Raw genomic sequence first — 70372 nt, forward strand, 5'->3', positions numbered from 1 at the left:
TTATTGTTGAAAACACTTTAGCAAAATAATTTTTAAAGGTGTGAATAGTGTTGTAGGACCCAAATTTACCTAGAAATCTGTGTTTTGCTGAGTTTGGTGGTCTATGAACAATGCCGTGGGACCCCAAAAAAAGGCAAAATGCAGCTTAAATATAAATTCAGTGCTAGGCAAACGCACACTTAGTAGAGTTTTTTAGATGTTGGACATTTATACAATAATTTTTTCTTTTTATTTATTTATTTATTTATAACACATTGAAAGTTCACTATTTCATTAATCTCAAACTTTGCAAAAATTTAGAGGTTATAAGATTAAAATAATATGAATTAATATGAAAAACCAATTATGTAACAATCTCATGGTGGAACATTTTGAAAACAAAAGTCTTCATCAAATAATTTAGTATCAGTAAAAAAATTTGTGGCTAAGGAAATTAGATTGGGCTTATTGGTTGGTTAACATTCTTCTTTATTGAAATAATAATTAGATGTTGTTTTGATAAAATAAAGAAAAAAAAAATGGAGCCATGTTATATCAATCTCACAAGTAAATCTATTTAACTTAATTGGTCTGGCGCAAGTGCCTATGATGGTGTCATTTTCGGGGTTTCCCCCAAAAATTCTTGGGAAGTATGCCTTGGCGTGGGGTGGATCATGGCGGAGGGTACAAATGAAGTAGCCACCTAGATTAGGTCTAGGAAACATAGATAGAGCACCCTTGTAGAAGGACTGATTTTTACCAGAGCATATGTCTGGAGTTTAGGTATGGGGATGGGAAGGTATAACGACCCCATCCCAAATGTGTAGATACTGTTTGCTTTAGGTCTCATACCCTTCATGGTTATTCTCCCCAAAGCACACAGCAGTGGGGGAAAAGGCCTCTATTGGATCCTTTGTACCCTTGAAAGTAGGAGGGTCAAGCTTTCTAAACTTCTCTAGAGCACTAGTTGGATTGGTGGCTCCTACTTGATGTTGCACTGTATTGGTTAAGCCACCAATGGCTTCAATAATAGCCTGAAGATTAGTGATCTCCCCAACATTCGATTACTTATTCCCTGTGTTCCTCCTTGGTGGAGTCATCTCACTAAGCAATATATCATAAGCATAGATTTTTAAAAATCCCTAAATGACAAAACCAAGCACACAGATACTATAACAACCATTCCTACATGCTTCAGAAAAGAACCATGAAAGGTCAAATAATTCTAAAACTAAAATTCCTCATGATCACACTCTTGTTCCAAAATAATCTCATATTAAACCTATAAGTCTACAGAATCATAAACCTATGCTCTGATACCATCTATAACAACCTCATCCCAAATGTGTAGATATTGTCCACTTTGGGCCCCAAAGCAAACACTATCTACACATTTGGGATGGGGTCATTACAGAAGGTGTTAGGCACCCAACCTCGGCATAAAGCGTTTGTAGGTGGCTTTTTAAGTCCGCTCGACTTGTGGATTAGCCTCCACTCATTGTGTTCCAAGTCTTAATCTTGTTAAAGGGCTCTTTAATATGTTATTCTAACTCTCACACACTCTGACATGCATCTAAACACAAACAACATGGCATATCATCCCCAAGCCTAGCATTCATCTATCATGGCATTAAGCATACATCATCAAGGGCAGAAGCATCACTAGACAAATCTGAACATAAAACAATCAAGCGAAGGCATAAAAACTCATGGCCTTCAACCAAGCATATTAGGCAATTTCATATTCAAAGCTAGAATGCATGTTCATGTTATCTATGCATAACTTACTTCACTTACCTTACTGTAACACAGCACTTATACATCAATGAATGTTCATGTGCATATTCATGGTGTTCACATAATCTAAACCTTAATATGCATTAAAAGGATAAGACAAGACAAGACAAAACAAAACAAAATAAAATAGAAGAACAGATACTCAAAGATATGAAAAACAAGGTTAAACAAAGGCTAAACATGTAAAAGAAAACAAAGAAAGAACAAATAGAAGTGAATTAGGGTTTCTGGTATGCACACTTCGAGTATGTGTAGCATGCATGAAGCATGTACACGCATACATGCCCAATAAACCTAACCCATAAACTTTGAACAAAAAGGCAAAGAAAATAGGAAATCTAACCACCTAGCATGCTTCTAACATAAACACAAAGTAAACCTAAACTAGACAAACACATCAAAGCCAATAAAACATATAAACAAACAACAGAACAAGGAAAAGTAAAAAGCCAAAGTTAGAACTTTTACCTCAACACAAAGACTCTTTAAAGCTTGATTTTGACCATTCCCCCTAGTCAATCTATTCACAATCAAATCAAAATAGGTTAGCAAACTTTAGAACTCACAGATCAATACCAGAATATGTCCCAATCAAATAAAACTTGACTTGAGGATGTTTTATGAAAAACTCCTTCTTTGATTTACAATTTTCTAGTGAATCTTGCATATTTTGCCTCCGTTTTTGTGTGTTTTGAAAAAATGCCTTTTATGGCTTTTTATAGTGGTAAAATAGGGGTGTGGGGTAGCTCCCAAATGATGTGAGATTCGTTCCAAACCATGTTTAATGCAAAAAAAGTATTCATTTCATAGTTTTTGGAACCCTAGTTGCGTATGCGTGCCCGTGTATGCGTGTGCATGCCATAAACATGCATATGTATGCCTTGAGTGTGCGTATGCATACATGTGTATGTGTGAGACAGGGAAAAACTCGGGTGCTCTCAAAAAAGAGATTTAGGTACTTTAAGGCACCTCTCTTTTTGGTTAAGTAATGTGGAGTCGCCACTTATTTTTTATACAAAAAAAATAAGAAAAAATAATTACAATTACAATTTCAAAATACTTTGAATGTCATTGATTGAATAAATAAAGTACAATTTGATAGATTGACCTTACAAGGCTTTGGTCCCAGTTACAATCTATACAAAAAGGGAAAATACAAAGCTTTGGTCGTAGTTACATTCTACCAAAACTAAAGACAAAACACTAATCTATTAACCAAAATCCTAAGTTTTGAGGCTAGGTTATTGAATGGGAAGGTGTTAGGTACCCATTTCGCCGAGACAAAATCTGGTCTTCTAGACTCTAATGACCATTATATACCCTTTTGTATGATGTTGAATGATATGTTATAACACATGACAAACATTTGACAAAAATTAATTTAAACAAATCTGTCTTATGAACATGTCCTCTTTTTAAAAGAAAAATCAGACCTATTTTGAAAATTTAAAAAAATAAAATTTAATTTGTAAAAATCATATCTTTTTTTGTAAAGGGTAAAAAAATGGGATTTGATTGGTAAAAATCAGATTTTTTTTTTTAAAGGTAAAAAAATGAGATTTGATTTGTAAAAATCAAATCTATTTTTGTAAGATAAAAAAATAAAATAAAATAAAAACCTTTTGAAAGAGGATTCACATCCATGAGACAAACTTACTGTGCATGCACCACATATTCATGGAATGACATTAAAAAAAATAAAAATAATTAAAAAAAAAAAAAAAACTTTAACCTAGCTCTTAATTCCTTCTTTGTTTAGGAATTGAAATTATACCTTCTTGATCATTGGCCCTATAGTGAGATCTAGTGTCACGTTCCTAAAACCTCCCTTCTACTATTGTCATACGCCCTCACATGCTGAACTGTCAACACAAAATCTTCAATACTTAGGCCCAAGCAACTTGCAGTCTTTAAAGGACATACATTTAAGGCACTTTTATCATCAATTAGAACCATTGGAATCCTTTTGCCGTTTGACATCTACAGTAATGTGCAATGGGTCATTATGGTGCTTCTCATTTTTTTTCAAATCTTTATCAAAGTAGGAAATAGTGAGTTCCCTACTTATAGACCCAATCATGGCATTCAGATCTTGTGGAGTAGCGGTTGTAAGGACTTGGATTTGATTGAGAATGTCTACCAGATTCTGGCAATGCTTGTATGAGGCCATGAGTAAACCCCATAAGGATATATTGGCTTGAGTTTTCTACAACTACTTGAGTACCTCATCCTCTTCAGTAGGTGTTTGTTGGATAGATTTGTTCAATGCTTCTTTTGGGTTGTCTGTCTCCAAAGATGGGGGTTTGAAATGTCTCCCCCCTTGTGATGTGGTCAATTTTTGATGGGTCATTTAGATATGTATCTTAGGGTTTGAAGTGTCTCCCCCCATATGTGGGTATTAGGTCATTTGACTGGGGTTTGAAGTGTCTCCCCTATATGTAGGTGTTGAGTTGTTTGATTGAGGTTCGAAGTGTCTCCCCACATGTGTAGGTGCTTGGTAACTTGCTTGGGGTTTAAAGTGTTTCCCCCTATTTATGGATGTTGGGTAGTTTGATTAGGGTTTGAAGTGTCTCCCTCTATTTGTGGATGTTGGGTAATTTGGGGTTTCTATAGCATCTACACTCCATATATCATAACCCTGCAGTGGATGTCATACCCATTAACTCTTCCCATGTCATCATAAAGCACCCGGGTAGGTTATAAATCAACTCAGACGGGTCCTTTTCTCATTCCTCTTCAGTCATCATGTAATTAATCCTTGGTCCTCTCTCAAAATTGTGGTTGGGCAAGGGATTATTAGTGATGCTAGGCCTTGAAGGTGGTGCAATCACCTTAATGTCTATTAGATCTTGAATTGCATGATGAAGGCCAAAACACTTGTCAGTGTTATGGCCAGGGCTCTGATGGTAGGCACATCTCTTACTCACATCAAATCTTGCAGGCAATGAGTTTGGGACTGGTCTTGGGTCTAAGGGTTTTAGCAACCCCTTTGCTTTTAGTTTTTCAAACACTTGACTCATAGGCATATATAACTCATGAAATTCCCTCCTAGGCCTTGGAGGTGGCCTTTGTGATATTAGCACGGGGGCAATAGAAGCAATAAGTTGGTAAGGATCATTTTTGTATATATTAGAAACTTCTACAGTTTTAGAACTAGATCCAAAATTCTTTTTAAACCTTGGTGGGTCCTCATTTTTTATAGTGCCATTATTTATTGCATCCTCAATTTGGGTTCCAACAACAATCAAAGTTTTAAAATTAGGAAAATATTGAGCAAAAAAATATTTAAGGTATTGTGATGTTGCAGCAGTGGAGTGTCTTCTATGCTTACAGGCTTCAATACCGTGATGGACTTGGAACTAGAACTACTAGCTTGAATGTTGATCTTGGGTTCTTTTTGGAGTCTTCCTTTTGATCTTGACCAAATTCTCCCTTGAGAAAAGGTTTGGTTGGGTCAAACAAAGCAAGGTCCCATCTATATTAATCTACCAACCAAACAAACACACACAACATGCAATGCAATTTTAACATAGACCGCCTAAGGGTAGGTTCTAAGTCATTACTTTGTAGGGTGGGTTTGTTGTTTCATTGTTTCCCATAGCTAGGACATTACACCTCCCAACTTGTAATGTAATGAACATTACATTGGTCCAAATGGCATGGTCTATCCTTTATAGTCAACAAGAAATGATCCAATGACTTTGGGCTATGAGTTGGTGAGTTCATCACTAGGTACTCAAATCTAATGAAGACTGGTGATCCATGGTTACTACCACCATATGACAGTTAAGGAAAACTTTTAACAATCAACATGGCAACACAAACAAAAAAATATTATACAAACATCTCAAGACATAGACAACCAAACAAACAACAACATCATACAAAAAACAAGGGTATATAATTGGTCACTAAAAGTCTAATATGAAACTTAGCCCTCGACATCCCCAGTGAAGTCACCACTGTAAGAGACCAGGAAAAACTTGGGTTCTTTCAAAAAATAGATTTGGGTACTCTAATGCACCTCTCTTTTTGGGTAAGTGGTGTGTTCGTCACTAGGTACCCGAATCTAATGAAGACTGGCGATCCATGGTTACTGCCACCATATGTTAAGATGGGTGCATACATATTTGTTGTTTTGATGACATACACTATGACAGTTAGGGAAAGCTTTTAACAATCAACATGGCAACACAAACAAAAGAATATTATACAAACATCTTAAGACATAGACAACCAAACAAACAACAACATCGTACAAAAAACAGCGGTATATAATTGGTCACTAAAAGTCTAATATGAAACTTAGTCATCAACAGCCCCAGTGGAGTCGCCACTGTAAGAGATTAAGAAAAACTTGGGTGCTCTCAAAAAAGAGATTTGGGTACTTTAATGCACCTCTCTTTTGGGTAAGTGCTGTGGAGTCTTATTTTTTATAAATTAAAAAAAAAATAATATACAATTACATATTCAAAATACTTTGAATGTCATTGATTGAATAAAAAAAGTACAATTTGGGGGATTTACCTTACAAGGCTTTGGTCCTAGTTGCAATCTATGCAAAAACGGAAAATACAAAGCTTTGGTCCTAGTTACATTCTACCAAAACTAAAGGCAAAACACTAATCTACTAATCAAAAACCTAAGTTTAGAGGCTAGGTTATGAAATGGAAAGGTGTTAGGTACCCATTCTGCCCAGACAGAGTATGGTCTTCTAGACTCTAATGACCATTATATGTCCTTTTGTATAATGTTGAATGATACGTTATAACACATAACAAACACTTGACAAAATTTAATTTAAACAATTTTGCCTTATAAACATGTCCTCTTTTTAAAAGAAAAATTAGATCTGTTTTGAAAATTTAAAAAAAAAAAAAAGATTTAATTTGTAAAAATTAGATATGTTTTTATAAAGGGTAAAAAAAAAAGAGATTTGATTAGTAAAAATTAGATTTGTTTTAAAGGTAAAAAGAGAGAGAGAGAGAGAGAGAGAGAGAGAGAGAGAGAGAGAGAGAGATTTGATTTGTAAAAATCATATTTGTTTTTGAAAGTAAAAAAAAAAAAAAACTTTTGAAAAAGGATTCCCATCCATGAGACAAACTCACTATGCATGCACCACATATTCATGGAATGACATAAAAAAAATAAATTAAAAAAAGAAAACAAACAAACAAACTTTAACCTATCTCGTAATTCCTTCTTTAAAATTTCAAAATCTGCAATTTTATAAAAAAGAAAACTTTCTTAGAAAAAAATTCAAATCTATATTCAATGAAAAGATAGATCAGTTCTGTGTTTAAAAAAATTCAAATTTGTATCTAAGGAAGATACAAATCAATTTTGTTGTTTGAAAAAAATTCAAATCTACATCTAAGGAAGATATAGATCAGTTTTGTATTTGAAAAAAATTCAGATGCATCTAAGGAAGATACAGATTAGTTTTGATATTTGAAAAAAATTTAGATCTGTTTCTAAGGAAGATACAGATCAGTTTTATGTTTGAAAAAATTCAGATTTGCATCTAAGGAAGATGCAGATCAGTTTTGATATTCATTAACAGATTTTGAAATCAAAGAAAAAAAATTAAAACAGACATTCAACTAAAGAACATGTTAAAAAAAATTTCAACTAAATATCTAAGCATAGCAAATAAGAATTTAGAACAAGGCACAATAAAACATAGTAACCATATTCACGCAACGAACAACAACATGCTAATTAATGGAAAACAATAGAAAAATAGAAGACATAATTAAATACCTCTTGCATGAGTGTGCTCTTCAAATGAAAGAATATTTTAGAAATCAAAGAAGGTTATTCACTTCTTTAAGGTCTAAAATACTTTACTTACAAAAAAGAAGTTCCTAAAGAAAAAGCCTCCAGAACGTCTTTAACGTAAGGGGAGCAGAGAAGTCAGAAAAGAAGTGCCCCTAATTCTGATCTTTTTCCTCTATTTATAGAAGTTGGGATGCTTAAAAAATAAGCTGAATGAGATCAAATACGAATTGGAACATGTCCTTATCTCTAAAAAGTTGAAAAAGATAGGCTTTGTCTCAATTAGGAAGTTCTCGGGCCGAGCTGAGCATTTGGGCCAATTGGCAATCCAAGAGTGCCGATAGGCCCTCTTGGGTGCCAGGCCCGCGTTTGAATTTTGGTCCGATTTGAACTCCTTTTTTGAGGAATTTTTAGCCGAAAATTGCACATAGACGCGTTTTTAATCCGTATTCTAAAAATTAATCAATTTTTCTTGATATTCAAGCCTTTAAAGTGATAATTATCTTATAGATAAATATTCCAAAAACTTGATTAACCATAACTTCTTTATTATCTAATTATTCACTTTATTCCCATGCAAGCAAGCCTATCTTTGACACTAACCAACAACCAACCACAAAATTATTTAATTAATTTTAATTGTTTAACCAATTAGAATTAATTTAAATTAATCACACGTGGTTGATTCCACCCAAACAAAATGCATGCAGACCATGAAAACTTGATCTTATGATATCTTTCAATCCTACAGTCCGATTTGGGAATCGAAGATACCGTCGCGACCATTAGAATCTCAAAATCATTTTTATTATATGCAATGAATAAATTAATGCATGTAATACAACTATAAATTTTGGGTATATGAATGGTCACTCTGGCCATCTTCCAAGATTAAATTATGGGTGCAAAATTAAGTGTCTACAGTATGCATGCACACACTTAAGATTTCCAGCAGCCTTTCTTTTACAAAAAATAGTTTTATTCATTCTAAAAATAAGTTATATTTTCTATAAATATTTCCTTAAGTCAATTTTCATCAAATTGGGCTCTAAACCAACCTTAGGCCTTAGAGTACTACCATTATTAGGAAATGGGAGCTTGAGTCATAAAAGGTACAAAATAAGAAGTCTACAGATGCCCTTTTTTTGATTCAAGAGCTTAGCTATAGGAATCAGAAGAAAAAGAGACAAAACATTTTGTTTCGATGTATGGCTCAGGCCTAACCCACGCAAACAGCAAACAACACACATACATTGGGCTGGGTGCAACTCTGTAGAGTTGCGTGGGTTTCATATGTCTAAAGTCCCACGGGTGTTACTCACAAAAAGAGCAACGACAGGTTCGCTATCTGAAAACCTGGTTTGCCAATTGTAAGCAAAAGGCAAGTGACTCACTATCTTAGAGTCACTTAAAAAGGAAAAACAAACAAATAAAGTACTCTTATGAGCCAAAAGAATACATATATGTGGTGTCCATTTGGGGCTCTTGCCTCAAACTTCTTCGAGTGGCCCTTGCCTCTAGGTAACTTTTGTATCAATCTCAATCTCTTCACTTCTAGATGGCTCTTGCCTTTGTCTTAAACTCTTCAATTCTAAGTGGCTTGCACCTCAGTTATGGTGTACATGTTCAACTCCAAGAAGGATATGTACTCAAATTTTGTATTCTTCTTTTCTGACTTATGTTGGGGGTTTGGGCTTGCATATTCAATTCTTGAAAGATATATGCATAAGTATGGTGGTGGTTGTGATCTCAGGCGGAAAACTCACATGAGGGGCTTCCAAACATACACTGGGGGTTTTCTTGGTAATTTTTTGACTTATGGGGAAATCCTTGATGATGTATGATCCATTGGGGAAAATCTTCTTTTATGGCTCACTGGGGAGTTGTGTTGGTAGTTATGATTCATGAGGGAGTTTCTTTGGTGATTCTAACTCACAAGGGAGTTTCCTTGGTGATTCTAACTCTTGAGGGAGTTTCCTTGAAATTTTTATGCCTTTTGACCCACTGAGAGGTGTTTTTATCATTTCAGCGTGTCTTTGTAACTTCTGATGTTTCTTGATTCACTAGGGATGATTTTTAATTTTTCCTTTCATTTCCTACCTTTGGGAGTCTATTGGGGATGCCTTAAGTTTTTTTTTTTTTTACTAAACAACACGTAGTTAGTGGGGGCCTAAACTACATGTAGTTTAGCCACTAGGTTTCTTTCCCGCCTCTTCATTTTCTCAACAGTTACCAACCATTTTTTTCTTTTCATTCTCTTCATCTTTTCACTCTTTCTCTAACTCTTCAACTTCCTCTTTCTCCTTACAAAAGCTTTTGTCTCTCCCTTATTCCCTCATTCCCTCACAATCTGAAATCTCTCTCTCTTAAAATCTCTTATTCTCTCCAATGACACCCAAGACTAAGAAACCTTCTTACTTGATCATCGATGAAGTTTTCAACATCACCCATTAGGTTGGAGCCACAAGGCTGAATGAGTCTCCTCCATTGCTCTATAGACCAAATGATCATCTTCTGACAATGCAAGGGCTAGATTAGTAACTTTTTCAAACTTTTCTCATTTTTAAGTTTTGCTCTGATCTTCTATTTCAATATGTTTTTAGACTTGTAAATGCTTGGGTTTTGCTGTGGGATGGGTTTAGATAAAAACCTGATGTCCTAGGAGGGGTAGAAACATGTTTAGGATGAGTTTTGTATCATGGTAGGCCGAGAATGTTGAAGAAACTGTTCTAGTTGCACCCATGTGTATGCATGCACGGCCAAGCTATATACATGCATGTACACTTTGTATGCGTATGCATAGATGTTCATAAAATCACACAGACACATGTCTCAGCAAGCGCATGCGTACACGGGGCATGCGTACATATACACTCAGTTCGCGTACGCATACTAAGACCTAGAATCTCAATTTTATGCCCAATTTGATTTTTTTTTACTTATTTTTTGTCCAAAATGATTCTTATGCTCCTATTTTTGTCTTCTACAAGGTTTGTAGCCTTACTCCAGTAGGGGTAGTGCTAGCCACATATTCATATGGTGTCAGACCTTAACAGTTGTGACGAAGGCATTGGTGAATGCAGTCGGCTTCAGGCCATTCATACACCTCCTTCTTAAGGGTGCAGCTAGCGACATACTGGTTTAGGCCCTTACTGAAAGGTGGTGGGACACTATCCACACTTTCCATATTTTTGAGAGGGAGATCACTATGACCCTTCATGATTTTCATCAGAAGAATGGTTTAAGATCCCATGGGCCCATCATCAACTTGAAGGGTGAGTTGGGCATTTAGCTAGGCATAGACTTACTAGTGCGTGCCTACCATAGTGAGTGTATTCACTACTTTGATTTGGAGAGGGACTACAAGCCTCATTCTCAAGCAACTCCAGATGATCCTGCCCTGATGGCCAAGGCGTTTATGTTGTATATGGTGGAGGCATATCTTTTTGCTAATGGAGGTCAGACAGTGTCTCTGAGGTGGCTAGCTCTCTTCCGTGACTTTGAGCAAGCTCAGGAGGCAAACTAGGGCCATGCTTGCCTTGCCTACCTCTACTTGGTAAATGATCATGCCTACCTTAGTGAGTGTATTCATTACTTTGATTTGGAGAGGGACTACAAGCCTCATTCTCAAGTGACTCCAGACGATCATTCCCTGACGGCCAAGGCGTTTATGTTGTATGTGGTGGGGGCATATCTCTTTGCCAATGGAGGTTAGACAGTGTCTCTGAGGTGGCTAGCTCTCTTTTGTGACTTTGAGCAAGCTCAGGAGGTAAAGTGGGGCCATGCTTGCCTTGCCTACCTTTACTCGGTCATGGACACATTGAGCTGAGGGACTCTATGCTAGCTAGCGGGGCCTTGGAAGCTCCTTAAGGTTGGACTCTTTACCTTTTCCCATGTAGTTTTACCAGTTGTACTTCATACTCTTGCAAATTGTATTTGTTTCATATTTCTGAGATGTCATTTAGGTTTACAAATTGCATTTCATGCTTTTGCAAACAGTGTCTTATTTTCTTGCAAACTATACCCATGTCCTTTTTTCTTGCAAAATATAATCTTGCAAACTGTATATGTGTTCCTTTTTGTGTAAACTATCATCTTGCACACTATATCTGTGCTTTTTTTCTTGCAGCATTGAGCGTGGATGTGAACCTAAAGGTCTTCCTTTCAGTTTGGGCTTATCTTAACGACCTTACCTCTGACTCGGTGAGTAAAATTCCCTTCTCCTAGTTATCATTGCATGCTTCAAAGGTTTCTTTCTAATCATAAGTGTCCTTGTAAATTGTTTGGGGACCTTGGGTAGGTGTTCCTTTAGTGATGAGCAGGTTTCTTGCTAGCTGGTGGGTATCAATACTCCTTAGGTACCTATGGATCCTCACGCATTCATGCTTGCCCCACTTTTAATGTCTGACATTGAGTACCAACTGTGGAGTGGAGGTATTGCCTATGCTCAGCGGCTTTTGGGTGACTTGGACTATGATGAGTTCAGTGAGGATCGTCTCATATCTCATTTTCCCATTGGGCTATGTACTTTCTCTCTTCCATCTTTTCTTTCTCTTTATCTTGCATATCCTGTATGTGGTGACACTCAAATGTGGTGAATATTTCAGGTTGTGGCTAGTCTAGCTACTGGTGGTCCTATTAATCCTCCTCGATTGCCTTGGTCAGTCTAAACCTATGGTGTAGACGTGTTTGCTCGGGAGCGTTTTGTGGGGCATAACCCTAATGTCATGGGTTATCCCTTTCCTCAAGGCACACAAGCTATGAGTTCTCTTTGTCTTTACTCTTTGCACTTTCTTCTTTACATTCCTTAGGCTTGTCTTAACATCGTCCATTTTCAAAATATCAGCCTACTATAACGAAGCATGAGGAGCTGGTCCTTCTTGTTGGGAACCTCAAGTTGGAGGTGATCGAGTACTCCTAACAGATCTATGGGCTTTTGCAAGAAAGCATAAGTGTCTTATCATGTAAAGATAATGATATATGAGAATCAAGAACATCTACAAACAATCATAACTGTTTGATGGGGACCATTACCTTTGAGGTATATCATATAACTCCTACATCTCCTAGAAACATGCTTGCAACCATATTTAAAAGCATTTTGATTCTTTTTGCTTTTCATGTTCTTTGCATATTTTTTCTTTTTAAAAAGGCATATCATGTATGGGCATATGGGACAGAGAAAAGAAATACCCAATTATGTTAGCCAAACATCTTGTTCTTGCTGTGCAAATGCTACACCTTACTGAGCATGGCTTTTATGAGTTGCATGCAGATGTTTTATGATTGATAAGTTTTAATGGTGAAATGGTTATCTATGCCTTCCTCTTATGATTTTGTAGTCCTTTCAGTCAAAAAGAGTGATAAAGATATGAATGATAAAAAATTAACCAAATCATACAAATCATATAATAAACCACAAAGCTCACATTGCTTAGTTGTGCATGGCGATACTCATCTAAGCTACTAGAAATACAAAGTTAAGAAACCTTTTTAATGGCCATCTAAAGGTACACAAGTACCAGTATCCACATACACATAATGTTTTTGTATTTTTCAAAAAATTTCAGTTTTTTTCTTTTCTTTTCTTGAAAGCAATAAAAGAAATAAAAAATGCAAAAATAAATATATACAAAACAATGCAATGCATGAAAGCATGATTCCAAAAACAGATAATAAATCAAGCATGAAAGTCCTACTTTAGATAGATAGAATTAAAGTAGAGAACAAATAGAAAGACAATTAAGTCTCAAGATCCTTCATCACCCACACAGCTTGAGTCTTTGGCTGTGAAGACGAAAATGCACATGTCCTAGTATGACTACTAAAGGACATAGAGGAATTAGAAATCCCCTGAAATTGAGTTAAAAAGCCCAAATCTTTTAATAACTTAGCAAGAATAGGTACAGAACCTTTAGGCAAAGGATGAGACGTATTAGACACTCGCTTAGGAGTAAACAACTTGAAACAATTAGGGTGAGTGTGACTGGAAGCACCACAATGGTGACAAACATGAGTAGTTTTAAAACTACTAGGCTTCCTAGAAGGAAGTCTAACCTTGGAGGTTGATAGAGACCTTAACTTAGTACAATTAGACCTTAACTCAGTGTTAACATCAGATTTTTTTACCTTTATTTATCCTAGCAAAATTAGCTTTCAACTCTTCATTGTTCCTTTTAAATGGAGGAATATAAAAACCTTTTTCTTTTGAGGGCTCAACAACAAGTTTGACACTAGTTAATTTTCAACTTCAATTTTAGATTCAACTAGTTGCTTTTCCAAACTCTTAATTTTGTCCACGTGAGATAAAAATTGATTTTTTAAATTCTCATTCAAATTATTGGCTTCATCCAATTTTGCAATAAATTCATCTTTTTTTAAGTTTGACTTTTTTATATTTAGCTNTGAAATTTCAAAATCTCAATTTTATAAAAAAGAACAACTTTCTTAGAATAAAAATTCAATTTGTATATTCAATGAAAATACTAGATCAGTTTTGTGTTTAAAAAAAAAAATTCAAATCTGCTATCTAAGGAAGATACATATCAGTTTTGATTTTGATATTTGAAAATTCAGATCTATTTCTAAGGAAGATACAGATTAAGTTTTATGTTTGAAAAAAATTCAAATCTGCATCTAAGGAAGATGCAGATCAGTTTTGATATTCATTAACAGATTTTGAAATCAAAGAAAAAAAATTAAAACGACAATCAACTAAAGAACATGTTAAAAAAATTTCAACTAAATATCTAAGATAGCAAATAGAATTTAGAACAAGGACACATATAAACATATAACCATATTCAGCAACGAACAACAACATGCTAATTAATGAAAACAATAGAAAAAAGAAGACATAATTAAATACCTCTTGCATGAGTGTGCTCTTCAAATGAAAGAATATTTTAGAAATCAAAAAAGGTTATTCACTTCTTTAGGTCTAAAATACTTTACTTACAAAAAAGAAGTTCCTAAAGAAAAGCTTCAGAAGTCTTTAACGTAAAGAGAGAGAGAAGTTAGAAAAGAAGGCCCTAATTCTATCTTTTTCCTCTATTTATAGAGTTGGGATGCTTAAAAAATAAGCTGAATGAGATCAATACGAATTGGAACCGTCCTTATCTCTAAAAAGTTGAAAAAGATAGTTTTCTCAATAGGAAGTTCCCGGCCGGGCTGAGCATTTGGGCCATTGGCATCCAAGAGTGCGATAGGCCCTCTTGGGTGCCAGGCCGTTTGAATTTTGGTCCGATTTGAACTCTTTTTAGGAATTTTTGCCGAAAATTGCACATAGAGTGTTTTAATCCTATTCTAAAAATTAATCAATTTTTCTTATATTCAAGCTTTAAAGTGATAATATCTTATAGATAAATATTCCAAAAACTTGATTAATAACTTCTTTTTATCTATTATTCACTTTATCCCATGCAAGCAAGCCTATTTTTGACACTAACCAACAACCAACACAAAATTATTTAATTAATTTTAATTGTTTAACCAATAGAATTAATTTAAATTAATCACACTGGTTGGTTCCACCCAAACAAAATGCATGCAGACCTGAAAATTGATCTTTTGATATCTTTCAATCCACGTCGATTTGGGAATTGAAGATACCTCGCGAATTAGAATCTCAAATCATTTTTATATATGCAATGAATAATTAATCATGTAATCAACTTAAATTTGGTATATGAATGGTCACTCTGCCATCTTCCAAAATTAAATTATTGGTGCAAAATAGTGTCTACAGACATGCCCCATTGACAAAGATTGCAAAGCAAATGTCAATGTAAAACAAAGACATTGATTTTAGCAACCATGATTTAATTGAGGTTGAGTTTTCAAAGATTACCTAGCGTTAGAACCTAAAACCTTGGGACATAAAACTAGTGTTTTATTGTTTTGAAAAATGAAAATTATGAATACTTGATCTACTTGATAATTGATAAACCTGAATTAAATCTTGAAATCTGAGGTGACTGAGAGGCTTCTCTATCTCAGTCTCAATCTGGGGTGGATTGAGAGGCTTCTCTTTCTCAATCCGCATGTGGAAGCAACCAAGAGGCTTCTTTGTCTTGATCTAAGTGGGAGGTAACCAAGAGGCTTCTCTATCTTGTAACTTAGGGCGATTGAGAGGCTTCTCTATCTCAAACTAGAACTATGGCAACCAAGGGGCTTCTCTACTTTGATCTAAATGGAAGGTAACCAAGAGGCTTCTCTATCTTGGAACCTGAGGTGATTGAGAGGCTTTTCTATCTCAATCTTGAACTATGGCGATCAAGGGGTTTTTCTACCTTAATTTGAATGGAAGGTAACTAAGAGGCTTCTCTATCTTGGAACCTAAGGCCATTGAGAGACTTCTCTATCTCAATTTTGAACTGTGATGGCCAAGGGGCTTCTCTACTTTGATCTGAATGGAAGGTAACCAAGAGGCTTTTCTATCTTGGAACTTGGGGCGATTAAAAGGCTTCTCTATCTTAATCTTGAACTATGACGGCCAAGGGGCTTCTCTACCTTGATCTCTATGAGAGGTAACCAAGAGGCTTCTCTATCTTGGAACCTATGGTGATTGAGAGGCTTCTCTATCTCAATCTTGAACTGTGACGACCAAGGGACTTCTCTACCTTGATCTCTATGGAAGGTAACCAAAAGGTTTCTCTATCTTGGAACCTGAGGCGATTGAGAAGCTTCTCTATCTCAATCTTGAATTGTGGCAACCAAGGGGCTTCTCTACCTTGATCTGAATGGGAGGTAACCAAGAAGCTTCTCGATATTGGAGCCTAGGGAGATTGAGAGGCTTCTCTATCTCAATTTTGAACTGTGACAACCAATAGGCTTATTTCTACCTTGATCTCTATGGAAGATAACCAAGAGGCTTCTCTACCTTGATCTCTATGGAAGGTAACCAAGAGGCTTCTCTATCTTGGAACCTAGGGTTTTTGCCTGCAAAAGACAAAAATTTGGGATTAGATTTTAAATGATGGGTGCTCTATTGTTCCACTATTTTGAGATGTGTGATCTTCCTCTCTCTTTTCTTGGACTTAATTTCCCCTTTAGAAGGAAAACCTTGATTGATTCTTGTAGTTCTTAGAAAAAGTTTTTCTTTTCTTTTTTTTGAAATTTGAAATTTTCTTTGAAAATGATACCCTTTGTTCTTGGTCATCATTGAAAATTATTTTTTCTTCCTTCAAAGTTGAACTTTCTTGAAACTAATGCAATCTGTCTTTGAAAATCTTTGAAAAGTTTTCTCTTTTTTTTCTTCATTTTTTATTTCATCTCTTTTCTTTAAAAAAAAAAAAAAAAGAAGCAAATTTTTTTGGGAGAGTTGACTGAGTCAACTTAGCAATTCAGGTGAGTTAAGAGGGGGGGGGGTGAATTTTTGGCCCCATTTTTCCTTGTCTTCATCTTTTTCTTTCTTCACTCTTCCTTCTTCCTCCATTGTTACTATTCACAAGTTTCTTCCTCTTGCATTTTCTTCATCCTCACACCCTTTTTCCTTAAAAAATCACTTCCCTAAGCTTCTAAACTTGTCTTCATCCATTTCCCTCAATATATCTTCAAATTTTTGTGTTCTTGACCACCTTTGCTACAAACCCATTTTTTGAAACTCATCTTCAAACCTCCATTTTTTGCACTTTCAATGGCATCTTCCAAGGGACCATCTTTTCTTACTTTCAATGGGAAGAAATATCATCCATCCCTTGAATGGAATGAGGAAGAGGGGCTCCTTCAAGATCCTAAGACCCATGCTCCACACTTCAAAAAGGACTTCAAGGTGAGCTCATTTTTTTTTTTTTTGGTTTCTTTGTTGGCAAATTTGTTGGTTTTATGTTTTGTTGAGAGCTTGGTGTTAAGACAGTGTCATTTTGTTCTTGTTGGAATTTTGAACATTGTATGACTTGGTTGAAAATTCTTGTGTGATCATGTTGTGCTCTATTGTTGAATGAATTTTGACTTGAATGTTGTGGTTATTGGAATCATGAGATATTGATGTGTGGACTTGGTCGAACAAACTCATTTTTATGAGTGTGGGATTTTGTTAGGATGTGTAGGTCGTATTTCATGAGCATGGAAATTTGTATGGGTATGGGTATGGAAAATTTTTGTGGTGGTATGGTTTTTTTTTTTTTTACATGGGATTTTTTGGACATGGAATTTTTTTGGACATGGAAATTTTTTGGTTGGATTTTGGGATGACTATTTGTGGACATCTCAATGATTGGCAGGTGAAGTTTTGAATCCTTGGTTATGCATGTTTTGGAAGATAATTTGGTTATGGTGCCATTAATGATGTGTTGATTTTTCAGGTCTGGATGTATGAATATTTTGGATTTTGTCCTCGAGTTTTAGAAGACATTGGCGATATGTATCCAAGGTTTCTTCATTGGTTGCCTAAGTACCGTTTGTCAACACCTCCCAACCAGTCTTTGCAAGTTTGACGTATGGTTATTGATAACTTGACTGTCGATGATGTGAGTTATTTGTTCTAGGGTTTGCTTTTTTTTTTTTTTTTTTTTTTTTTTTTTTTTTTGGTGTTGTGTTGTGTTTTTCTTTGTGGTTTGGCTTCCTTTTCATTCAGTGGTTCTTTGTGATTTTCAGATGTCTTTGGATCCTTGGCTTGGCTGTGAGGAGCATGCTAAATGTGAATGGGCTCAAGAGATGAATGGCCATCAAGTACTGTTTGAGTGTGGCCATAGGAGATATTGGTATCTTGGTGACTGGGTGTTAGCTCAAGTTCAACACATGTAACCTTCTGAGACGATTCCAATTCAACCTTGTCCTTCCATCCAGTTGGCAGACCTCTTAGCTTATAAAGAAATTGCTCGTGCTTAAGTCGGCCATGTTGTTTTAGGGACACCAGGAGACTATCTTGAATTCTTCCAGACTCAATTGCAGGGCTGTCTAGCTGGCATTCCTGTTACCTTGGTAACATTCTTTCCTTCTAAGGTCAATTTGGATCTCATCTTGCATCTCTTATATTCTTTGTTTCAACTCTTGCAAAAATAAATGCATGTTGCTCTCATATTTGTTTTTGAAAGTAAAAAAAAAAAAAAACTTTTGAAAAAGGATTCCCATCCATGAGACAAACTCACTATGCATGCACCACATATTCATGGAATGACATAAAAAAAATAAATTAAAAAAAGAAAACAAACAAACAAACTTTAACCTATCTCGTAATTCCTTCTTTAAAATTTCAAAATCTGCAATTTTATAAAAAAGAAAACTTTCTTAGAAAAAAATTCAAATCTATATTCAATGAAAAGATAGATCAGTTCTGTGTTTAAAAAAATTCAAATTTGTATCTAAGGAAGATACAAATCAATTTTGTTGTTTGAAAAAAATTCAAATCTACATCTAAGGAAGATATAGATCAGTTTTGTATTTGAAAAAAATTCAGATGCATCTAAGGAAGATACAGATTAGTTTTGATATTTGAAAAAAATTTAGATCTGTTTCTAAGGAAGATACAGATCAGTTTTATGTTTGAAAAAATTCAGATTTGCATCTAAGGAAGATGCAGATCAGTTTTGATATTCATTAACAGATTTTGAAATCAAAGAAAAAAAATTAAAACAGACATTCAACTAAAGAACATGTTAAAAAAAATTTCAACTAAATATCTAAGCATAGCAAATAAGAATTTAGAACAAGGCACAATAAAACATAGTAACCATATTCACGCAACGAACAACAACATGCTAATTAATGGAAAACAATAGAAAAATAGAAGACATAATTAAATACCTCTTGCATGAGTGTGCTCTTCAAATGAAAGAATATTTTAGAAATCAAAGAAGGTTATTCACTTCTTTAAGGTCTAAAATACTTTACTTACAAAAAAGAAGTTCCTAAAGAAAAAGCCTCCAGAACGTCTTTAACGTAAGGGGAGCAGAGAAGTCAGAAAAGAAGTGCCCCTAATTCTGATCTTTTTCCTCTATTTATAGAAGTTGGGATGCTTAAAAAATAAGCTGAATGAGATCAAATACGAATTGGAACATGTCCTTATCTCTAAAAAGTTGAAAAAGATAGGCTTTGTCTCAATTAGGAAGTTCTCGGGCCGAGCTGAGCATTTGGGCCAATTGGCAATCCAAGAGTGCCGATAGGCCCTCTTGGGTGCCAGGCCCGCGTTTGAATTTTGGTCCGATTTGAACTCCTTTTTTGAGGAATTTTTAGCCGAAAATTGCACATAGACGCGTTTTTAATCCGTATTCTAAAAATTAATCAATTTTTCTTGATATTCAAGCCTTTAAAGTGATAATTATCTTATAGATAAATATTCCAAAAACTTGATTAACCATAACTTCTTTATTATCTAATTATTCACTTTATTCCCATGCAAGCAAGCCTATCTTTGACACTAACCAACAACCAACCACAAAATTATTTAATTAATTTTAATTGTTTAACCAATTAGAATTAATTTAAATTAATCACACGTGGTTGATTCCACCCAAACAAAATGCATGCAGACCATGAAAACTTGATCTTATGATATCTTTCAATCCTACAGTCCGATTTGGGAATCGAAGATACCGTCGCGACCATTAGAATCTCAAAATCATTTTTATTATATGCAATGAATAAATTAATGCATGTAATACAACTATAAATTTTGGGTATATGAATGGTCACTCTGGCCATCTTCCAAGATTAAATTATGGGTGCAAAATTAAGTGTCTACAGTATGCATGCACACACTTAAGATTTCCAGCAGCCTTTCTTTTACAAAAAATAGTTTTATTCATTCTAAAAATAAGTTATATTTTCTATAAATATTTCCTTAAGTCAATTTTCATCAAATTGGGCTCTAAACCAACCTTAGGCCTTAGAGTACTACCATTATTAGGAAATGGGAGCTTGAGTCATAAAAGGTACAAAATAAGAAGTCTACAGATGCCCTTTTTTTGATTCAAGAGCTTAGCTATAGGAATCAGAAGAAAAAGAGACAAAACATTTTGTTTCGATGTATGGCTCAGGCCTAACCCACGCAAACAGCAAACAACACACATACATTGGGCTGGGTGCAACTCTGTAGAGTTGCGTGGGTTTCATATGTCTAAAGTCCCACGGGTGTTACTCACAAAAAGAGCAACGACAGGTTCGCTATCTGAAAACCTGGTTTGCCAATTGTAAGCAAAAGGCAAGTGACTCACTATCTTAGAGTCACTTAAAAAGGAAAAACAAACAAATAAAGTACTCTTATGAGCCAAAAGAATACATATATGTGGTGTCCATTTGGGGCTCTTGCCTCAAACTTCTTCGAGTGGCCCTTGCCTCTAGGTAACTTTTGTATCAATCTCAATCTCTTCACTTCTAGATGGCTCTTGCCTTTGTCTTAAACTCTTCAATTCTAAGTGGCTTGCACCTCAGTTATGGTGTACATGTTCAACTCCAAGAAGGATATGTACTCAAATTTTGTATTCTTCTTTTCTGACTTATGTTGGGGGTTTGGGCTTGCATATTCAATTCTTGAAAGATATATGCATAAGTATGGTGGTGGTTGTGATCTCAGGCGGAAAACTCACATGAGGGGCTTCCAAACATACACTGGGGGTTTTCTTGGTAATTTTTTGACTTATGGGGAAATCCTTGATGATGTATGATCCATTGGGGAAAATCTTCTTTTATGGCTCACTGGGGAGTTGTGTTGGTAGTTATGATTCATGAGGGAGTTTCTTTGGTGATTCTAACTCACAAGGGAGTTTCCTTGGTGATTCTAACTCTTGAGGGAGTTTCCTTGAAATTTTTATGCCTTTTGACCCACTGAGAGGTGTTTTTATCATTTCAGCGTGTCTTTGTAACTTCTGATGTTTCTTGATTCACTAGGGATGATTTTTAATTTTTCCTTTCATTTCCTACCTTTGGGAGTCTATTGGGGATGCCTTAAGTTTTTTTTTTTTTTACTAAACAACACGTAGTTAGTGGGGGCCTAAACTACATGTAGTTTAGCCACTAGGTTTCTTTCCCGCCTCTTCATTTTCTCAACAGTTACCAACCATTTTTTTCTTTTCATTCTCTTCATCTTTTCACTCTTTCTCTAACTCTTCAACTTCCTCTTTCTCCTTACAAAAGCTTTTGTCTCTCCCTTATTCCCTCATTCCCTCACAATCTGAAATCTCTCTCTCTTAAAATCTCTTATTCTCTCCAATGACACCCAAGACTAAGAAACCTTCTTACTTGATCATCGATGAAGTTTTCAACATCACCCATTAGGTTGGAGCCACAAGGCTGAATGAGTCTCCTCCATTGCTCTATAGACCAAATGATCATCTTCTGACAATGCAAGGGCTAGATTAGTAACTTTTTCAAACTTTTCTCATTTTTAAGTTTTGCTCTGATCTTCTATTTCAATATGTTTTTAGACTTGTAAATGCTTGGGTTTTGCTGTGGGATGGGTTTAGATAGAAACCTGATGTCCTAGGAGGGGTAGAAACATGTTTAGGATGAGTTTTGTATCATGGTAGGCCGAGAATGTTGAAGAAACTGTTCTAGTTGCACCCATGTGTATGCATGCACGGCCAAGCTATATACATGCATGTACACTTTGTATGCGTATGCATAGATGTTCATAAAATCACACAGACACATGTCTCAGCAAGCGCATGCGTACACGGGGCATGCGTACATATACACTCAGTTCGCGTACGCATACTAAGACCTAGAATCTCAATTTTATGCCCAATTTGATTTTTTTTTACTTATTTTTTGTCCAAAATGATTCTTATGCTCCTATTTTTGTCTTCTACAAGGTTTGTAGCCTTACTCCAGTAGGGGTAGTGCTAGCCACATATTCATATGGTGTCAGACCTTAACAGTTGTGACGAAGGCATTGGTGAATGCAGTCGGCTTCAGGCCATTCATACACCTCCTTCTTAAGGGTGCAGCTAGCGACATACTGGTTTAGGCCCTTACTGAAAGGTGGTGGGACACTATCCACACTTTCCATATTTTTGAGAGGGAGATCACTATGACCCTTCATGATTTTCATCAGAAGAATGGTTTAAGATCCCATGGGCCCATCATCAACTTGAAGGGTGAGTTGGGCATTCAGCTAGGCATAGACTTACTAGTGCGTGCCTACCATAGTGAGTGTATTCACTACTTTGATTTGGAGAGGGACTACAAGCCTCATTCTCAAGCAACTCCAGATGATCCTGCCCTGATGGCCAAGGCGTTTATGTTGTATATGGTGGAGGCATATCTTTTTGCTAATGGAGGTCAGACAGTGTCTCTGAGGTGGCTAGCTCTCTTCCGTGACTTTGAGCAAGCTCAGGAGGCAAACTAGGGCCATGCTTGCCTTGCCTACCTCTACTTGGTAAATGATCATGCCTACCTTAGTGAGTGTATTCATTACTTTGATTTGGAGAGGGACTACAAGCCTCATTCTCAAGTGACTCCAGACGATCATTCCCTGACGGCCAAGGCGTTTATGTTGTATGTGGTGGGGGCATATCTCTTTGCCAATGGAGGTTAGACAGTGTCTCTGAGGTGGCTAGCTCTCTTTTGTGACTTTGAGCAAGCTCAGGAGGTAAAGTGGGGCCATGCTTGCCTTGCCTACCTTTACTCGGTCATGGACACATTGAGCTGAGGGACTCTATGCTAGCTAGCGGGGCCTTGGAAGCTCCTTAAGGTTGGACTCTTTACCTTTTCCCATGTAGTTTTACCAGTTGTACTTCATACTCTTGCAAATTGTATTTGTTTCATATTTCTGAGATGTCATTTAGGTTTACAAATTGCATTTCATGCTTTTGCAAACAGTGTCTTATTTTCTTGCAAACTATACCCATGTCCTTTTTTCTTGCAAAATATAATCTTGCAAACTGTATATGTGTTCCTTTTTGTGTAAACTATCATCTTGCACACTATATCTGTGCTTTTTTTCTTGCAGCATTGAGCGTGGATGTGAACCTAAAGGTCTTCCTTTCAGTTTGGGCTTATCTTAACGACCTTACCTCTGACTCGGTGAGTAAAATTCCCTTCTCCTAGTTATCATTGCATGCTTCAAAGGTTTCTTTCTAATCATAAGTGTCCTTGTAAATTGTTTGGGGACCTTGGGTAGGTGTTCCTTTAGTGATGAGCAGGTTTCTTGCTAGCTGGTGGGTATCAATACTCCTTAGGTGCCTATGGATCCTCACGCATTCATGCTTGCCCCACTTTTAATGTCTGACATTGAGTACCAACTGTGGAGTGGAGGTATTGCCTATGCTCAGCGGCTTTTGGGTGACTTGGACTATGATGAGTTCAGTGAGGATCGTCTCATATCTCATTTTCCCATTGGGCTATGTACTTTCTCTCTTCCATCTTTTCTTTCTCTTTATCTTGCATATCCTGTATGTGGTGACACTCAAATGTGGTGAATATTTCAGGTTGTGGCTAGTCTAGCTACTGGTGGTCCTATTAATCCTCCTCGATTGCCTTGGTCAGTCTAAACCTATGGTGTAGACGTGTTTGCTCGGGAGCGTTTTGTGGGGCATAACCCTAATGTCATGGGTTATCCCTTTCCTCAAGGCACACAAGCTATGAGTTCTCTTTGTCTTTACTCTTTGCACTTTCTTCTTTACATTCCTTAGGCTTGTCTTAACATCGTCCATTTTCAAAATATCAGCCTACTATAACGAAGCATGAGGAGCTGGTCCTTCTTGTTGGGAACCTCAAGTTGGAGGTGATCGAGTACTCCTAACAGATCTATGGGCTTTTGCAAGAAAGCATAAGTGTCTTATCATGTAAAGATAATGATATATGAGAATCAAGAACATCTACAAACAATCATAACTGTTTGATGGGGACCATTACCTTTGAGGTATATCATATAACTCCTACATCTCCTAGAAACATGCTTGCAACCATATTTAAAAGCATTTTGATTCTTTTTGCTTTTCATGTTCTTTGCATATTTTTTCTTTTTAAAAAGGCATATCATGTATGGGCATATGGGACAGAGAAAAGAAATACCCAATTATGTTAGCCAAACATCTTGTTCTTGCTGTGCAAATGCTACACCTTACTGAGCATGGCTTTTATGAGTTGCATGCAGATGTTTTATGATTGATAAGTTTTAATGGTGAAATGGTTATCTATGCCTTCCTCTTATGATTTTGTAGTCCTTTCAGTCAAAAAGAGTGATAAAGATATGAATGATAAAAAATTAACCAAATCATACAAATCATATAATAAACCACAAAGCTCACATTGCTTAGTTGTGCATGGCGATACTCATCTAAGCTACTAGAAATACAAAGTTAAGAAACCTTTTTAATGGCCATCTAAAGGTACACAAGTACCAGTATCCACATACACATAATGTTTTTGTATTTTTCAAAAAATTTCAGTTTTTTTCTTTTCTTTTCTTGAAAGCAATAAAAGAAATAAAAAATGCAAAAATAAATATATACAAAACAATGCAATGCATGAAAGCATGATTCCAAAAACAGATAATAAATCAAGCATGAAAGTCCTACTTTAGATAGATAGAATTAAAGTAGAGAACAAATAGAAAGACAATTAAGTCTCAAGATCCTTCATCACCCACACAGCTTGAGTCTTTAGCTGTGAAGACGAAAATGCACATGTCCTAGTATGACTACTAAAGGACATAGAGGAATTAGAAATCCCCTGAAATTGAGTTAAAAAGCCCAAATCTTTTAATAACTTAGCAAGAATAGGTACAGAACCTTTAGGCAAAGGATGAGACGTATTAGACACTCGCTTAGGAGTAAACAACTTGAAACAATTAGGGTGAGTGTGACTGGAAGCACCACAATGGTGACAAACATGAGTAGTTTTAAAACTACTAGGCTTCCTAGAAGGAAGTCTAACCTTGGAGGTTGATAGAGACCTTAACTTAGTACAATTAGACCTTAACTCAGTGTTAACATCAGATTTTTTTACCTTTATTTATCCTAGCAAAATTAGCTTTCAACTCTTCATTGTTCCTTTTAAATGGAGGAATATAAAAACCTTTTTCTTTTGAGGGCTCAACAACAAGTTTGACACTAGTTAATTTTCAACTTCAATTTTAGATTCAACTAGTTGCTTTTCCAAACTCTTAATTTTGTCCACGTGAGATAAAAATTGATTTTTTAAATTCTCATTCAAATTATTGGCTTCATCCAATTTTGCAATAAATTCATCTTTTTTTAAGTTTGACTTTTTTATATTTAGCTTTTAATTTTGTAGAAATTTTAAGAGATTTCATACAAAATTTATAAAGCTTACAATAAGCATCTTAAATATCATCATCATCATTCAACACAAGATCATGCAAATCAAAACAATCAACAGTTTCCATGACAACGGGGGTCAACAATCACACTCAGGAAATTAATCAAATCAGAGTGTACCCATTCTGATACTATTTGTTGAGAAATTTAGACCTTGGTTGATAGAATTAATAAATTTTAAACCCAAGTTGTTAATTAGATCTATTTATGAATAATCTTTGTTCAAGAAACCGATTGATTTTTGGCATAACAAGGTTTGAATTCCAAATCTCTTATTACAAAATGGGTAATGTACGAATGTCTTGAGGGCATTTGACAATAGATAATTTTAGGAAAATATACTGCTTTTACAAAAATATAAATAAATATCAAAAAAGGTTTTTTTTTTTAATAAATAGTTTTTTTTAGAGAGTTTTAACTTATAGCATCTGCTCATAATAATAGTTCTTTATCATCAGACCAAGACACTAAATGAGTGTTTGGATTGCACTAAAATTTTAGCACATCTGCATTTATGCATTTTGCTGAAAAAATGTGGGTCCCATGATACTGTTTACTGACCCACAAAAGTCATCCAAACACATATTTCAATATAAATTTGAATCACACAATACTATTCACACATTTAAAAATTATTTTACTACATTATTTTTAATTTTCAATTTTCAATAATAAGCGATATCTAATCAAACCTTAATTGAATTTTAAGGCATCCACTCAATTTTTCCTTCCCAAATACTTTACCTAAGGAGTTAAAGTTGAAAAATTAGTCAAATCCAAATTCAATTCAAAGAGCTGTCCATAAATAAACGAGACTTTTTTTTAAGGGTAAATGGTAAAGTAAAAAAAATGGCGCAACGCGAAGGATTGCAAAAATAAAGACACCACAGCTACAGGTGAACAAAACCCTACTCCAACTTCAGCCCCATAAAAGCCCCCAAGATATTTTCTATTTCATCGGCCCACACTGTCACTCACTTTACCTCCTGGCTTAAACCCTAGCCGCTTCTTCTTCCTCTCTCAAAACCCTAATCTCCGAGGTAAAGCCTCCCTGTCTCTCTCTACATATCTTGATTCTGTATTTTTCTGTTTCGCATATTTGATCTGTTTGTGGTTCTATTTATTTATTGATGTTGGAGTGCTTTTACTTTTCTGTCTGTTTGCTGAGAAACCTCGTGCGAAATGAGACTTTGTTTTAGTCTTTCATTCTCTTCTCCGATTTGTACAGGAAAAAAAAATCGTTATCTATATTTGTTTGCATGTGTGTTTATGTTCTTTTGTTCTCTTCTTGACATTTATGGATGAAAATGGTCATATATATATGTGTGTGTGTGTGTGTGTGTGTGTGTGTGTGTGTGTGACCATATGGCCGATATTTTAGCAACAAATCCAATAAATCTAAGTGCAGTGCTCGGCCTATTGATTTTTTTTTGGAAAGGGAGTGTGTGCAAGTTGTTTATTTCAAGAATAGGCTGGACCCAACCAACTGCACTTTTTTTGTTATAACAGGCGATAGCGCAAATTATTTTTGAATAAATTAAGAAATCATATTTCAGAACCATACCCTTTAGGAGCAAGGGTTGTGTAGTCCACCGAGAGTATGACATTGTAATGTAAAAGAAAATTTAATTTTGATGGAAATGAAAAGAAAATTTAAATAATGATTTATGATGTAATTTATTGACTATTCGAAGTAGATCATTTGGTGTTTAATTAACTAATACTGTTTAAATTGCTGCCCTTTATCACCAAGGGTATGCCTTTTTAATGAAACGAAAATTTGAATAATGATTTATGATGTAATTTATTGACTACTCGCAGTAGATTGGTTGGTGTTTAATTAACTAAAACTGTTTAAATTGCAGCCCTTTTTGAATTGCAGAATACGTGTGCTCCAAGATTTTAAGAGCACCTGATTTAAACCAGGTTTTACATGATTTTTATTATTTTATTATTTCCTTTTAGAAGACTCTTAAGGATTTGTGTCTTAAAACTTTTGATGCTAGTTTTAGATAATGGGGAAAGGTGGAAAAGTATTTGAAATTTGCAAGCTTCTGTCCACCTCTGACGTTTCGTGGGCTTTGAAAGTATTTATCTATTATTTTATTGTCAAATACTTTATCAGAAATTTTTTGGCAAATGAACAGATAGAGTGAAGAAGCCTTTTAATACTTTATTTGAGCTTACTTCCAAAAAATATTTTTTTTTATGACATCAATGAATTTTTAGTTTTCCATTGTCGCTAGTTTGGATGCTGGAAATCATGGAAAATAATGTCATGGGAAATTGAAAAGTTAAACTATCTTAAATACTGTTTTGTTGAAATTTATATGATTCCCTACACCCTCTCCCCCCCCCCCCCCCCTTCCCAAGCCAAATTTTTTTTTTTGATGGTGTTAGCTAACTTGGCTGCTAGCGTCTGTGGTCACTTCAGATTTAAACCTCATGGAAGTTTCGGATTAAGAGAAAGCGTTCTGGATTCTTTTAAGGTTTAGGCATTACAATAAAACCAGAAGGGCTTGTGTTTCTCTGATCTTGTTTTTGCCATATGAGGCTCCTAAGAAACTGATTTTTAAGTTTGATATTTTTCTGGGTTGCCTAAGTTTATTTGTTGGTAACATATGTTGAGTCTACAGGAAAATGAAATTGGGACATTTTGATAGGTTCCTTCTCTAGTCAGCTTGTTCACTCGTGTTCTTTTCTGAGTGGCCTAACTTCACTGATTTCAGGGGCACCTTTATTTCTTTTCATTGTGCCTCAATTAAGTCATTCTTCTCTAAAGAAGCCTGTTATTGAATTACAATAGCACTTTTTGTAAGTGAGGTGGATTGAGATGAGATGGTTAAGAAAACCAATTTTTAACTGTTAGATGAATAACCACTGGGTCATGTCTAACAATATTTTTGTTGCTAGAAGGCATGTTTAAAGTTTTGCATGATTCAGTATGTGTTTTTATTTTACTTTGCTTTCTTTAAATTAACCAAGTCAAGAAGTATTAAGGTAACTAGATGTTTTTGTTGACACTGATATATATTTGGAACCTGAAAGCAGTCAATTAAAATGGCATTTTGTAACAAAGTTGGGGGCCTCTTGAGGCTAAGCGTTTCCCAGAATGGACAGGCTCCTATTGCGTCTATGCTTAATTCTGTTCGTTACATGTCATCAAGCAAGCTTTTTGTTGGAGGTATTGCTAAATCACTTTTGTAATAAGTATTACGGATTGAGCAGAATTATGCTATGAATACCTCTGAAACTTATTCAAATAATGGTGGTTTTTAGGTCTTTCATACAACACTGATGAACAGTCTCTGAAGGATGCATTTACTGGCTTTGGTGATGTAATTGATGGTAAGTGTCCTTTCTTTTGGGGAGTTTTTCCCACAAATAGTTGGTGGTTACCTTATTGGTGCTTGGAACTTACTTTTGCTGAACATACCTTTGACAATTGTCGAAGGTCTACATCCCATACTTCCCTGATTCTTCAGATTGAGCCATTTTGCCAACTGGCAACATCTAATAACCACTTCATACGTTAAAGATGAGCAATCTTTGGTATCTTTAGAACATTTTCCGCTAGTTTTTCATTACTACTTTGGGTTAGCCTCTAGCCTATTGTGTTAAGTGGTATGCCATGCTGGAATTATTTGGACTGTAGGATATTTTATGGTCCATCTGAGATATCTTGTTGAAGTACTTGTATATATATATATATATTATATTTATTCAAAGCTTGTTGAGTTTATACAAAATGGAGGAACTTTGACTGGATGCCGCCCTATCAATATTGATAGAGCCTCACCCATTTTCACTTATATTGGTGAAATAACTAGATGCAAAACATTCAAATAGATCTCTAAATTGTAAAGGTGGACATCTAAAATTTGTGAGCCAATGGATTTATATGTTTTCTTTTATTTGAAGGGGGCATAATATGCATGTACGAGGGAGCATCATTATCTTTTTTACTAGAATCCTTAACCAATTAAATATCTTAAATTATCACAAAGCATAATATTAATAATATGGGTGATACTGATTTAGGTGCTAGCGATTTTGATGGATTGCCTGCCAATCATATTATTTTCTTATTCGTAATTACAGAATTGGTGACATAGTGATTACTTTTCTCTTATTTGGGGGTGAGTGCCACAGAAAAGAATTATTTATTTTAACAAGAGAGCATGTTGCATTTCTTATTAATGGAGTCCATTTTCTGCTTGGCTTATTGATACGAGTCATTGGCATAAAGTAAACAAAGAACTGGGTTTTTCCAATTTCTTTGTCTGTTTTCTGTTGTTTTTTTGAATCTTTATTCAGGGCATGTAGCAGGTAAGAATCTTTGTTTTTCTCTGTTTTTAACGTTAACTTAAATTTGATTTCTTGTGTTAATAGTGGTTGTTTACAAATACTAGTTTTCTCAGTGCTGATTTTGCTTCACAGCCAAGGTTATTGTTGATAGAGACACTGGGAGGTCTAGAGGATTTGGGTTTGTGAACTTCACCAGTGATGAATCTGCCAGCTCAGCACTGTCTGCCATGGATGGCCAGGTCAGAAATAATTACTTGATATTTTAACCTGTGCCTTGATAATTATGACTGATGTCTTAAATTTTCAGGAGCTTAATGGGAGAAATATTCGTGTGAGTTTTGCAAATGACAGACCTGCTGGCCCTCGATCTTATGGTGGTGGTGGTGGTGGTGGTGGTTACCGTGGAGACAGAGGCTTTGGTGGTGGAGATGCCTTTTGAGCTGCTGCAGCTTTTGCAAGCATGAGCTCAGCTTGTTTCTCTTGCTAGTTGGTTCTCCTTCAGAATTTTGGGTTGCTTGGATTTTTTTCCTGGATAAATTGTTTTAACTATGGAGTATTGTATGGTTTTGATACAAATTTGTCATTTATTGCTTGTTATATATATTAGCAGCACAATAGCCAAGTTCAATCATCAAAGGCATTTGGGAGTTTAATGTTGCACATAATGCTATCAAAAGCATTATTTATATTGCATACTCATAACCGCAGATCATAGGGCTTTCTTTGCAATCATATGATTGGTAGTGAGAATAATTTATAACTGCATGCACTTTCGAATCAATGTGATCTTTAGCCTTTTAAAAAATTCTGTTGATGCAACATGGTGGATCGAACAACTCTCTAAGTAGGTCATGGAAGAATGAAGAAGCCAGCTGTTTGGTATTATATTTCTAAAACCTCTATTAAACTCTTTTGAGATTTGGAAACAAAATTTTGTATTTTAGATGTTTCTAAAAATTTTAAAAATGTACTTGAAAGGATTTATTTAAAATCAACTTTTTGACGAAAAAAAACAGTACAAAAACTAGTTTTGAGAGAAATTTTTTAAACTTTTTATATATCTTTTTTTTTTGGTGTGAATTTTGAAAATTTAATCGTTGAATTTTATGTTCCTTCTGTTCTTAACATATATATCAAATTTTGTTTAAATTAAATATTATTTATTATTCGATCAATAAACTTATTTTTTATATACAATTTTATATCATAAAAATTTGAAAAACTAACATTTGTTTGATGAGATAATAATTGATCTTTGATTTTCTTAAAATTTTACATGCATAAAGAATATAATAAGAATTTGTAATTTAATGGTTAGATTTTTAAAATTCATACTTAATATAGAGATATATAAAGAGTTTGTCGAGTTTTTAACTTTGTTCAAAAAAACAATAGTGGTTGCGCCGATGACTCTGAATGTTTTTATTTTTTGAGCAAGTGTATGTGTTGGGACTAGGGATTGTGTACAAGCTCATTACAAAATGTCAATGGCCTGGCACTGTCCATTGTGTGGGTTACGTTTGGGGATAAACTTTATTACACCACAAAGTAAAGGGCTTTCGGTCCCGTAATATATTGAAAGTGACCTTCCTTCACCTCAACCGAAAAAGGGACCTTTAGATTTGAGAGGATTTATTGTACCCAAATGTCGCACAGAATTCTATTTATTGTCTGTGGGAGTGGCAAAACTGATTTAATCCATTCATCCACTCAAACCCACCCATTATATAATTGAGTATAAACTGGTAAAGTTGTGAGTTCCAATTAGCTTAATTAGTAAGGCCTTTAATGGTTGAATAAGAGATAAAGAGTATCTTCAGAAGCAGACGCCATTAATTAAAAATCATTGGTTGAAACTCTTTAAAAAAAAAAAATGTATAAACGCGTCTATTAATTATTTGAGTATCGGCCATATTAAGACTGATTTAGAACCCAACAAATTGTTCAAATCTACTGAGTCTCATCTATATTTTGAGAAAAAATCTCTCTGACACTCAAATCTCAAATTGAGTGATTTGAGTTTCTATTATATGATTTGAAGGAGGCAAATTTAGCTCATTTGAGCCTAAGTCTCTATAATAATTAAGTTCTGGTCCTCAATTGAGCCCAAATTTTTGCAGTTTGGTGGTGTGATGGTTAATTCATGGGTCGACCATGAATGTGGGGAATGAGTTTATATTTAGTTTTCTCTATGGGCTTTTTTCTCCAAAAAAAAAAAAAAAAAAGGTTTTCTTTATTGGCCTGTGTTGTCTTCATATTTTTATAATAATTATATTTATGACCAAGAGTTTTCTAGTTAACTTAATTGGCACACCATAATGTTTTTTTATAAAAACGTCCAACACCTTCAAACTATTATAAAAAAAATAAAAATAAAAATTGTATTTATGATATTTACATGGTGTGAGTTTTAGAATTGATGTTTACAAGTGTAATTATTGCGTTTTCTCCTTTTATTTGCAAGTTTTATGTTCAGGTTTGGCCTAGGATTAAATATGAAGTACCAAGTAAACCATAATTTTTCATCTTTGATTATATTTCTCTTAATTTCTATGTAAGTACACCTCTCTCTCTCTCTCTCTCTCATGTACGTTTTTTTACTAGCTATACATTAAAAAAACTTTCAAATGAATTTAGTAAAGAACACAAATTCTAAACTAACTTTCAAATGATTTTTCATGGATTTTATAAGATTAGAAAATAATAAAGCATAAACAAGTATTTTCTATATATATATATATGTAGACACTTGATTTTGCACCTATAATTTAGTTTTGGAAGATGACTAAAATGACCATTTCAAATACCCAAAAATCATAACTACATTAAATCATTTATTGCATATCATAAAAATGATCTTGAGATTCTAACAGTCACGACAGTATGCTCGATTCCCAAATTAGATCGTCAAATTAAAGGATATCATAAGATCAAGCTTTCACGGTCTGCATGCATTGTATGAGGGTGAAGCCGATCACGTGTGATTAATTAAAATTAATTCTGATTGGTCAAACAATTAAAATTAATTAAATAATTATGTGATTAGTTGTTGGTTTCTATTAGAAATAAGCTTGGTTGCAGAGGAATAAAATGGATAATCAGATAACAAGGGAATTGTTGATAATTAAGTCCTTTTAGAATATTTATCTATCAGATGATTATTATTTTAAGTGTTGGGATTAGTGCCCTTGAATCCTATTGTATGATGCTATGTATGATATTATGTATAATGTTATGTATAACTTAATATTGTAATTAATAAAATTGTTTTATTATTATCTAAAATAATGGTAACATGAATATTCAGACATTATCATATAGTCCATGAGATGCATAGTATGTGATTTATGTGAAAAGTTACAGAAGATATAAATTACAAGTTCTTTGTAAACTCAGAATTTTAGTTCGTAGTCGGTGATGAAATTGGGCATTTCATCTGTGAAGACTATAACATATTAACTAAGATGATTTATCTTAATCATGGAAGTGGAGACTTCTAGTTGATATGTTTTAAGAGTTAAGACATATTGAACTGGACCGCTGTAAGATTTATTATTCTCCTAATGACTGTCAAATGAATAATAAATCTCACGACTTATATCTATATGAACTCTTAATCCTGAGAGAATAATGGACTTGATCATGAAATGTAGGTTGCTTTGATATATCAGAAGTGAGATCTAAAGTAACGGTCAAAATCTCAATATGTTGGGCAGCCACATTTAGTGTTGATGAAACATATATTTTCAAGATGGAATTCATAGTCTCTTAATGGAGATACAAAATATTCCTTCGAGATAAGTTTAATAGGTTTGTTATTCAGAATGTTAGGTCTAACTACTTTGGGAAATAGTTACTAAAGTATATATTTACGAAATTAGATTTCATAAATATATAATGAATAACTTAAAGGATTAAACCGGATATTCAAGAATTAAGATGTAGTAATTTACAAAGTGACAGTCTATATTTATGATTTTGTATTACTACGAATATTTTATGAAGGGGTTGCATGTACAATAAAGTCTGGGGATATAATTTATTAATAAGGCCTAGGGTGCAATTATATTTATATAGTGGTATTAAATATAATTAATGGTAACTTCAGATTTGTCAAGAGTTGATAGAAAAGCCCAAAACCCATTGGAGCTAGAGTCTTATTTATTCCATTTTGGTCCCACTCCAAGCCACATATTAAAGCCTAATTGGAAAGGCCCAAAAGGCTGGCCCAATTAGATAATTAGTTATATTGAGAGAAACATACAGAATTTTGTAAGAACAACAAGTTCATGAAATGGTATGTATGTGAGTGTTGGACACTCTCTCATTCTCTCTAGAACAAACTCATATAACTGATTGAGAGATCACACTTTAGGTGTTAGTGAAATTAGAGTGAAAATTAAAAGTGTTCTCAAGTGCTTCTAATCTTTGTTCTTGAAATTCATCATACCAAGATACAGTCTCTTGTTCTTACATTCTGAAATTTACTTAGTACATGTTATCAATTGCGAATAAAGTAGATCCATTAATTTTCCGCTATGTATGTTTTGTATGCGATACAAACATGTTTTTCCATCAAATGGTATCAGAGCAATCTTCAATTTCAAATTTGTATAACATGTTTTGTGAGTTTTGGAATTAGAGATATTAGTTTCATGATGTTAGAAGATTATACATATTTAATTTTCTGCATTGTTGTTGAAACTATGATTTGATGAAAACTGATATTGATGTTATGATGTTGTTTAAATTTGAATTTAAGTATGTTAAATTGAAATTTAAGGCTATAGCATCAATAGAATTTAGTTTAGATATCAAATTTTATCTACCATGTTCATATGATGGTTGTTTGTTCATGTAAAATGTTAAAAAATTGCCTTATTAAAAATTATGGAAATTCAAAATTCACCAAGCTTGATCGATCCAGCAGCCAAAACTTTTCTTGATCGATCGAGCAGCCAGAACTTTTCTCAATCGATCGAGATACACGTTCAATCGATCGAGACTGGAAATTTAGAAGCTCGATCAATCGAGAACCGGGAATTTTAGAATTTTTTCTAAGTGTTTTTACATGTATAAGATGCAAGGTTATGTGTAATTAGTTTATGCATGATTTATAATTTAAAAACCTTTATTTTAAAACATCTAGTGGGAGAGAGATACAAGGGTTGCATCTCACTGCCTCCATTGTCGGTTTATAGTAGTGTGATTAAGCACCTTGCCTTGGCGTATATGCCTTGCTCCCTTCGAAGGGCGTTTAATTCATGGTACTATAGGTTAAACTTCTTAATGATGGATGAAGTGTGTTTTTACATTGAGAACGACCACGCTTTTGTGGAGTTACTTGGTGACTCACATTGATTCTAGGCAATGGTGTACACTAGACTAAGTATAATGTTAACTTCCCTTTGGAATTATGTCATTATTACTTAGAGGCTGAAGGAAAAGTGGAAATTTATTTTTGTTTGGTAAGAGTTACCATGATAGCATTAATAATAAGAATAATTCTCGCTTGATTATAGTGATTGGTATGACCTTGCTTCCGAGGAATATTAATTGTGGGATTGGTTTGTCGTTGCATATATTATATTATGGTTTTGTTAAGGTTCCATACTATATGTTTATATGCTAAATTGATAATGTCTAGTTTATTTAATATATTCATGTTTATTATTTTTAGATTTGAACATGGCATCATTTAGCCAATTTGTTACTATTCTTAATCAAAACAAACTGACTAGATCCAACTATGTTGACTGGAAAAGAAATTTGGACATAGTTCTCACTGCTAAAGAGCACAAATATGTGCTTACTAAACCATGTCCTAACTTTCCTTCATTAGATGCTCCTCTTGAGGAAAAACAGCGATATGATCGTTGACAGAAATCTAATGAGATGGTCAAGTGCTACATCCTAGCATCTATCTCAAATGTTCTACAGCATCAAATGTAAGATGTAAAACTAGCTTTAGACATTATGCTAAGTCTGAAGGAGATGTTTGGTGAGCAAGACCATTTTGCAAGGCAAGAGACCATGTAACAAATTTATAATATCAAAATGGCTGAAGGCAATTCAGTGAGGGAGCATTGTCTTACAATGATTTCCAATCTGAATGCATTGGAAGTTTTAGGTGTCGATATTGATAGAGAATCCTAAGTGGATATAATACTCTAGTCACTACCAGAATCATTTAAGGAATTCAAACCTAACTATAATATGAACAAAAATATTTATACATTGTCTGAATTAATGAATGAGTTGATTGCGGTTGAAGGCATCCTTGGTACTTTTAATGTTGAAGCCAATATTGGTGAAACTTTTACTTCTCAACCTAAGTCGAAAGGCAAGGGTAAGAAGAAGAAGAAAAAGGACTTCGCCAAGCAAGATGGTAAACAAATTGTCTTACAGATTGTTGACAAAGGAAAGAAGCTCAAAGGAAAATGTTTCCATTGTGGTAAGAAAGGACATTGGAAGAGAAATTGTCCAAAATTCAAGGCTGCCAATAATAAAGGTATGTATAGTTCATTCCTCTTTGAAATATGTTTGGTACAAAATCCCATGGATTCTTGGTGTGTGGATTCAAGTTGTACTAGTCATATCTGCAATGCTTTGCAAGGGTTCCAGGAGACCAGAAAACTTAATGAAGGGGAATTGTTTCTTACTTTGGCTGATGGGAACAAGATTCTGGTTGTAGCTGTTGGTATTTATAATTTATGTTTTGAGTCTAGAGTTTTAATATTGGAAGACTATCTGTATGTACCCAATATTTGTAGGAATTTGATTTCTGCAACTTATTTGGGTAAACATGGATATTGTGTTATCCTTAAAGACAATGTTGTAATAAAGAAGGGTAAACTGTTTATCTTTTCTGGCAATATTGTTAATGGTCTTTATATTTTAACTCCTGATAAACATGAATTATATAATCTGAATTAGATAATGACTCTCATGTAAAATCATTAAAGAGAAAGTTTCCTTCTACTAATGATGCATATCTTTGGCACTTGCGTTTGGGTCATATTAGTCCAAACAAAATTCAAAGACTGATCAAAGATGGTCTCTTAGTGCCATTGGACTTTGATGAATTTCCAATTTGTGAATCTTGTTTGGAAGGCAAAATGACCAAACGACCTTTTATTGCAAAAGGTAGAAGAGCCCAAGAGTTGCTTGAATTAGTTCATACGGATGTTTGTGGTCCTATGTCAACCCAAGCAAAAGGAGGTTATGAGTGCTTCATTAATTTTACTAATGATTACTCAAGATATGGTTATGTGTACCTAGTGAAACGGAAGTCCGAAACCTTTGAAACGTTCAAAGAGTTTAGGGCTAAAGTTGAGAATCAATTAGGCAAACGTATAAAAGCCATTCGATCTGATTGTGGTGGTAAATGCCTTTTTGGGGATTTCAAGGATTACTTAACTCAAAATGGGATTGTATCCCAATTGACTGCACCTGGAACTCCCCAACAAAATAATGTAGCAGAAAGAAGGAATATGACTCTTTTAGCAATGGTTAGGTCCATGATGAGTTACTCAACTTTACCAATTTCTTTTTAGGGTTACGCCTTAAATACAACAATACATCTTTTGAATTTAGTTCCATCAAAATCTGTTCCCAAAACACCCATGGAATTGTGGAGTGGGCATAAGCCTAGTATAAAATATTTCCACATTTGGGGTTGTCCTGCACATGTGTTAAAAGAAAAGCCTGATAAATTGGAACTAAAATCAGAAGTGTGTTTGCTAGTAGGTTATCCAAAAGAAACTAGGGGTTATTTATTCTATAGTCGTAAGGATAACAAAGTTTTTGTTAGTACAAATGCTAAATTTTTGAAAAATGACTATATGAATAATTTTACTTCTAGAAGTAGAGTTGTATTGGCTGAAATGAATGAACCTGTAAATAAACAACCAATGGACGAAACTAGGGATGATGTGGCTGTATTAGATAGACTATAAGATATTACTCATGAGATGATTAGTACATAGATGCCTCGTCGTAGTGGGAGAATTGTTTGGCCTCCTATAAGATTTATAAGTTTAGGAGAAACTTATGAAGCTATCTCGGAAGAGACTGAATCGGATCCCTACACTTATGAAGAGGCAATGAATGATATAGATGCACATCATTGGGTCAAAGTTATGAAATCTGAATTAGATTCTATGTATGCCAATCAAGTTTGAGATCTTGTAAAAGCGCCTAACGGCATTAAATCTGTTAGTTGCAAATGGGTTCACAAGAGGAAGAGAGGGATAGATGGAAAAGGTACACACAAAAAGAATGTATTGATTATGAAGAAACCTTTTCACCAGTAGCAATACTTAAAAATCTATCAGAATTCTCTTATCCATTGTTGCTCATTATGATTATGAGATTTGGCAAATGGATGTCAAGACTGCATTTATCAATGGCAATCTTGAAAAAGAAATCTATATGATACAACTAGAAGGTTTCATAGCAAAGAACCAAGAGCATATGGTATGCAAGTTGAAAGGTCCATTTATGGACTTAAGCAAGCATCTAGATCATGGAACATTAGATTTGATCAAGCAATCAAGTCATTTGGTTTTGAAAAAAATCTTGATGAACTATGTGTGTACAAAAGACATTAGGATAAAGTAGTAATGTTCCAAGTGCTTTATGTTGATGATATTCTACTCATTGGAAATGAGGTAGGGGTAATGTCATCAGTAAAGGTTGGTTATCAAGCCAATTTGATACGAAGGACTTGGGTGAGGCTAACTTTATTATAGGAATCAAGTTTTAGCGAGATCGCAAGAATAAGATATTAGGCTTATCATAAGCTGGATATATAAATAAGGTTTTAGAACGGTTTAGGATGCAAAACTCCAAGAAAGGATTGCTTCCTTTTAAACATAGAGTTCCTCTGTCTGATAACTAAAGGCCTAAGACTCAAGAGGAAGAAGATATGATGAGATAAGTTCCTTATACTTCTGCAGTAGGAAATCTTATGTATGCAATGCTAAGAATTAGTGCCCTTAAATCCTATTGTATGATGCTATGTATAAGTTTCTATTGTAATTAATAAAGTTATTTTAATATTATCTAAAATAATGGTAACATGAATATTCAGACATTATCATATAGTCCATGAGATGCATAGTATGTGATTTATGTAAAAAGTCACAGAAGATATAAATCACAGGTTTTTTTGTAAACTTAGAATTTTAGTTCGTAGTCGGTGATGAAATTGGATTTTCATTTGCAAAAACTATAACATATTAACTAAGATGATTTGTCTTGATTATGGAAGTGAAGACTTCTAGTTGATATGTTGATATGTTTTAAGAATTAAGACATATTGAACTAAACCGCTGTGAGATTTATTATTCTCCTAATGACTGTCAAATGAATAATAAATCTCACGGCTTATATTTACATAAACTCTTAATCTTGAGAGAATAATGGACCTAATCATGAAGTGTAGATTGTTTTGATATATTAGGAGTAAGATCTAAAGTAACAATCAAAACCTTAGTATGTTGGGCAGCCACATTTTAGTGTTGATGGAATATATATTTTCAAGATAGAATTCATAGTCTCCTAACAGAGATACAAAATATTCTCTTGAGATAAGTTTAATTAATTTGTTATTCAAAATGTTAGGCCTAACTACTTTGGTAAATAGTTACTAAAGTATATATTTGAGAAATTGGATTTCATAAATATATGATGAATAACTTAAAGAATTAAACCGGGTACTCAAGGATTAAGATATAGTAATTTACAAAGTAGCAGTCTATATTTATGACTTTGTATTACTACAAATATTTTATGAAGGGGTTGCATATATGATGTGCATGAAATATATACAATAAAGTACTCACATATCTACATATTTAGCTTTACTTTTATATTATTGATTATATAATATCTTTGTGTTGCAGGTAACAAGGGCTTTACATGCAAAGTGGGGCTAGGCCAATTAAATTCAAGTCCAATTGGAGCAAGAAATCAAAGGAAATTTGCACCAAATCCAAGTCCAATTCGGATTAGGATTCCAGCCTGCACATTAGTTAGTAGTTTTACCATAACTTTTGGCTCAGATATCCAATCAAGATGATTCAAAGTTGGGCTAGAAAGTTAACTTAAAGGGCTACAACTTTGTAGTTTACCAAAAGTCCAAATTCTGAATTTAAATGGGCCAAAATCGTCAGTTAAATAAAGCCTAAAATTCTGGGATTTTCTCCAAACGAGAATTCAACTTGTAATAGGATTCATTGACCTATTTAAAGGCTCTTTAGGGCAAAAAGAAGAGGAGAGAAATCTGAGAGGAAAAGGAGGCGCCGCATAGAAGAATTTGCTTTTGGGAGTCTTTCAAAAGAGGAGTATCTGAGGACAAATGCAAGAGTTTCATGTTGATCAACCAATTCGGATAAAAGACATAAGTTTTATTTGTTTTCTTTTCAATTTTATTATGAACTAAATTTTATTTTCTAGAGCATTGATGTAGTCTAGCAATGAACACACAATTTATTTTTTGAGTTATTTTATTTTTAATATTTCCATGATTGAATGTTTAATTCTTATTCTTAATGCTTACTATTTTTTACAAATTATAGTTTGATCAATTGAATTACAATGAGACCGAGAGGTGATTTGTTATTTTAGTTCTAGAATTAAATACCATTAGTTGAGCGAAAGTAGAGACGCTTTATCGCGACTAGTGTGATTTTTCAGAAAATTCAAAGTACGTAATGAGTCTCCAATTAATTAAATTCACATAGAGATATGGAATTGTTAGTTGAAGATATTTTTGACATTATTCGAGAGAAGATATTGAATACTTAAGGAATTTTTAATAATCAATGGGAGATTATTAGAATTTAATAATTAGGAAGGATAAATTGTGTGGGATTTGTTAGGTGAAATCAATCGCTCTAGATCCATTCTTATCATATTTTTTCACTGTTAGATTTTTACGCTTTGTTAATTATTTTTATTCGTAGATTTATTTTTATTAAATAGTTTAATTTAATTCAAAGAATAGAACATTTCATTTATTTTCGATTTTTCCAAATAGTAATTAATTTAGTGAATTTCGGTATTCAATAACATAGTTAATCCTTGTGGGTTTGACATTCGTTTTCTAAAAACACTTTACTACTTATTACGATTTTGTGCGCTTGCAAATTATTTTACGCGAACAAGTTTTTGGCGCCGTTGCCGGGGATTAACTATTTGTTATTGATATTGATACTAGCTAGATATTTACTACTTTGGATTTTATTTTATTTATTCCAAAAAAGAAATTAATTAGGTGCATCTGAGTTTTTTTTCTTTCTTTTCAGGAATTAAAAGTGCATGCCCCGATCTAAACTATCAGAGCATACACTCTTTGATCTTGAAATTGAAAGAACCTTACGTTAGCTTAAGAAAGAAAAGAAGAAAGAGGCCAACACATCTCTATCTAAGATGGCCGATCAAGAGCAAAAGGCGTTAAGAGATTATGCTATGCCCTCAGTAAATGGAGCTACATCGAGCATAAGGAGGCCAGCCATACAAGCCAATAATTTTGAGATCAAGCTAGCCATCATTCAGATGATATAGCAGATTGTCCAGTTCGGGGGGCTGTCACAAGAGGATCCTAATGTCCATATTGCAAATTTCTTGAAAATTTGTGATACTTTTAAACATAACGGAGTGACAGATGATGCAATTCGACTAAGGCTTTTTCCCTTCTCACTTAGGGATAAAGCAAAAGTTTGGTTAAATTCTTTGCCACCTGGCATCATTACTACATGGGAGGAGTTGGCACAAAATTTTTTAGCAAAATATTTCCCTCCCGCAAAGACAGCAAAGCTAAGGAATGATATCACCACATTCATCCAATTTGAGGGTGAATCATTATATGAAGCATGGGAGAGGTACAAAGATTTATTGCGAAGGTGTCCTCATCATGACCTTCCAGTATGGCTTCATGTGCAAACATTCTACAATGGTCTAGGAGCTACAAACAGGTCTATGGTTGATGCAACAGCTGGTGAAGCTTTAATGAGTAAAACTCATGAGGTAGCCTATGAACTTCTAGAAGAATTGGCATCCAACAACTATCGATGGCCTACAGAAAGAGCAATGCCAAGAAAGATAGCTGGAGTTTTAGAACTTGATTCTATTACCTCATTGGCGACACAAATGGCAACTTTGTCTCAACAACTAGGTAAAATGAATGTTAATGCTATTCAAACTAATGTTGTTTGTGATCATTGTGCAGGAAATCATTCAAGTGTCGACTGCCAAGTGGGAAATCCTTTTGCCCAATCGAGTAATGGACAGATAAATTACGTGTCAAATTTTCAACGTCAAAATAATCCATACTCGAATACGTACAATCCTGGATGGAGGAATCACCCTAACTTCTCATGGAGCAATAACCAAGGGCAGGCTAAACCACCTCAGCAATTTCCATAGCAAGAGAAGAAGCCAACACTTGAGGACATGTTCATGCAGTACATGCAGAGGAAAAATGTGGTGATCCAAAACAACTCAGCTTTAATCCGCAATCTTGAGGTGAAAATCAGTCAACTCTCATGCATGCTCACAGAGAGGACTATAGGAACTTGCCAAACAACACTATCACTAATCCGAAAGAACATGTAAAGGCAATATCATTGAGAAGTGGACGAACATATAAGGAGCCAAAAGTAACAAATGCCAAACAAGATGAAGCTGTGGATAATGAGGAGTCAAAGACGAAGGAAACTGAGTCAGAGATGAAAGAAGTGGAGCAAGCTAAGAAGACTAAGGAGAATGAAAGAGCTTCAAAATCCAAAAAATCTAAGAAAGTTACTTTTGAGACTTATTCTCCTTCAATTTATGATCCACCAATTCCTTTTCCGCAAAGATTACGAAAAAACAATGTGGATGATCAGTTTTCTAAATTTCTAAGTATATTTAAGCAATTGCATATTAATATTCCTCTCATTAAAGCTTTGGAACAAATGCCTAAATATGCTAAATTTTTGAAGGATATTATATCAAAGAAGCGGAAATTGGAGTAGCATGAAACAATAATGCTGACAAAGGAGAGTAGTGCAATCTTACCGAAGAAGCTGCCGCCTAAGCTGAAAGATCCGGGGAGTTTCACTATCCCTTGCACTATAGGAAAATCTTATTTTGATAGAGTTTTATGTGATTTAGGGGCAAGTATTAATCTAATGCCTCTCTCTGTTTTCAGGAAATTGGGTCTTGGAGAAGTAAAGCTGACCACTATCTTTTTACAATTGACGGATAGATCCATTAAATATCCAAGAGGAGTCATTGAGAACGTATTAGTAAAAGTTGACAAGTTCATCTTCCCAGCTGACTTCATTGTCCTTGATATGGATGAGGACGAGGAGATCCCTTTGATATTGAGTCGACCTTTCCTTGCGACGGGGAGAACCTTAATTGATGTCCAGCAAGGAAAACTTGTTTTGAGGGTCGGAGAGGATGAGGTCACTTTTAATGTATTTAAGTCTATGGAATTTCTTTCCAAGACACATTCTTGTTTTCAAATAAGTGACTGAGACATGATCATGGCCGATGAGACTTGTGCAATTGATTTTCAAAAGTTACCACTTGAGGTATGTCTTACTCACTCTACACTTGTTAAATTCAATGATGAAGAGGTTAAAGAGTGTGAAAAATATTTGGAGGCTACACCACTCTTTCCTCCTTCAATGCAACCAAAAGTGGAAGACCTAAAATCATGTCAGCCAACATCTCGACCAGAGGAACCACCTAAACTTAAGCTCAAACCGCTTCCATCAAAGTTAAGGTATGCTTTCTTAAGTCAAGACTCTACTTTTCCAGTTATTATTAACAGTTCTTTGAGTGATGTAGAGGAGGAAAAGTTGTTGAGAATCTTGCGGGAACACAAAATAGCTTTGGGTTGGACCATCTCTGACATCAAAGGAATTAGTCCTTCAAATTGCACACAGAAGATTTTAATGGAGGATAACGTCTAGCTACAGACGTTAAATAAAGCACTTTTAGGAGGCAACCCAATTTTTTTTTTTTATCTTTATGTTTATGTTTTTATTTTTTTTTTTATTTTTTTTTTCTTTATCTTATTGTTTTTTCTTTCATTTTGTAGGAATAAAGAGACCAAAGAAATCTTCAATGGGTACACGGCTGCACCTCAAGGAAAAATATTCAATTAAAATCATGGGAGAATCTCTTCTCCTTTCTCATTCTTTTAGTTAGCTTTTCTTCTTTTTTCCTATTGAGGACAATGTGAAATTTAAGTTTGGGGGAAGGGAATTTATTTTATTTATTTCAAAAAAAAAAAAACTTTCTTTTGCCTAGCTTGAGGTTTGTGTTTTAAGTTCATTATACTACTCTTGCTTAAAGAATTTCATTGCTTTCATGCTCAATTCATTGCACATGCACATAGCCACTCAGACACAACTTGTTGTTGAAGGATAAGAATGATTAGAAAATCTTGATGATAACAATGTGGAGACTATAACCCTTGTGAGTTTTGAGCCAATCATTATTTTTGGAGGGTTATTTATTTTTTTCTAATCTTAAAGTTCATTTGGAAGTGCGTAACATATTTCCCTTGTTGTAGTCTCATTGTTCTTGCTTTTGGCCAAGAAAAAATGATTTTATGCCACACTTGAACCTTTTGAAGTCATTGATGTTGAATGAACTATACTAGTCTTTAAGAGATGAGATTAGGCTATTTTTGTCTACTTTGAGCCATATATGTGTTTTTTTTTTTTTTGATACATTATCGCTAGTCACCCCATTGAGCCTTTTAATTAGCCTTTCTTTCTTAAAGCCCTTGTCCATAGTGTTTCAAGATGGAATTTGATCAGTTTGTTTCAATGTGGTGGTTTGTGCAAGAATTCCAAGAAGAAAGAAAATTGTACAGAGTTCCATTTACCCCAATGTTTTGAGTTGCTTAGTAACTAGGGGTATTCATTACTAATGTTTACTCTTACGTCAAACCATCACAAATGCATGCATTCACTTCAAAAGATAAGTGATGACTTGAAGTAAAAAAAAAAAAAAAGGAAAAGTGTCAAAAAGAAGTAAATAAAAAGGGTTCTCATCAAATTTTGAGAATTGAAATGTAAAGGAATATTGCTTTGAAGAAGAAGAGTTGAAAAAAAAATGTTGAATGGAAATTCCAAAAAGAGTTGACATTCCGACAAATCTTGAAAACACTTCTTATATTTACCTTTACCCATTTTTATTTCATACCCTTTACTTTTACCCTACATTACATCCTAATAAAGTCCTTATTTGATCTTGAAGATTGTGTAATTCAGATATTGATATGACTGAATAAAAAATGTGGTATAAATTCTTTTTTGGCATCTTTTCATCAGACTACTTGTTCTTTCTTGATTAAGTGTTTTTCATGTGATTTATATGTGAGATTTTTATTTTTCTTACATTATTCCACTCATATATATTGTTGAGAGTGTTACACCCCATTTTAGAGTGATTTCATTTGTTGAGTGATAACATCGGAAAGGTTTGAGTTGAAGCATACTTTCAAATAGAAATTCAAGTCAAGTTTATTCTAAAATTAAGAGTATGTTTGGGTTGGCTACTACTTTTCACTCACAATGAGTTTTGATGGCATGAGAAATTTCTTTAGCCTTTATAGTGTTTTTGAACTTGAACTAATCCTCTTTGCAAAAGGCAATTGAACAAAAAATGGATTTTCTTTGTTTTGTTTATTTTAGTATTCATTCTCAGAATTTTGTGGGTATATTCCCTGCAAACCCTCACGAGACTACAACTCGTCCACTAGTGTAAGCTAGGGGTTTGAAAGCTTGTTGTATACACTAAATGCAATCGAAATTTCCAGCGAAAGTGGATTAGTTAGGATATTTTCTTTGTTTTGTTTTACTCTTTATTTGTTTTGCTCAAGGACTAGCAAAAATGTAGGTTTGGGGGTATTTGATGTGCATGAAATATATACAATAAAGTACTCACATATCTACATATTTAGTTTTACTTTTATGTTATTTTGTTACTGATTATATAATATCTTTGTGTTGCAGGTAACAAGGGCTTTACATGCAAGGTGGGGCTAGGCCAATTAAATTCAAGTTCAATTGGAGTAAGAAATCAAAGGAAATTTGCACCAAATCCAAGTCCAATTCGGATTAGGATTCCAACCTGCACATCAGTTAGTAGTTTTAGCATAACTTGCAGCTCAGATATCCAATCGAGATGATTCAAGTTGGGTTGGAAAGTTAACTTAAAGGGCTACAACTTTGTAGTTTACCAAAAGTCCGAATTCTGAATTCAAATGGGCCAAAATTGTCGGTAAAATGAAGCCTAAAAATCTGGGATTTTCTCCAAACGGGAATTCAACTTGTAATAGGATTCCTTGACCTATTTACTCTTTAGGGCAAAAAGAAGAGGAGAGAAACCTGAGAGGAAAAGGAGGCACCGCATAGAAGAATTTGCTTTTGGGAGTCTTTCAAAAGAAGAGTATCTGAGGACAAAGGCGAGAGCTTCATGTTGATCAACCAATTCGGATGAAAGACGTAAGTTTTATTTGTTTTCTTTTCAATTTTGTTATGAACTAAATTTTATTTTCTAGAGCATTGATGTAGTCTAGCAATGAACACACAATTTATTTTCTGAGTTATTTTATTTTTAATATTTCCATGATTGAGTGTTTAATTCTTATTCTTAATACTTACTATTTTTTACAAATTATAGTTTGATCAATTGAATTACAATGAGACCGAGAGGTGATTTGTTATTTTAGTTCTAGAATTAAACACCATTAGTTGAGCGAAAGTAGAGACGCTTTACAACCTCGCATTGAAGATAAATTATCAACATTTGAGTTTGAGTTTAAATTGGACTAAACAAAAATAATTTTTTTAAAAAAAATAATAATGATGAGTTTGAGTTTAAGTTGGATTTCTTAGAGAGATAGAGTTTCATTCCTTGTAAACTTTGGACTAAACAAAAATAATTTTATTAAAAAAAATGATAATGATGTGGCAAACTTTGGAAAGGTCAATTAAAAGTTAAAGATTTCAGTTTTATATATATACTAGTGTTTAACCCGCGCAAAGCGCGGGATCTTTTTACATATTAACGATCTTTGCATCCAACATAAACTTAGTTATCATACTCCTACAACATATAATCAAACCTAAATAACATAGTATATTTAAGCATATAGTTTCCAATATCCCCTAAATTTTTAGAAATTAGTTTCTTCAAATCACTCGTGTGTACTTCCCTATTATGAGAGACTAAAAAAAAGAATCTGACTATGAGCAATTAAAACTTACACGACAATTTCAAATAGCAAGTCTACTATTCCTAAGAACCACAATGAATCACACCGAACTAAAACTTGCAAGACAATTTCAAATACCAAATCTACCATTCTTAGGAACTACAATGAATTAAACCATGAGATTAGAGAATTTTACAACCAAAAAGTTTAAAAGAGAAAAATGGCTACTAGTTTGTGAAACAGAAAGTCAGAAAAATATTAGTCAAATAATAATGCATAATCAATAGTACATTGGAATCTCAAATTCTAAAACCAAACCAATTCATAAGTCATAACCCATAAAAAACAACATCAAATCTTCATCTTGACCCTAAATTTCAATTGCAAAACAAAAACAAAAAAGAAAAAGAAAAAACTCACAATCTCAAAAAAGCTACAATGATATAGAGAAAATTTGTTAACAACAAACCTCGTAGTGATAAACAAAACAGATATATTAGATTCTACACACACCCAAGTTATAGAATTCATGAAACTTTTCACCCATTATTATGTAATCATCTATTAATAAAATAAATAAATAAAAGTAAATCATCTATAAGTACTCAAATCCAAAACACTAAGACATACACAATAAAAACAATCATAACCGTAGATTATTCTTTTCAAGGTAGTCATATTTATTTTTTGTTTTATTTCAATAATCTATAGGAAGTGAATCTTATGATTCACAATATTTAGTATTGTGGAATTGACTAATCTCTGTCTTATTTACGCTAAATGTATCACTTTTTGTAAATACAGGACTCTAAGTCCATTTTCTATTGTAACCTCTCTCAAGCCTAGAACCAAGTAGCCTAAAGCTAGAACTTTTTGTCAGTCCTACTCAAACTGTGGAAGCTTTCCCTCCAAAAAGTAGCTAAGATGGGGATTCTACATCTAGGAACTTGCAAGATGGAGAAGCACATGGAACCTGTCCTCATCTTAACTCTAAAACTATAAAAGAGCAAGGTTCCTATACAACTATAGATTCTACGTAACACAATCAATCAGCTTTGACCTAAGGAAGAAAAAAAAATTGATAAGAGAATGATTGGAGGAGAAAAAAAAAGTTATCACAATGAACCAACTGCAAATTATCTACCACCTCAAGCATCAGTACTACATAATGAAAACATTGCAGATACTTAATTTTTTTAGTATTCTCCTCAAAAAAATTCCAAATCTTCATTAAAGTAGAAGAGCCCAACAATCTAACATACATCATCCAAAATACGAAGCCTATCAAACTCTAAGTTGCATACTATAAGTCAATTAACAATGTGTCAATTACAAACCAAACCACCTTTCAAACCCAAGAAAAACTAGAATAAAAGGCATCCAATTAGATAGACCAAGGATACATACAAAAAATGTACATAACTCTATAGTGGAGGAGAAGTCACTAAGAAAGTCCTCACAAATTTCGTACACAATCATAAATTAATTCCACTTTTATCTTAACAAAAAATACTCCAATACTAAATAACAAAATGACACCAAAAAGTATAAAAATATACCTTAATATAAAAACATAACTTAATGCTCATTCCAGTGGCAAAAGCCTTAAAGATGGACTCAGTACTGGGGGGAGGGTGAATACTATCAATGAAAATTTTAAACTCTATCCCTAGTAAATGAAATTTTAAACTCTATCCCTAATAACATACCAACCCCTTTTATTAGCAACATTTTCAAACCAACCTTTGACAATGCATGATTGCCAAAGTTAGCACATTGCCTTACTATTTGAATTTTTTTAAATAATTCTACTATTTAAGCCAGATGACTGAAGCAACCTTTACTTAATATTCAGTATATTTATTTGTCTTCACTCTCTAAAAAAATCATTTGATTCATCTAAAGGTTGAGACTATATAACATTATTGGTCATTTTACGTATTAGAAGACAATCAAAACTTATATAGTTGTTTGAATTTTTAATATTTTCAAAGACAAATTTACACTTAGCTCAATATACTTCACCTACTTTTTCTAAAAAATGTCATCCAATAATGTAACATGACATTATTTATAAATAGCAAACCTAAAGCCAAGCAATATATTGATTATTAAATCCTTTCTATAAAATAGACATATATGTGACATGTCAATTTCTAACAAATTATATACCATCCCAAACCCAATAAAATGGCACAATTATTCATGACCAATATGCTGTTAGATCCTATAAAAAAAAATTGCAATTGGAAAGCATTTAGCAAAAGAACTAAAAATAAAATCTACAGTCAACTGAAATTTAGCAAAAAAAAAAAAAAAAACTATTAAAAATATGGGAAAGTAAGCAAAGAAAGAGAAAGAAATATATGCAAAAAACATAAGAAAAAGAGAAGGGTTGTTGAGGCCCTTAATTGCCAACAACTTGCTGCTCTTTCATTTCCTAGTAAGTTTTCATTTTAATTTTTTGTACTCTTCCCTCACCTTAACTAATTAGTCACATAATAAATAATCTTCATTTTGATGTTGGCCCATATGCTTAATTTGAAAATAATAGTTTGACTATGTTAATTTGATAATCTTCATTTTGTTTTTGTTCTTGAATTTTTTGTTCTTTGTCATAAATCTATGTTTTGAAGTTTGGTTTTACTTCCCATTTGATCAATTCCTTCCTTTCTCCCTGTACAATAAATTATATCCCAATACTTTATTGTATATTATTTGCGTAAAATAATCTGCAAGTGCATAGAATCGTAACAAGTAGTAAAGTGTTTTTAGAAAACGAAAGTCGAACCCACAAGGATTAACTATGTTATTGAATATCGAAATTCACTAAATTAATTACTATTTGGAAAAATCGAAAATAAATGGAATGTTCTACTATCTGAATTAAATTAAACTATTTAATAAAAATAAATCTACGAATAAAAAGAATTAACAAAGCGTAAAAATCTAACAGTGTAAAAATATGATAAGAATGGATCTAGAGCGATTGATTTCACCTAACAAATCCCACACAATTTATCTTTCCTAATTATTAAATTCTAATAATCTCTCGTTGATGATTAAAAATTCCTTAAGTCAGTAAAANTTGATAATTTATCTTCAATGCGAGGTTAATCATGAACACTATAATGCAAACCCTTTTTTTTTTTTTTTTTAAAAGTCAAGTAGAAGTATAAGCTCTTTTTCTGTTATTTTCTTCTCCTCTACTTTGTTAGGGAAAAAAAAATTTAATTTAATTTACGGTTTTTCATGTCTTTTTTAAAAAGTAATTTTCGTATATGAACCACCAAACTCTCTTTAACTGTTTTTTACAAGATAGAAGAGTTTGCAATAATTGAAATTTAAGGTTGCTGCTACTACATATGTTTTTGCTTCATCTCACGATATGAAAGTATGTTAATTTCTTGGGTAGAAAGCTTATATACGATATATTAAGAGGAGGTATGGCTTTCATTATTTCAACGTGGGCTCTTGCTCAACATTTTTTAGTGTGGGCCACATGCTGATATGGTTTCATTTAAAGTTTAGACCGGTTAAAATTTAAAACTTATTACTTTATAGGTTCGTGTACTTTTTTCTTTTTCTTATATTTCTTTTTCGAATAGTCATATATTTCCTGCATTGTTTCAATAACTTATTCTTTAATTATATATTTGTGTAATTACACACACACACACACACACACATATATACATATATATTATCTATTGTTATAGCCATAGATGATTCTTTTGAACGTAACTCATCTTTCTCTTATATTTCTCTATTGCTTAGTCATATATATTTTGTTTTATTTCAATAATTTCTAAGTAATGAATCATCTGATTCTTTAATATTTTTTTTGTCTTTTAAAATTTTTAATATTTAAATTTTTGAGTTATTTTTTTACAGTGTCTGAAACTGTTTGACAAATTTTTTGTAAGCCATTACATGTTCAAGCAATGAGTTCATCAAATTGTAACACAAATTGAAGTCATATAAGAGCAAATCATGCAATGGTTTTCTTAATCAATTTAAGATTTTATAATATTATTTTAATCTACCTCACAAATAAGTAAGTTCCCGTGCATAACACAGGTTAGCAACTAGTTAATTTATAACATGCATGTTCATCTTTACGTGTAGACACAACCTTTCAGTAATTTCCACCTGTATCTGATGTAGAAACCTTCATCTAGGGGTGTGCATGGGTCGGGTTGAGGGGATTTTTCGACCCTATCCACCATCAGGGGCGTAGCCAAGAATAATTACTTGGGGGGGGCTAGGTTGTAATAGAGATATATTAAATATAATTCATAATTTCTTTTGATGTTTGTTTCTCAACTAGCTTGTCAATATGTCCTGAATAATTCATTAGATCCTCACAACAGTTCACAGCAATTTTATGTGGTGTATTTGGATCTTTCCCCTCATGACCAATTAAAGAACAAATCATTCCATCCTTCACTTTTTTCCAATTATTAAAACATTTTTCAGTGAATGCATCTGATCCAGGATGACCTATTGGTTTCTTACCAAAAAGGTAGCAAGGTAGACAATAGATTGCATTCCTTAAAGGTGAGTATTCCAACCAATTTGAATGTGATTCAAACCACGAAGATTGAAACTACGACGATGATTTTTCGATCCTTTGTATGGATACTCTATGTTTTTAATTTGATATGGACCGGCTATGAGATAAGCACTTTGAATTTCATCTTGTTCATTGACAGGGAATTTATATATTTGTTTACGTGTTCTTGAATCACGGTCTATCTCTTTAGATTGAATTCTTGAACATTTAGAGGGATGCTCATTAGGCATTGAAGTATCAACATTTGTTTCTACAGATGTACTAAGTTCTAAATGACTAATATTTTTTTCTTAAAGAATGCATCAATTGTTTGACGTTTGCTCATTATTTGGTACCTAATTTCAATCCCCCAAAAAAGAAAAAATCAGTTTAAAAAATAATAAACTAACTTGGGAGAGAGATGTAATAAATTATCATATAAAATTCATTCTTGCATGAATTATAATATAAATACACCTTAGTTAAGTAATGACCTTTTAGGATAAAAAAATTAAATAAACAAATCACTCAAAAGTATAAACAAAGTAACAAACAACACAAACAAAATACACAAACTCACTTCCCTCACCCCAATTGCCTTCCATAGATTTTTTTTTTCATTTATATTTTACTTAATTTACTACCAAACTACACAATGCAAGCCCTACCCTACCCCCACTGAAGAGACAAACAACACAAAAGCCAAAAGTTATAGAGCTAGCCAATGGAGTCAGTGGGTCAAGAATAAAGAATATAATAATAACAAACACAAAAAGACAAAGTCAAATAAGCATAAATTGCTTTGCTAGCAAAGAGATATCACATATTCACATATTTCTATTCTGCTATTCAGACTTCAGTATTTAGTTCAGTAGTAGAGAAAAAAAGAGAGAAGTGAGATGAGAATGAGATACCTTGATGAATTGAGATTGAGATGAGGGCTTGAGGTTGAGGTGATGAACAGGTCAGCAGGCTAGTGGAGTTTGCGGCGTCAATGCAAGCAGGCGAGGACTGAGAAGAATGTTTCTAAGGAGAGGCGTGACACTATGGAGGCGTGAATTGAGAACATAAGGGAAAAAAACAAGGCAACATGACAATTAGATCATTTTCTCCTTTTTCTAACAGTGAGGATTGAATTTTAAGATGCCTTTGTTTTGTTTGATTAGGCATTTTAGATTTCTGGTTGGGCTGGGCTGGAAGTGTGTTTAGTTTAAAGAAGAAAATTTTTGTTTTATTAGGGATTTGGGGCTAGCTAGTGGGGCAGGATGTGGGCCAAGGTTTTTCTTTTATTTTAAGTTGTATTAGACTAGAACTCTAGAAGAATGGTTGAAATACTTTGTGGGGGCCGGAATTTTTTTTGGGGGGGGGGGGGGGGGAGCAAGGAGCCAAGTGGCTCTGCCCCTGTCCACCATGGTGGGTTAAAAAAAATCCAACCCAACCCAACCCAACCCACATAGATCAAGTTCGGTCGGGTTAAACCCATGGATTGGACAATTTATTATTATTATTATTATTATTATTATTATTATTATTATTAATTGAGCAAAAATATATATATCACTTGCCACTTGAGTTGATTAACAAAATATACATGAACTAGTATTCCAACTTAGTTATAAACAAAATATATTCAACTGAGTTGATAAACAAAATATATTCAACTGAGTTGATAAACAAAATATACATGGATTAATATCCCAACTCGATTACAAAAAAAATAAGAGTGGAGTGAGAGAGTGGGAGTGAGAATGAGAGGTGACAGAGAAAGAAATAAGATTGTTAGGGTTTGCGAGGTAATTGGGTTTTATATAGAAAGATCTGAATAGGGGAAAAAATTAAATAAAAAAATTATTAATTATATAATATAATTTTAAATATATATAATTTAAATTTTAAATATATAGGTGGGTTGGGTTGGGTTAGGAAAATTGTGATTGTTATGACCCAAATCCAATCCAACCCACTATTAAAAATTTTTTTATAACCCAACCTAACCCACCCACCCACCCCTTAAAACCGACCCAACCCAACAGATTCGGTTAGGTCGGGTTTAGCAGATTGGTAGGTTGGCTGTACATCCCTACCACCATCGGCCTTTTGTTCTTTTGGGCACTTTTTAATTATAATCATTTTTTTTTTTGGATATTCTTTTTCTTAGGCTGCGTTTGTTTCGGCCGAAAATGGATTCAGGAAAACAATTTACACCCTGCCGTGTATTTGGTTGCGCATAGAAAATTTAGTCAAACAAAAAATCATTTCCGTTGACTGTAAAATGAACCCCTCAGACCCGAAAAACAATTGTAGGAGTTATTTTACCTTCAAAGCATTTCTGGAATTCTTCACTCTACACGGTTCGACTCACCAAGCTCTTCAACTCCACCCTACGCACCAACGAGAGGGAGACAGAGCTCCACCCCACACGTTGACACTAGTTCGAGGTCTACCCACACTCCGATGAGCAACGCCGTTGTTTTCCCCTCCGCGTCGGTGGGTTTTCTCCCTTTTCTTCTCTTCTCTCACTCAACCTTACCTCCGCCTACTTCGAGCTTTGCATGTACCTGATCCACCAAGGCAAAACCCACCCTTACGCCAATGAAGCCCATCTCACCTCCAACATCTTCGATCCATTGCTCCCACGCTGCCAGATAAACACTTCTCTTAAACTCACCCTCTACAATACCCTATCCACATACCTTCAAACCCATCTCCTTTTTCTTCTCTTCTCTCACTCGACCTCACCTCCGAGATCACGCTGCCGAGATCGTACCCCAACACCGTTGAGATCGTGCCGCCGAAATCGTCGCCTATGACCCACCCATGATTGATCTCTCTTTCTTGATCTACCTGTCCATTTCCCTCAATTTTTGATCACTCTCTCCTCCTCCCTCTCTCAGTTTGACCGAATTGTTTGAGTTTAAGGAATGGTTTTGTTTTGATTTTTTTTTTTTTTTTTAAGTTTATATATTGAAATTTTCTATTATTGAATTTGTTTGGAAGCTAAGAAAATGTGAAAAACTAGTAAGAAAATAATATTTTCAGAATACAAACAAATACATTAAAACATTTTTTAAAACAATTTTCATAATTCAACCAAACATTTGAATATATTTTCCTACTCCAAAAATATTTTCACCGCTCAACAAATATTTTACATTCAACCACAGCCTTATTTGAATAAAGTTATTATTGCTTGCATTCAAATTAACAAACAGCACACTTCTCAAAAAAACTAAATAAATAACAAACAGCAATAATGGGAATACCTTTTCCCTTCCTTTGGAGTCATTTTGACTGACTAGTCCAAATAATGAAATAACTGTTGCAGAGAGAGATCCCGAGCAAAACTGACCAAACAAAGAACAAAAAAGGCCAAGGATTTCCACACCCAAAAAAAAATGATAAACAAATAAAAAGGCATGGAAGATTGTAGGAATCATCCTCGTTGTTGTTCAATAGTAACAAATTTCTTTTTTTTATAATATGAATCCAAGGGCTGACTGAGATCTACACCCTTTGTAGCAGACCCCTTGCACCCACGTTAATTATTACATCACCAGTACACCCTGACCGACCCTCCCCCAATTTCAAACAGATCCACACTTGTTCTTGTTTCTCTTTTCCTCTTCATCTCCTATTCTATGGCTGCTGGCCGGGCTATAAATATATATATATATATATTACATCCAGAAGAACAACTGCGCATATGCGACAATTAATTTGATACAAAATACATTTGAGAAAAGAAATAAAAAGGCAGAATAAAATTAAACAAAAACAATATATATATATATATATAGAGAAAAGAAAAGTCACCCACCCCGGCCCATGTGATGTGGAATATGATTAGAAGCAGAACATGAGCATCAAGCGGATTCTCCGGGATGCTCATTGCTAATGAAGCTATTTTCCTTATTTACCCTTGATTGAATCCCATAATAACTGACATACCACTTGACGAACTTCCTCAACCCAGTGGCTAAGTCTGTGGTGGGTTTGTACCCAAAATCTGTGAATGCCAAGCTGACATTTGCGTGAGTGAAAGGCACGTCCCCATTTCTAGGCATCTTGATCACATGCTTCTTGGCTTTTGTGTTTAACAAACCTTCCAATATTGACACCAACTTCCCAACTGGCACTGGTGAAGTGTTCCCCAGATTGTAGACTCTCAGCTGAGCTGGGCCTCTCTTCTTGCCTCCACGCCCGGTGCTCTTCTCCGCCGTGTCCAGCGCTCCTAAACACCCTTTTACCACGTCGTCTATGTAAGTGAAGTCACGCGCCACCTCCTTCTCGTCCTGAGTTCGGTACACGTCAATGGTCTTCCCATGTAGGATATCCTTTGTGAAGAAGAAGTAAGCCATGTCTGGTCTCCCCCAAGGTCCGTACACTGTGAAAAACCTTAGGCCTGTGAGGGAGAGTCCGTAGATGTGGTTGTATGTGTGAGCTATTGCTTCGCCTGCTTTTTTGGTGGCTGCGTAGAGACTTGCAGGTTGGTCGGTCCTGTGCAATTCTGAGAATGGGTTTTCGGTGTTGAGGCCATAGACAGAGCTAGACGAAGCCCAAACGATTGCAGGTTGAGGATCCACAGACTTAGCCACTTCCAAGAGATTGATGAATCCAGCAATGTTGGAGCTCACGTAGGACTGTGGGTTCTTCATGGCGTAGCGAACCCCAGCTTGTGCAGCTAAATGAAGAACGTGAGTGAATGGAACGACGTCGAATAGTTTTGTAAGCAATGACGCATCGTTCAGATCTCCCTCAACGATGAAGATTTGGTGTTTGAGCAAGAGGGCTTGTCTGGCACGCTTCAACGACGGGTCGTAGTAGTCGTTGAAGTTGTCGAGGCCGAGAACGCCGTCGCCACGTTTCTTGAGAGCGAGGGAGCAGTGAGAGCCGATGAAGCCAGCGGAGCCAGTGACAAGGACCGACATGCCATTGGAGCGGCGTGGAGTGGAAGAGTGGCGGACTTGTTTCTCCCAAGCGGCGCCTCCGTTAGTTCGGTGGCCGTAGAAGGCGGAGGAGAGGAAGTTGTGGTGGTGGATATGGTGGTTCGGATTATCGGAGAGTGGAGGGTAGTTGAGGGTGAAGTAGAAGATGAGAGCAAGAGCGATGAGAAGAGTAGCTCGGAAAAGCAACTTGGAGGAAGCGTTTAGGAGCTTTGTGCTGTTAACTCTTCGGAGGTAGCTGTTGTACCGCTCTAGCTTTATGGTTTTGCTTGTGTCTGGTGGAGAAGCCATGGTTTTTTTGCTATTGCTGGATAAGCTTAAAAACTAAAGGGCTGATGATTAAGCTCAAATTTTCAATTTTTTTTTTCCCAAAACAACTTGGAATGAAAATGTGTATGTGTGTGTGTTTTTTTCTTTTTCTTTTTCTTTTTTGGAGAGAGAGCTGGATTGAGGATGAGCTCTGAAGTTGTGAAGGTAGTGGAAAGATTAATATAAAGAGAGGACAACGAGTTTCAAGAGAGAGAGAGAGAGAGAATTGATGGGTTGGTGTTGGTTGGAGACCACTTTCCTTTTTCTCCTTTTAACTCCTTTCAAATCTCAATGCTATCTAAATTTTACAGATGGAAAGTGGCCTACAATTGCCTTACATAATATGTCCTTCATTCGTACTCATATTTACGTTGATACCCGTTCATAATTCATTGTTAATCATGCCAGCTATCCTAAAGCCAAAAACTCACACCCATACGATCCACGTTCTCACATCACATCATGATCATATCACATGTCAACACACTTCTAATCTAAGTTTCTAACTCTCGTTCCAAACCAATAAAATGCAAAATAAAAAATAAAAAAAAATAAATGCGCAAACATTTTAGTTTTACAACAAGATAAAATACAAAATACAATAACGAAAATAAATAATAATAACAAAGAAAAATACGAGTAGTTATTAGATAATATAATATTTTTTCATCTCATATTAATAATGAATAATATTAATTAAATTTATGAGGATTAACATGAATATAAGAAAAGAGGGCAGGGGGAGCACCTAATAAGAACATTACTATTGATGTAGACAATTTGCTAAAATACTAAATTTATCATTAAAATATAGCAAAAGTGGGCTGCATTAATGAAACAAAGTCCCCCCCGCACACCCAAAGATGGTTGCTAAAATGGTAAAAAATATATATATTTTATTAAAAGATATATTATTGTATTGTATTGTATTGGTTGTAGTGGTTGTTGTTTATTGTAGTAAATATGCTATTTTATTATATTATTTTATTGTGTTGAATAATAAAATAAAACCACTTATGTTGGATATTTTGTAAAATAAGGTGATAAAATAGATAAAGTAACATTTTGTGGTGTCAAATTACTAAATTTTTTACACTACCTATAGGGGTGATAGGCCAAGTAGTATGTATCTATGTATATATTGGGCCGGGGGTTCAATCCGAGGACATTAAGTAGTTTGAGGACGAGTAAACACTGTCATGAGAGTCCGTGTTAGTAAATGAAGAGGTGAGGTTTGGTCATAAGAGTCCAAAAAGGTGGTCCAAGGATGAATGCATCCTCTGCTGAGCAAAGTCGAGGTCCAAAGATGTGGCATGCCATCCAGGGCAACGTTCTGGGAGATTCTATTGGTAAGGATAAGCATCATAGAAGCATAAGATAGAGTGAAGTCATAAAATATCCAAGAGAAAACTGCTACTACCGCATTAAATGCTCTGTAGCTAACTCTCTGGCCACATTAATGAGAAAGTGATACCTAAATAGTAATTTTCAGCCTTACAACTAATCCCCAAAGACTTCGGGAAGGTGCTGATGGAACAAGGATCAACACCAGCAATTTAATCTACACGTGGAGAGTAGAAATGAAAGAAGGAAGATAGTATAAAATAGAAAAAAGACCCTAAGGGAAAAGGATCGGAGAATCAAGAGAAAAATATTGTAGCGACTAGAACTGCGCTTGTAATCAAATTCAAGAGATATATATAAGAACTGATCTCCTTGGATTGTGCCGATGACAATTCTCTTTAGATAAAATCAGTCTATCTTTATTTTATTGTCATCTGGATTTATTATAATTGTTACCCATCTCTCTACAAATTCATTGTATTGGGCTCTTTGAGCCTAGATCCTTTTACTTTTTGGGTTTATGAACCAAATTGTGTCCTTACACTACTAATGCTGATGCTCAGCATACCCTATACCTAATTATCCATAAAGACACAAATTTTTCCTTAGGAAAATTATTGAATAGTCAAGTTTTTTTTTCCTCTGACTATAACTTGTTTATAGGCAGACAACAAAAATGGGTAGTGATTAACATTATAGAATACATGAACATTTTTTTTTTTGGGTGAATATAGAATACATTAACAAACCACGTGTGCAAGTACCATATATGATACCGAAATTGTATGGGGCAACCCAAACTTATTCGATATGATAAATGAGGACAGGGTGGATTTATATATTTTTATATTTTCTAGTTATATAGAATAATAAAAATATTTAAGAACTAAAATGATAGATAAGCTCACCACCAAAGCAAACCCAAAGAGATATAGATATCACCACCCAAAGAAATTTAACTAATGATATAGAACTGGATTGGCTCACCACTCAATGGGATACAAAATATCACCACCCAAAGAGATATAGAAACCGAAACTTGCCACCCAGAAGAATCCACCCAAGGGATAAGAGTTAATTTAGAAAGAAAAAAAATCATTCTTCTTGAAAAGCACAAAGGCTAGTTCTAAAAACATTCTATAATATGATTTTATTCAATTCAACCAAATGTCTTATATAATACTTAGAACAACCCTCTAAGCATTGGAGAACAAAATTAGCAATTAAAAACATTACATTTTCAAGACCTTAACTCATAGGAGCTATAAACAAAATAAATGATTTGTCTGCCTAGGAGAACTAAAACATAAAAGCTAATATATTCCCTAAGAAAACCTCAATTAAATGTTATTTGACTTCTTGGACAAAATAACCTATTAATCTTCAAATTATCTTCTAAAATTGTGGAAAAATTCATTCAAAATAATAGACTTATTTGCTGCCACTTTATTCTAGTGTCAATATATATTGACAATTATCTATTATTTTGCGACCGTTTGTTACCGATAGTGTATTTTTAAGGTATGGATCATTTTCTATGTGGCGGGCAAAAATAAGTCAAACTTGTTTTTGTCCTCACACAATTAATTTATAGAGGTGTGATGCTAATCAACCTTTAATACCCCTATTGAGTTGTATTAGATTAATTAGAAATGAAAGGATCAACATTAAGCATAAATGTATAAGATGAGAGTTGGTCAAAAAGAGCCTCGGGAGGCTTATATTATGTTTCTCGGGTTTGGTCCAAGATACAGGTTACACTTGTTCTTGGATTACAATCACACTCTTATATTGCTTTTTTTTTTTTCCTCTAATGTTTTCATCCCCTTTTTACAGAGGTCTTTCCACCTTATATTGCCTCCTAGGTTGTATCTTAGCCTTCCACTTTAAGGGTTTGAGTTTGTTTCTCTTGATACTTGTCCCATCAAGACTTCACTGGAAGGCTTCTACACTAGACTATGAGCTGTGATGACATTATTCAGGGGTCATTTCCTCATTAATACGGCCAGTTAAGTGGGTTCAGAGCATTGAATGCGGAGGTGATGGATGCTTTATCTACATTCTTCCCTTCTTTGCTTGTCGACAAATTTTCCTCCTCTTCTTTGGTTTATGCCCGATGGTTTTCAGAATTTCTCCTCGGCCCTCCCGAGAACATAAGAGTATCCTTGGGGTCCTTGGGCATTATAGTCTCCTTAGGCTTGTGATGAGTTGCTATATTTTTCCCGAGAGTTCGCTATCAGTACCTTCCGAGGTCTATCCTTCTGATATTGGACTTCTCTCTCTTTTGACCTTATCCTTGAATCCTTGTCCTCCCACGCTTGGTATTCACTAAGCATTTTAAATTCTAACTATAATAATAAAATGATGATATACAATCATCATTTTAGGGCCACTTGCACGGTGGAAGTTACTTCTTGTTGGGGGGGTTACTGATCAGACCAAACTAGGGCCTAGGCCGGGCCGGTGGTATCACTATCACTATCAATCTTCGCTTTTGATTGGTGTGCCGAATTTAAAATAGCTATTCATTTTCAAATTTATTTAAAATATTGTTATATTTCAGCATTCTTGCCCTTTATTCTTTATAAAAAATATTGGTATGTAGTTTTCTAGCTTTTTATTTGTCCATTAATCACTCAAAAAATTACCTGAAAACTACGTTTTGTTGAAGGAGGAAATCTGTATTTATGGTTGATATGCAACAATTTTTGGAGCTGAATCATGCTTTTCGTTGTATATAGTTAGGAAATTAAATATGATATAAGATTATGAAATTTCTAATACTTTTGGTTTAAGTGTTAGTTTAATAACTAGGCTATATTGATTATGAAAGTCTAGTTTTCTCATCCAGATTAATTTAAAGCTCATTTTGAATTCAGAGTTAGGCTAAAACTAGAGCAAAAAATGACCTGCATATATGTGTGGGTTATTTTTATTGGCCAAGACAAGTCATTGAGATTAGTATCACCTTGTGGAGAGGTGGAGCCTGACACTCTTTCTTATAGAACGAACTTTCTTATCTCTTTCCAAAGGCTACCCCACCAATTATATATGCACTTCTCAATCTACAGGACCAAAAGCCTAATACTCCCATCTTAATTAAAGTAAAGAGAGAATAAGTTTGTTTGGATATCACTTATTGTTGAAAACTGAAAATATTGTAGTAAAATTATTTTTAAATATCTGAATAATGCTGTGAGACTTAGTTTTAAAGTTAATTTTATCAAATTTTATATTTGCGGGTCTTGTAAATAGTACACAAATCCACAAAAAACACAAACGCAGAATATTTTAGCTGTATCTAAACTCTCTATAACAATTAAGAAAAGACTTTGAATATTAATTTGTTTCTTTATTTCAATATATATATATATATATATATTCATAAATAAATAAATAATAATAATAATTCTTTTTTATGTGAGTTTCTCCATACCTTCCGAGGTCTATCCTTCTGATATTGGACTTCTCTCTCTTTTGACCTTATCCTTGAATCCTTGTCCTCCCACGCTTGGTATTCACTAAGCATTTTAAATTCTAACTATAATAATAAAATGATGATATACAATCATCATTTTAGGGCCACTTGCACGGTGGAAGTTACTTCTTGTTGGGGGGGTTACTGATCAGACCAAACTAGGGCCTAGGCCGGGCCGGTGGTATCACTATCACTATCAATCTTCGCTTTTGATTGGTGTGCCGAATTTAAAATAGCTATTCATTTTCAAATTTATTTAAAATATTGTTATATTTCAGCATTCTTGCCCTTTATTCTTTATAAAAAATATTGGTATGTAGTTTTCTAGCTTTTTATTTGTCCATTAATAACTCAAAAAATTACCTGAAAACTACGTTTTCTTGAAGGAGGAAATCTGTATTTATGGTTGATATGCAACAATTTTTGGAGCTGAATCATGCTTTTCGTTGTATATAGTTAGGAAATTAAATATGATATAAGATTATGAAATTTCTAATACTTTTGGTTTAAGTGTTAGTTTAATAACTAGGCTATATTGATTATGAAAGTCTAGTTTTCTCATCCAGATTAATTTAAAGCTCATTTTGAATTCAGAGTTAGGCTAAAACTAGAGCAAAAAATGACCTGCATATATGTGTGGGTTATTTTTATTGGCCAAGACAAGTCATTGAGATTAGTATCACCTTGTGGAGAGGTAGAGCCTGACACTCTTTCTTATAGAACGAACTTTCTTATCTCTTTCCAAAGGCTACCCCACCAATTATATATGCACTTCTCAATCTACAGGACCAAAAGCCTAATACTCCCATCTTAATTAAAGTAAAGAGAGAATAAGTTTGTTTGGATATCACTTATTGTTGAAAACTGAAAATATTGTAGTAAAATTATTTTTAAATATCTGAATAATGCTGTGAGACTTAGTTTTAAAGTTAATTTTATCAAATTTTATATTTGCGGGTCTTGTAAATAGTACACAAATCCACAAAAAACACAAACGCAGAATATTTTAGCTGTATCTAAACTCTCTATAACAATTAAGAAAAGACTTTGAATATTAATTTGTTTCTTTATTTCAATATATATATATATATATATATTCATAAATAAATAAATAATAATAATAATTCTTTTTTATGTGAGTTTCTCCATCATCATTATTGCCACGTGTTACCCCGAAGATTGGACTGCACACCGACGACATCCGTAAAAAAATGAAAGAAATACAAAGGTATTTTTGTAATTGGAAGCAAATGCTAAGGCATATTGATTTTTGTTAATGCCATGGGAATGAATGGGGGACCAAATAAGTCGGTTTATATTTTGATTCGAATATTGGATCTATCTATCTCCTTCTCCTGTCCAGCTAAAAAATAATAAATAAAAAATACCCGGAGATTTACCTTCAATTCATAAGTAAAAATTTTTTACCTTTTTTTATTTTATAAATGTTTTGGGATAAAAATTGACATTAATACACGTAATATCATACGATGGGGTCAACCTGTGACTGTGAGACGGACCTAATATATATGTGTGTGTGTGTCCTTTTTCCGGTGGGTAGGGAAAGTAAGTATATATAAATACAGGAACAGGAAGGTTCGTTCGTAGCACACTCCTGACTGCGCACACCTTTCTTGAGGATAGTCTTCCCCCTATCATTCTGTATTCCGTGTGAAGTCGGTCTCTTTATCACATGGGGGATGAAAGTGAAATGAATTTATATTCATTCACATTTTTTGTTTTGTGTGATGGATATTTTCATATGATTTGTAGTAACTGAAAATCATGAATTAAATGAAATGGTACTTACTTTCATAAAATTAAATGAAATAGATTCATCAAAAAATAAATAAATAAATAAATAAATAAAATGGTTCTTTGGTACAACCCCTACTACCACATAAATAGCTACTTCATTTCTAATAACCACGGCCGCTTTACATGCAAGTCAATGTATTTATATATATACACTGACTTGTAAAAAAAAATTCTAATATATAATTATTTTAAACTTATCTATTTTGTCAAACACTAAAAAAAATATATTAAACATCCTAATTTGATAATTCCAAAATTTTGAGTTCAACAAAAATAATTTTAATCCCCTATCATATTTCTTAACCCCTTAAACCAAAATAAAAAATAAAATCTCAAATAACAACGATATAAATTAGATCAAATAATCGCAAAACCAGCTCAAATAACAACAATATTGGACCAAACAACAACAAATAAACAAAGTATTCAACAAAAACTCATTCAAAAACAAAAAATAAAAAATAAAAACCTCTAATCATTTAGACTCGTAACTGTAAACACCTCATTTTTTACCTCCCATTTAACCTCACTTGAATTGTATTGCATATCATCACTATCTCATGTCTTAAAGGCAAGACTATAGTTTTGACCATTTGATCTCCAAATACATTTCATAAAATAAATCTTAAGGTCATAACAATCAAAATGATAGTTCATGAGTATTAATCGAACCATTGGATTAAAGATATATAAAATAAATAAATAAAACAAGTTTTAACAGTAGGGTGCACTTGCATGAATCCGATCTCGACCATAAGTGATTATGATCTTTGCCTCTCTTTCTCTTTTACTTTTTCTATTTTTTTTTTCTTCTTTATCATCATTTCAGACTCTTTCTCACTTTATTACACTCATCTCAAAATTTTTAGTTCTCACTTTATCTCTCATTTTTCCCTTTTTTACTTTTTCATTGTGTTAGTAGAAGGAAACTATAAAACTTCATGTATTTGTGGTTTTTTGTGTGATGTTAATATCTTTAAGTTCTCTTTTTATTAAATTTTTTATAATTAAAGTTTCTTAATGACTACCCTAGAAAAAATTCTCAAAGTCATCATTGCTAATAAGGATTCACATCGATTTGAAAAACTATAAATTAGGAACATAAAATATCACCCTGGTAGAACCATAGAAGTAATTCATTTTCTATACGAATTCATTTTTTTCTTCAATTTTTTAAGTTTTCATCTTCCCACTTGGTCGGGCTACAAATTCAAGGTGTATGCAAGTTCACTTCTCACAATCTGTAAAGGGTTGGGGGTAATTAGTAGCATTTGAGGTGGATTTATACCTCCCCTTAGTGCTTAGGAGTTGAAAGAGGGAAGTGAGCAGTGGTAGAGTCAGGATTTCAATTCAGGAGTGGCAAGATTAAAAGTAAAAATAATTGTGGCAAATTGTGCCACGTAGGACAATCGTGGCAAAGTGTGTGTATTTGTGTGATATTAGCAATATTGTTTTCTCTACTACTCATAATAGATCTGTTAGGTTCTAAAGACTTAGGAACTAATGTATTTAGAACTCTAATATGTAATGTTGGCAAACCATGATCAAAACAATTGTTAGTCTTATTTAGACTAGCTCAAAGTGTGTGCGTTTATGTAAAGTTGGAATCGAGTGGCTGCAGAAGTATTAGTGACTTTCGGTCTAGCTCGATCGATCGAAGTTTAGACTTAATCAATCAAATATCGAGCAGAATGTTTTTTTCTGCAGAATTCCAACTCAACCCTAGCTCATTAAAACGTTTAGGGTTTTATGTTTTGCCTTAGGTATATAAGGCAATAGCCACATTTTAGAGGTTGCTCATATTGCTGTTTGTATGAATCTCTTGTAGGATCTGAGAGGTGTTTGCCTTCACACAAGCTTAGGATTATCAAGAAGGAGATTTCTTCAAGAACTTGATGATCATTCAATTGCTGCCATAAGAGCTTAAAGATACACAAGTGGGTGTGCTTGTACTTGCTAGAGAATCTAAGAAAGAAGGAGTCCGTAGTCTCGGAACTTGCACGTGGTCATGTCAGTAAGTTTTCTACTGGTGAGTAGCAATAGAATGTTAGTGGTTTAAGTTCTATTGTACAAACTTTGATTCTTTCTATAGTGGATTCAAGTTTACCTTGAGGATAGTTAGGTTAAATCTTCCCCAGGTTTTTTACCTGTTTAGTTTTCCTGGGTCATCATATCATTGTATTATTTATTTTTTCGTTGCTATGCACGATATGATTGTTTGATTATGATAACCTAGATCTGGAATTTGGACTAAGTAATAACCTGGCTTATTAACTAGGTTAATCCAATTGTGTTTTAAAAGGTCTAAAACAAACAAGTGGTATCAGAGCGGGTAGCTCTTTTGTTTTAAATATTTTGATCTAAGAGCTGATCCTTGACCCCTATTGTCATGGATAATTTCAAGTGTTTTTCTGCTCATGTTTGTGATAATTTGAATAAAGAAGATGCTGTCGTTTCTGTTGATTTTATTGATGCCTGTAAAACTCTCTGTAAGGAATTATTGAAATCTATGAAAACTTCTAAGAAATTCAAGGAAGAGTTAAAATTGGGTAATCTTGAAAAAAAGGAATTGGTTGTTAGATTAGATGAATCTAATAAAAAGAATTAATTTTTGAGAAATCAAATTTCTTCTCAAGATGAGAAGATGAAAAGGTTGGAACAAGAGTTAGTTGAATCTAAAGCTAAAATTGAAAATTTGATTAGTACTAAGCCTGCTGTTGATAACAGAAGTGTTTCTGTTTCTCTTAAGCCTAAAACTGAGAAAGTTTATATCCCTCCTTTCAAGAGAAATAATAAAGAAAATGCTTATTTTGCTAGGTTAGACAAAGGTAAAAGTTTTGATGTAAACATTGAAGTTTCTAAACTTATGTCTAAACCTATTGTTAGAGAGCATAATAAATATGTTTTTGTGCCTACTTGTCACCGTTGTGGTGTTGTTGGTCATATTAGAACAAATTGTTCTTTGTTGAGGCAAAAACCAAAATCTGAGACTAGATTTGTTGTTAAGAATACTGATGTTCCTAAATTTGTTCCTGTGTATCACTTTTGTGGTGTCTCCATTCACATTCATCCTAGTTGTCATAAATTGAAATTTAAGCATTCTGTGTTTCAATCTAGGATATGTGATGATATTTCTCCTGCCATAAGTCCATACAAATTGTTTCATATTATTTTGAAAAATTTAAGCTTGTTGGCTTGTGAAAGGAATTTGCAGGATTTCAATATTCCTCAGAAGATTGGTATAAACTCTCAAATACACTCTGCTTCTCATGGATTTTCACCTACAAAGTCGAAGACTCGTGCTATATGGGTGAAAAGAGGTTCTCTAAGGTGAATGTTGTTTACTTGTCCTTGATTTAATTCTTTCAATTATTTGTGGACATGTTGTGTTTCTGTTTTTGGTTGTTTTTGAAAATTTTCAAAAAGACAAAAATATTTTATTTTGTGTCTTATTTTTCTTGAGGATTACATGAGTCATGATATCTCTCTCTTGATTTAGAACATGTTTGACATTGTGGAGAAACTTGAATAGTATGTGTTTTATAAGTGCTAAGCTATTTCTGATTTTGTGTAAGTATGTACTAGTTTGTACATGTACTCAAGGGTTGATTAAGGAATTGATATTTCTTTTTTGAGTACCCTCTATAGCTTAGTTAAGCACTGTCGTGCATTGCATTTGCATTTTTAATCATTTAGCACAATGTGTGCTTTTTGTTCTTGGTCATAAATTTTTTTTAAAACCAAAAAGATTTTTGTGTTTTGTATTTCACATCTTGAATTTATAATCAAGGATTGACCATATTATTTTTACATAACATAAACTATGTATCTTGTTTAATTTTGATGAGTTTATTTCTTGCACTTTACTAGTTTGAGCTTAGTAGTGCATGTTGTGTGAGAAAAATGTTTATAGTTTTTTGATCACTTTGTCTTGATCTTGAAGTCATATGTCTTTGATTGTCGAACTTGATCATTTTGAGAAAGGCATAAATAACCATCTCAACACTGTTTACTAGCCAATCATGAACACCTCAATGCATATCGTAAGATTTTGTGCTCGAGAAAGTGTAGCACATGCACAAAAAGAACATAAGGCGTAGCATCGGTTTAAATGCTAAAATTGGTGTGTACATTATTGGGTTATAATAACTTTAAATCAAATAAAATTGGTGTGTACATTATCCCGGCTATCTTTAATAAGTTTCTAATTAAATAAAATTGGTGTGTACAATATGAGGCAAATCAAGAAACTTATATGATTGCAAGCTTTTATTCTAGGAGATGTGAGAGTTATATGATGTAACTCTTTAGGTGATAGTCTCTCTCAAATTTATGTGATGAATTTTGTAGAAATTGTAATTGATTTCTATTTACATATCACCTCACATGTATCTCAAGCTTTTGCTAGTTGCACACACTACACAAGTTACTCTTTGCTAAACTTGGTACATTATTTTGTGTGTGATCTTTTTGTGGCCATCTAAGATTATATGTTCCTTGATTTTGATGCAAAATATGTTTAATCTTTGAGTTTTTGAGGGCAAATAAGTTGAAAAACTTGTTTTTTGGAAGATTTGGGTTGAATTCAAGTGTTTTTGAAAACTTTTAATCTCATACATATGCATTTCATTCATGAAACACTACGCGTTGAGGAGCTTTTGCATTAAATTGCTCTATTTTTCAAAAAATTTGATTTTTCCAGATTTTCGATTGATCAAATCTATCTCTCGACTGATCGAAATTGCACTTAAATTTTTGGTTTGAATCTGCCTAGCTCAATTGGTATTCGATCGATGCTTGACCAATTGAAACTAAAAAATTTTCAGTTTTTAAGTTTTTGACCAAAAAAATTTTTTTGCATCATTTTTGTTTAGGATTCACATGCATTGCATTGTTTTTTGTATCCTTCTTGCAGTTTTGTAGTCATATTTCTCATTGCTTTTACACATAACATGCATACACTTTGCTAAATTGGGTACTTAACTTAATTTAAAAATTGATTGATTAATTTTTGAATCCTTTGTACATTTTAGTATAAGCTATTTTTATGTGTGAACTACAGAAAATATTTTTCTTAAGAGATATGATGGATAATCAATGTGCAAATAATTTCTTTACTTATGCAACTATTTATGGGTTACATAGTGTCAAGTTTGCATTTATTGAAAGAGAGTTTTTTTTTTTCTTTTTTTTTTTGTATCCTCACCTTATCAACTTAATTTTTAAGTTTGGTTTGTGTGTCTTTATTTTCCCCACCTCCTAAATTTTTCCCAAAACTGTTTTTCCCAAAACTTGTTTTGTTTTTCCTATTTTTATAGGAGGAGAAGCTTGTTTTTAACCTTTGTTGTTCATAGGGGGAGTTGTCTCTATTTTTTATAGAGTTGAATTATTTTGTGTTCCCTTCATTCTCTATTTCCTCTTATTCTCTGTTGAATTGTTACTCTTTGTTTGAGTTATCTTTGTCAATACGTGACAAAAAAGGGGGGGATTTAGATGAAATGTGGGAATATGTGTGGAAAATACAAGAATGTTCTGTTTAGGAGGAGTTAAAATTGTTTTTGATGTATCTAACTTAGGGGGAGAGTTAGTTTACATATTAGTTGATTTGCTATTTTTCTATCACACATGTGTTTATGCGCTTTATTTAGTGTTTCAAGAAATATACAGGTTGATTTAATTGAGCTGCTGTCTACACTCGCAACTAATGGATAGTAGTTAGGATTGGATTTGTTATAATGGGCATTTTTTTTGTAAAGGGCTTTTCTTTGTAAACTTTGAGTATTTAGTTGTTGTAGACAGGGAAAATTCCCGACCTATCACAAGCTGACACGTTACACTACCAAGCCCACAAAATACAGCCAATTACAAAGCGCCACATATTGCTGCTAGGTTTTGCTATCACTATTCAGAAACCAACAGAAATTTGCCAAGTGTCATGCAAAGACCAATCACACATCATCGCACGTGTAAGCGATGACATAAGCAGTCTCGCACGTGTAAGCGATGACACAATCAATCAGCACGTGCAAGCGATGACATAAGCGGACCAATCAAGCTCTGCCACGTGTCACCAATCAGACTCCGCCACGTGTCGCTTACCTACCCCTAAACTCCTATAAATAGAAACCTTCCTAAGGCATTTGGGGGGGATCTGAGGAGATCTGAGATCAAGGAGATCTGAGAAAGAGATCTGAGATCAAGGAGATCTGAGAAAGAGATCAGGTCTAAAGGGGATCAGATCAAGGAGATCCAGAGATTTGGAGAGGGGACCAAACCATTTGAAGCACTCAGAAGTCCAGAAGCTCTGCCGGAATCAAGCTCTAAAGCCTCCAAGAACTTCAAGAACTTCAACCTTCAAATACGAAGAACATTCAAAGCAGAAATATCTAAACTACCTGCCTAGATCTCAAAGTTCACTAGAATCAAGCTCAAAAGCCTCCAGAAACCTCAACAAATCATAAATCAGCGAAGCTCTACGGATCAAGCCTCTAAAGCCCCGAAGAACTTCCACCACAAACCTTCGAATACAAAGAACATTCGAAGAGGAATCATCCAAATCATATTCCTAAATCTCAAAGTTCACTGGAATCAAGCTCAAAAGCCTCCAGAAAC

The 70372-nt window shown here is 33.9% G+C and overlaps 3 protein-coding genes and 1 non-coding gene across 5 annotated transcripts; 2 read left to right on the forward strand and 2 right to left on the reverse strand.

Moving 5' to 3' along the window:
• Positions 1-26657: 26657 nt before the first annotated feature.
• LOC112027601 (glycine-rich RNA-binding protein 2, mitochondrial) lies at positions 26658-30736 on the forward strand. Of its 2 annotated transcripts, XM_065782131.1 has the most exons (6): positions 26658-26815; positions 27641-27701; positions 28827-28959; positions 29055-29123; positions 30216-30322; positions 30391-30736. In XM_065782131.1, the coding sequence occupies exons 3-6, from the start codon at positions 28836-28838 to the stop codon at positions 30520-30522; spliced, it is 432 nt and encodes a 143-aa protein (XP_065638203.1). In that variant the 5' UTR covers positions 26658-26815; positions 27641-27701; positions 28827-28835; the 3' UTR covers positions 30523-30736. The 2 variants fall into 2 exon arrangements, with proteins under 2 accessions (XP_065638203.1, XP_065638202.1); XM_065782130.1 differs by lacking the exon at positions 27641-27701 and having other exon boundaries at positions 26664-26815.
• An 11167-nt stretch (positions 30737-41903) lies between these two features.
• LOC112027617 (small nucleolar RNA R71) lies at positions 41904-42010 on the reverse strand. The gene has a single exon (XR_002884507.1). It is a non-coding gene; the product is annotated as a small nucleolar RNA R71 (small nucleolar RNA).
• Positions 42011-43117: 1107 nt separating this feature from the next.
• On the forward strand, positions 43118-43612 carry LOC136071149 (uncharacterized). Its single transcript, XM_065782114.1, has one exon. The coding sequence runs from the start codon at positions 43118-43120 to the stop codon at positions 43610-43612; it is 495 nt and encodes a 164-aa protein (XP_065638186.1).
• Positions 43613-55292: 11680 nt separating this feature from the next.
• On the reverse strand, positions 55293-57425 carry LOC112027602 (UDP-glucuronate 4-epimerase 6). The gene has a single exon (XM_024060252.2). The coding sequence runs from the start codon at positions 57100-57102 to the stop codon at positions 55732-55734; it is 1371 nt and encodes a 456-aa protein (XP_023916020.2). The 5' UTR covers positions 57103-57425; the 3' UTR covers positions 55293-55731.
• Positions 57426-70372: the final 12947 nt, after the last annotated feature.

Source organism: Quercus suber, unplaced genomic scaffold (genome assembly GCF_002906115.3).
Source record: "Quercus suber isolate HL8 unplaced genomic scaffold, Cork oak 2.0 scaffold_290, whole genome shotgun sequence".
In the NCBI taxonomy this organism is placed as follows: Eukaryota; Viridiplantae; Streptophyta; class Magnoliopsida; order Fagales; family Fagaceae; genus Quercus; species Quercus suber.

Bases quoted from the DNA above. Each gene is read 5' to 3' on its own strand.
- LOC112027601 (XM_065782131.1), top strand. From the start codon at position 28,836: ATGGCATTTTGTAACAAAGTTGGGGGCCTCTTGAGGCTAAGCGTTTCC. The intron at 28,960-29,054 runs GTATTGCTAAAT...GGTGGTTTTTAG, and splicing joins AAGCAAGCTTTTTGTTGGAG to GTCTTTCATACAACACTGAT. The intron at 29,124-30,215 runs GTAAGTGTCCTT...TTTGCTTCACAG, and splicing joins CTTTGGTGATGTAATTGATG to CCAAGGTTATTGTTGATAGA.
- LOC136071149 (XM_065782114.1), top strand. From the start codon at position 43,118: ATGCTGACAAAGGAGAGTAGTGCAATCTTACCGAAGAAGCTGCCGCCT.
- LOC112027602 (XM_024060252.2), bottom strand. From the start codon at position 57,102: ATGGCTTCTCCACCAGACACAAGCAAAACCATAAAGCTAGAGCGGTAC.